Source organism: Protomyctophum parallelum, assembly GCF_964188405.1.
Source record: "Protomyctophum parallelum genome assembly, chromosome: 7".
Classification (NCBI taxonomy): domain Eukaryota; kingdom Metazoa; phylum Chordata; class Actinopteri; order Myctophiformes; family Myctophidae; genus Protomyctophum; species Protomyctophum parallelum.
In genome coordinates, this window is record NC_139705.1 from 23799104 (window position 1) to 23867951 (window position 68848).

The 68848-nt window shown below is 43.9% G+C and overlaps 5 protein-coding genes across 7 annotated transcripts; 4 read left to right on the forward strand and 1 right to left on the reverse strand.

Annotated features, from left to right (window-relative positions):
* Nucleotides 1-2929: 2929 nt before the first annotated feature.
* Nucleotides 2930-9107, forward strand: fkbpl (FKBP prolyl isomerase like). 2 transcript variants are annotated; one of them, XM_083768337.1, is made up of 4 exons: nt 2930-3023; nt 5048-5216; nt 6659-6957; nt 8028-9107. In XM_083768337.1, exons 2-4 carry the CDS (start codon nt 5054-5056, stop codon nt 8706-8708), a joined length of 1143 nt encoding a protein of 380 aa, XP_083624463.1. In that variant the 5' UTR covers nt 2930-3023; nt 5048-5053; the 3' UTR covers nt 8709-9107. The 2 variants fall into 2 exon arrangements, with proteins under 2 accessions (XP_083624463.1, XP_083624464.1); XM_083768338.1 differs by lacking the exon at nt 2930-3023 and having other exon boundaries at nt 5096-5220.
* A 21692-nt stretch (nt 9108-30799) lies between these two features.
* Nucleotides 30800-33649, reverse strand: ebp (EBP cholestenol delta-isomerase). The gene is made up of 5 exons (XM_083768483.1): nt 33517-33649; nt 32594-32915; nt 32436-32472; nt 32213-32343; nt 30800-31110 (listed from the first exon to the last, which is right to left on the reverse strand). Exons 2-5 carry the CDS (start codon nt 32910-32912, stop codon nt 30890-30892), a joined length of 708 nt encoding a protein of 235 aa, XP_083624609.1. The 5' UTR covers nt 32913-32915; nt 33517-33649; the 3' UTR covers nt 30800-30889.
* Nucleotides 33650-35056: 1407 nt separating this feature from the next.
* Nucleotides 35057-39532, forward strand: vma22 (vacuolar ATPase assembly factor VMA22). 2 transcript variants are annotated; one of them, XM_083769971.1, is made up of 6 exons: nt 35078-35140; nt 35188-35301; nt 36218-36321; nt 36421-36533; nt 37381-37563; nt 38832-39532. In XM_083769971.1, the coding sequence occupies exons 1-6, from the start codon at nt 35114-35116 to the stop codon at nt 38960-38962; spliced, it is 672 nt and encodes a 223-aa protein (XP_083626097.1). In that variant the 5' UTR covers nt 35078-35113; the 3' UTR covers nt 38963-39532. The 2 variants fall into 2 exon arrangements, with proteins under 2 accessions (XP_083626098.1, XP_083626097.1); XM_083769972.1 differs by having other exon boundaries at nt 35057-35301.
* A 1518-nt stretch (nt 39533-41050) lies between these two features.
* Nucleotides 41051-48660, forward strand: LOC310861182 (zinc finger BED domain-containing protein 4). Its single transcript, XM_083768531.1, has 5 exons — nt 41051-41679; nt 42270-42497; nt 42668-42927; nt 43286-43892; nt 45661-48660. The coding sequence occupies exons 1-5, from the start codon at nt 41530-41532 to the stop codon at nt 46504-46506; spliced, it is 2091 nt and encodes a 696-aa protein (XP_083624657.1). The 5' UTR covers nt 41051-41529; the 3' UTR covers nt 46507-48660.
* A 2035-nt stretch (nt 48661-50695) lies between these two features.
* On the forward strand, nt 50696-59124 carry apobec2b (apolipoprotein B mRNA editing enzyme, catalytic polypeptide-like 2b). Its single transcript, XM_083768506.1, has 3 exons — nt 50696-51314; nt 55618-55804; nt 57536-59124. The coding sequence occupies exons 1-3, from the start codon at nt 50989-50991 to the stop codon at nt 57875-57877; spliced, it is 855 nt and encodes a 284-aa protein (XP_083624632.1). The 5' UTR covers nt 50696-50988; the 3' UTR covers nt 57878-59124.
* Nucleotides 59125-68848: the final 9724 nt, after the last annotated feature.

The window sequence follows — 68848 nt, forward strand, 5'->3', positions numbered from 1 at the left end:
TATGTAGTAGTACATGTATGCGGTGGCTCAGAGGTAGAGTGGCTGGATAGTAAACCGCAAGGTTGCCAGTTTGAACCCGGGCTCCCCCAGAGTTAGTGTCGAAGTGTCCTTGAGCAAGACTCTGAACCTCCTAATTGCTCCTGATGTGCTGGTTGGTGCCTTGCATGGTTTCCTCCGCCAATGTGTGTGTGAATGTAATGCACAATCTATGTAAAGCACTTTGGATAAAAGTCCTATATAAATGCACCTTATAAATATTATACACTTATTATACACTTACAGTAAATGCCTCTGGCCGTGGCTGAGGCATACAGCAATTAACACTCACACCAATTCTCCCACTCTGCACTGGCATCTCATCTCCCCCCGACCCGGACAGAATACAAGGTCTCCCCCTCCCCTTACCATGCTCTAGCCACAGACCTCCACTCGCAGCCTCCGCTCTAGTGGAACCACTAACTGCCTCAAAGTCCGCCCCACCAAGCTCCGCACCATGGGCGACCAAGCTTTCTATGCAGCTTCCTCCCCACTGTGGAACTCACTCCACAGTCTGTTGATGCTTTTAAAAGAGGACTAAAGACTTTCCTTTTTAACAAAGCATTTGATTAGCGGTTTTTTACACCTAGGGTTTTATTGCCCCCTCACCCACCCCTTGCTTCTTTTTTAATCATTTTTTTAATTGTTTCATGCAAAAAACAAATCTACTTTCTGTACTGTAGCACTTTGACGTCTGTTTCTAAATGTAAAGTGCAATATAAATAAAATATATTATTATTATTATTACCCTTATTATTATTATTATTATGAACCCTCGCGAGTGCAGGACGGTCAACGTCAGTTCTGGTGGTATAAAGCAGTACGTGGTTCGTCCAGGGAATCTCAGGGTTTCATATAGGCGGTTCTAAATTGCCCCGTCTGCAACTCTGGTGGTAGTATCCAAATGGAACCAATTGAACCCTAACGGGTCCATTTGGATACTGTCAGAGTTAAGGGCAGGTCCTTGTCTTGACATGAAAAAGTTTGAGAAAACCCACTGGTATAAAGCATGGGGCTATGGAAGAGGGGAGACGGGGGCGACATTCAGGGTCCCGTGCGTCCTCCCAGATGACCTCAGCAGTCCCACGCAGCCTGCGTGTCTGTCTATTAGAGCGGGGGGGGGGGGGGGCTATTAGGCCATCAGAACGCTGGAGCGTCCCCTCTCTCTCGCCATGGTGATAAGATCAAGGCATTCCGACAGCCAGAGAGCGGTCATTACCCTGCTCTCCAGCCCATAATGTCTCCTCCATTAGAAGAAGCCCTCCCCGTTGCCATAGAGATGCAGCTGCGGCCGTTTAACTCGATTCTTGGCAAAGGCCTGCCCCCTCTGGGTCACTGGCACACACGTGCGTGCGCACACGCACACACACACACACACACACACACACACACACACACACACACACACACACACATCGTTCTCGCAAGAACTTTGTTTGTGCGTGTGCAAGCTCGCCGCTGCAGTCACACAGACGCAGAGTCAAGACGACCGAGGTGCCCTTTTTGACAAGAATGACGGCACGGCAGTTTGAAAGTGCGAAATGTGGAATATTTAATAGAGTATCTGGCTTGCATGTGCGTGCAGCCACTTTGGATGTTTTGGGTGCAATTTTTCTTTTGTTATTGTTATTTATTATCATTTAACTTGGAGAGGTTTTGGTGCATGAGAACTACAGTAACTTGCAATGCCCTGCTTCACACTGACACATTAAAACCTGGGAGTGCACCAGTACAACCACAGACTGTTGACCAGTGGAGCAGTTGGGGGTTCAGTGCCTTGCTCAAGGGCATTTCAGCTATGTTAAAGGAAGGGTGGTCATTTGGACTCATGAGCAGTGCCTCATGCATTCTCATATGTAGCCTACAGCACGCATGCACGCACACGCAATGCACGCACTGGGTCTTGTTCCGTCGCTGCATGGGTCATGGCCGTCAGGACGGTGAGCCAGTTACTGAGTCACTGACTGGTCACTGTCATGTTCCCCTGAGGCCATGGTGTGAAGTGATGCTCTACTAAGACGTTCTGGCTTTATTCAAGCTTACACACACCCAATAACACAAACATAGATAGACGGTCTGTGGTTAACAGCCCCCCCTGACACACACACACACACACACACACACACACACACACACACACACACACACACACACACACACACACACACACACACACACACACACACACACACTACACTTTGAACAGGATAAACAAACACCTCAGGCTGTTCTGAAGCTTTGCCATCAAACAAACCTGACCCCCCATTCCTCTTACCTCCAGTGGTCACGTCCAAGCCTTTGTCTGAGTCATCACCAGCCCTCCCCCCCCCCCCTCCAACCACAAACACACACAAACTTGTACATGCACACGCACGCACGCTCTCACACGAACATACGTGTACGCGTGCCTCACAGTGGAATGCAGTAGACTGGCTATACTATCTCACCAAAGTCTCTTGAGTCACATCGCCCTCTAGTGTTCAACTGACGCAATACAACGGAGATTCCTTGGGTTTGAGCCTTAGAGTATATATTTATTATTATTATTATTATTATTATTATTATTAATTATTATTAATATGTAGGCTACTCTAAGGTTTGAGCCAGGGTAACGCCCCGCCTGCCTCTGATTGGCCTATCGACACTGCCCGTCTTGACTGTCCACTGAGGTGGAGTCTGATCTCTGCTGCGAGGTGGTGGAAAAATAATAGTATCGGTATCGGTATGATTAAGAGCTAGAACTGCCTCTGCCTGTAACATTGGAGCCTGTAACAGTTACACCTTGTACGTTTTATTTTTGCGTAACGTAGAGAATGACGCATGCCCGCACATACAGTACGTCACTTCCCGGGGAAGGCGGAAGCTCTGTCTCACTCCTCACGGAGTCACATGGCTTGTTTTTGTTTTGTTTTGTTTATGATTTTAGGATTCTCTCTCAGACTGCAGCACTTCGCATCTTATTCGGTGATATCCCACATGTTGTCTAGGTAAGTTATATGACTTTATGTTACATGCAACATTCAGCATTTTTGTTCAATTGTAATTCCTTGATAGCTATGTGATTAAATTATTGTGAATGTCAATGCCTTCGGTTATGAATGCTACTATGCTATGTACAGGCAGCTATATCTGTTAATTAGAGTACTGATGGTCACTATCTAACTCAGACAGTCTGTCTCTCTCCATCAGTCCATCCAGATGTTTGTATTTCATATCAGTCTGGTCTGGTGGTGTCTGTCTAGCAACATAACGTTGCTCGACGACGACGTTATTTAGGTTTCGCGTGATTTTGAACAACAGTGGCTTCTTACATAAATAATAACTACTCCTAGAATGGCCGATGATATGCCATACATTGCATGGTGTATTCCACACAGCCACAACACCCTTTGACTTTTTGTAGAGTGATTTATCTGGGCATTCTTGCAAATTCTATTGTTTTTGTAGTTTTGCGTAATAATGAATTGCTGCCTGACAGATGTCATTGCATTTTATTTTATTATTTCGCACATGGAGTATCACAATGCAGTACAAATCATAATAGATAACAATTAATTTGTCTTACGTAATTCATTTGTTTTTCATACCTATCTGATACACCCATGACGAAAAGGAGCAGGAAGAAGAATACATTCTTATAAATACCTGCCCCCCTCTGTCATGGATCATCTATTTTTTACAAAGGAATACATAGTCATGATGGTATCCGGAGAACTCGCCAGTTTACCAACTCGCCGCGATTTAGAGCATTTTAGTTTTACTTCACCTTCATTTAAATTGCATTGAATTGAGAGAGAGAGAGAGGATAGTTGTTTAGAGTTAACACTAGAGAAAGTACGAATGCTAAATGTTTAAAACACCAAAGTACCAAAACAATGTAATTCATTAGTAAACAATATCCTGAATTGGTAGGCCTACTTGGTATTGGTATTCACATACTCACCTTTTTATCATCATCTAGCTGACAATTTAAATGCACAAAATAATTTGATCACTTTGGAAATGAACTATACCATCTGTGAGTTTGACATACTACACTGATGAAGACAGCATGTTAGCATAACGATGAGTACATTGATGAAGAATGTTCGCTGTGGCGACTTGGCGAGTTCTCCGGTATCCGTCATGATGACTATGTATTCCCTACAGTGGGGCTGGAAATGGTAACTAATTACATTTACTCAAGCACTATACTTCACTTTTGCTTTACCTGAGTATTTCCAATTGTTTATACTTTCTCTTCTACAACACTACAGTTCAGACCGAAGCAATACAATTATTTGAAAACTTTATTTACCAGTTACCTTGCCGATATAAATTATTATGTTATGATATAAAACATACATTAACATGCAGTTTAGCCCTATTTTAGGGCAGGCTATTTGAGAATAGCTGATCGATCTACTAGGTAGATCTGCTCATCGGGAGCAATTAGGGGTTCAGTGTCTTGCTCAAGGACACTAAAGGCTCATTCATAGTCTGGCTTTTTGGTGGTGAGGTGACCACCGAACTACAACATGACCTCACGAGCCGCGGTGAAGAGCAAACCACCGCCACCGCCCCAGCCCTTCTCTCTGTTTTTACTCACCACCGCTCAATGTAATTTCAGCTCCGGTCACCTCACCACCGGTCACCTCACCACCGAAAATTCAGACTATGAATGAGCCTTAAGACACTACCGCTTTTTTACTTAAGTAAAATATCAGAGCGCTTCTTCCACCACTGCATGTCACCCATTAGTTTCAGCCTGATCTAACCCCTCATTCACTTCCATTACGCAATTAAAGTAAATTATTTGAAAAGTAATATATAAAGTAGTATATATGAAATCCGATGCTGTTTGTTCAGCCCCCAGACAGGCAAGCATGCACACACACGCACATAGACACACACAGACATGTACACACACACACACACACACACACACACACACAGTATTACAGTACTGTTAATGTTGTAATTTGGGGGTCAAACTGTAGATTTTAAGCTCTCTTCTCTTTACTTCCTATAGCCAGTGATGGATCCTGGGTGCTGTCCTGAAACATACGGGGACTGTTCCCCTGATGACCGTGATGCCACATCCTGGGTATGTGTGTGTGCCAGCGGCCTCTGGAAGGTCCAACGAAGGCGAACACATACGAAGGGTGGACAGGCTGCTTTGAATCCTGGAGATGATGGGTGTATGTATGGTGCTTTTCTCACCTTTTATGTTCTGTCCTTTCCTTATCCTAGAATTGAGATGTGTTGAATAATGTACTGGGCGATATGGACAAAATCAATGTGAGTGTGGTACCAGCTCAGTGGCGTTGTGGTTGGAGTGTCCGCCCTGAGACTGGGAGGTCAGGTGTTCGATCCCCGGCCGGGTCATACCAAAGACTTTAAAAATGGGATCCCTGCTTGGCACTCGGCATCAAGGGTTGGATTGGGCGTAAGTTCCTGCAACATACTAGTGTCATGTCCAGGGGGTGTACTTGTACATCAAAGCTAGCCTGGTTAATAAACCAGACTAATATCGCACGGACCGCGGGATATTAGTCTGGGGAGGCTCAGCTTGGATTTCATTTCCAGGGGGGGCGGGTTGAAACATTTTCTCTTTGACGCAATTTGTCAGAGCTACTGTCAGTCAAAGGTCTCAAGCATTGAAAGTCACTGTACCAAAGCCCGCCCATATTGCATACCGTGTCCCGATTGGCCGCCCCATTTCTCTGGTGTAGGAAATGGGCGTACAATTGAGCCTCTCCAGACCGTAATCAGCCGGCAGGCAATTTTTTTTTGCCAACGGCTGATTCGGTCTGGTTTATTAACCAGGCTACATCAAAGCTGCCTCAAACAGGTTGTGTTTGAGGCCTCCTGCTCCTATTCAGTATTTTAGCCGTGAGTGAGCGGGTCCTACTGTTGTGTAGGTCTCATTTTACTGCTTTCCTCGCAACAACGCTACTGCTCTCCCAAATCTGGCTGTGACAGGCCGTCTGTCCCACACTGGATACTATCGCCATTTAATTTCATTGTGTCAACTAAATCCTCATTGCAAACTAGATTCAACATACTCAAGCCTGCACACATTCTAAATATGCCCCCGAAATATTGTACTGAGCAAATGGACTGTTACCACCTTCAATAATAATGATAATAAGTCTTTATTGTCTCCACATCATATATTTTCTTTGTCATGGACACTTGTACAAAACATTAATAATTCTACTCAAGTTGGAACCCATTTTAACCCTCTGGCTTCCTTTCTGAAAAATAACGTCATTGTAAAAAGATTCACACGTTTAGATATTCTATTTACAATGAGATGCGGATGGGAGCTGGTGCCACTTGGACCCGGGAGTAACGTAGGACTACAAAATGACGTCAGACTTAAATACTGAATGGGCCTCATAGCTCTGCAAGGCTTACTCAATAAATAGCCTATACTCTTTGTGTGTCTGTTTTCTCAACTGAATGAGATGAGTAGACAAATTAAAATTGATTTTTTTTAATTGATTTTTTTTGCTGGTGAAAACCGAAAATAATCTGTATTATTTTGAGACCGTTCCGATACCGATATGGCATTTTTATGGCCGATTCCAATTATGCTACCGATTAATCGTGCATCCCTAATCTTTTCCCCATGCAGCGTCATCCGGTGACAGCCCGAGGATAGGTTCACTGTGTCGGGTCCGAGTGTGTCTCAAAGAGGACATCCATAAGACTGACAGTCCAGGATCATGCAAGGGAGAGGAGATGCTGCCGATCCAAGCTGACCAACCAGTGGCAGAGCTCGGACTAGAAATGACGGCTACACCCATTCCACGCTCTCAAAGTTCTGCCCTGCATGTTCTGCTTGTCGATTGGACAACACTGAGGCTAGGGGAGGGACAGTGTGATGTGACTGAAGCCTGTCTGGAAGGGATGAGAGCTGGAGAGAGATGTGAGGTATGTGGAGACTAGTGTACTTGCTGTATGTACGACGTGAACATATGAAATAAACTACATCAACAGAGCAATGGAGAGTGTGGAAAAGAGGTGAAGAAACGAGTACAAGCAGGTTGGAACAGGTGGAAAAATGTGTGATAGTATCAGCAAGAATGAAGGAAAGGTGTACAAAACGGTGGTGAGACCAGCTGTGTTGTATGGTACTTTAGACTCGAGAGACAGTCGCACTGAGGAAAAGAGAGGAAGCAGAGCTGGAGGTAGCAGAGACTAAAATGTTGAGGTTCTCTCTTGGAGTAACAAGGATAGATAGGATCAGGAACTAGGGACAGCCCATGTTAGATGTTTTGGAGATAAAGCCAGAGGCCAGACTGAGATGGTTTGGACATGTACAGAGGAGGGATAGTGAGTAATCGGTTGAAGGATGCTGAGGTTGGAACTAAGGAACTGCCAGGCAGGAGGCCTAGTAGAGGCAGACAAAAGTGGAGATTTATGGATGTACTGAAAGAGGACATGAAGTTAGTTGGTGTGGTGTGGTGGTAGTGAATTATACCCTAATTTCAGCAACTCAATGCTGCCTACCGTACTTCATTATGTTATAAATTAACATGATGTACTGAAGAACACTAGAGATAAGAAATCGGGATCGATAAGAAATCTATTTCGATCGATCGATAAGAAATAGGGAAAATAGCTATTGTACATGCTCATGGATGTCTGCTGTCGGGAAGTAACCACTTAACTCCAAAATGTTAATTTTTCAGGAAATGAAAAATGTAAACTCTTGGTGTTGTGACTTTATATTGTCAATTACTTGCATGAGTTAGTTGCTTTAGCAGACAGTTTGAGGGTCCAATGGAGTTAAGAGGTTTTGTCCAAAGCATTTTTTACTACTTTCCATTGGTTTAATATTTTCGAAACGTAAAGGGTATTCAATAGCACTGATTTATGCAACAAAAAAAATCTAACTTAGAAGGTTTCCTCTTGACAGCAACGATGAGCTACTTTCATTATTCTTGAAAATAAATTATTCAAATTATTTTTGATTAACTGAATTTCGTCTTTTCTCCCAGATACTATTGACTCCCTTGGATAACGGACCAGAAAACCCAGCGGCACAAATCACAGAGGGAAGCCAGCCTTTATGTGCCACCGTTGAACTGCACTCATTCACACCTGGCGAGGAGTCCTGGGAGATGTCACCTGCTGACAAATGGGACTGGGTGAGGTCTCACAAGGAGAGGGGCGGAGCCAGGTTCAGGAGCGGCGACGTGTGGGGAGCAGCCGACAGTTACAGTCGAGCCCTCAAACTCCTCATCACCCTGTACAGCCACACCAGCGACACAGACACAATCCCAGAGGAGGACGAGGAGGCGCAGGAAGAGACCGGCGAAGAAACATCAAGGCTACCCACCAACCCCCAGGTTCCGTCCACGAACGTTTACCAAAACACGAAAGCAGAACTCCACTCCAACCTGTCGCTGTGCCAGCTGAAATTGAAGCAACCGCAGCGTGCCAGAGCTAATGCCGCGAAAGCCACACAGCTGGAGCCCGGCGGAGCAAAGGCCTGGTATCGCCTGGGCCAAGCGTGTCAGATGCTGGATGAGATGGAGGACTCCAAGCAGGCATTCAGGAGACTTTTGGAGCTACAGCCAGACTCGCCCGCAGCCCAGAAGGCACTCAAAGATGTATCAAGCATAGAGAAAGAAAGAAATGCACAGTTAGGACAGAGGCTCAGTAAGATGTTCAGTTGAAACCTTTTAAAATCACACATCATTGAGTGGGAGGGCAGTGTACAGATTGAGATCTACATTAAAATGGCACTACATTTTTCTACTGCCTTATGTTTCAAACCATTTCATTATTATGTATTTTCCCTCAAAAATGAATGTAAGATACTTGAATGTGAATTATGCCACCCACAAGTGTAATTCTATTATCTTTAGGGGTTGTTGGTGGAAATGCAGAGTTCTGTGTCCACAAAATTAAATTGCAAGTTAATGCAATTATGTAATGCGCCACTAGGTGTCACACGTTAACAACATTTATCCAATGGGAAAGGAAACTAGTCAGAAAAGTGGTTGGTTCTGGCTCCGTCTTTTGAGCTAATTTAGAACTTCCTGTCTGAGAGCTAGCTAATTTAAGACATCCGGTTGCCTTCAGAATAAAATAAGGTTATTTAATTAATAATTATTACATTACATTATTAGTATTATTATTACATTACAGTTATTGTAAAGACACATTATGTTTCTGTGTAAAAATAAGTAATTAAATAACATCAAAAAGTTATCTAAATGGATAAATGCTATTCACTGGAGTGAATATTCTATTATATTCTAAAAACGACTTATAAATCCTAAAGCCTTGTCTATACTTCACTGTGCAACGGTCCTATGCTGGACAATAGCAGATATGCAAACTCACAGCACATCTCATTCAAGACACTGAACTTGCAGATCTGCCATTTTTGAACACACTATAAAGTTAACCATTTATCATGCTGCTCTACGTGGCACTGCATTCTGTGACATTAAACCAAATGGCATTTTCCACTCTATGACACTACTGTTCTACATTTTTGTCTAATAAAATAGGCTATTAATTGAATCAATCAAACTGCATTAACTAACAGAGATACTACTAACCAAGCTATCCATGTCAACATGCTCTATAGGAGTCTCAATAACAGGTATAAGTAACGTTTAATGTTTAGTAATTTTAATGTAGCAGAAGAGGCCATTCATTGAACAGAGTTTTGCACAATTTTAACATCCCAGATCGATTGAAATATGAATCTACTGTGCTGTGCTACACCATGATATATTAAGAGTACAATAACATTCCATTGTGAATAAAAACGTATTAACCACAGTGTAATGCTAAAGGTTTCATCACAGGGCTGTCTGCTTCATGTAATATCATTAAAAGTGTTGTTGGTGACAGTTATATGAGTTGGAAGCATTAAGACCCATTTTAACCCTCAATGGCTTCCTTTCTGACAAATAACGTTATTGTAAAAATAAAAAAAAGATTCACGCGTTCATATGTAGCTATTTTGCATTAGAAGCGGATGGGACCAAGGGACCCGGATGTAACGTAGGGGCAATATGACTACAATATGTCTACAATAGATTCGCGGTTAAATCTCGCGGGCGTGGCCTCACACCGGAAGGAAGTGCCGCCGCCCTCAAATACGGAAGAGACGCGTGGAGGTAGGTTTGGTCAGTGTTTGTTTGGAAGTGCCACGTCACCATCGGTCTTCGGAGCAAGTAAGTGATAAATGTTATTTAATACTTAACGCTGTTGTTGTTTGTGTGTTCAAACGTCTATCACTTGAAGTTACTTGTTATGATGTTTATATATGATGTTTGTACGAAACTGTAAAACAGTGTTTCAGTAGCCGAATGGTTAGTGTCGAAGGTTTATAAACAACTATGCCCGGCCTCAATGTTTACTAACCGTCGACAGTACCCACTCGACTACCGAAACACGGCTTTAAAGAGTATTATTTACATATCTAAACACAACAAGTAACTTCAAAAGTGATAACATGTTTGAGCCACGGACCACCATTTCACATTAATAGACTCTCACAATGGTGGTCAGTGGCTCAAATGGGTCTGAGAGACTAGATGGCCTCAAATGTTGGTCCGTGGCTCAAACGCTGAATAAATAATCGACTAGAGGTGAGAAGAGTATTGTCTGGTAGGTAAAAGGACAAACATTCTGTGAAAATTGGCACGAAGCAACAAACATTCTTTGAAATTGGTGGGAAACGATCCCTGGCACTCATGTTAACAAAGCTCAGTCACTAACCACTATCGCTATGCTACAATCAGCATTATAAAATCCAAGGATCAAAAGTAGCAATCTTCTACATTCTCTAATTGTGTAGTTTTTTGGAAATTAAGCAGATGCTTAACAACAATTGAACTATTGAGAGTGTAAAGATCTACTATTGGGGTCAATTTGGTTACCTAAATTAAATTGCTCTATAGTGTGACAGTAATCATTGCTATAGTGTGTGTTCAGTAACAGTGTTAAATAGCTCTATAGTGTGACAGTAATCATTGCTATAGTGTGTGTTCAGTAACAGTGTTAAATAGCTCTATAGTGTGACAGTAATCATTGCTATAGTGTGTGTTCAGTAACAGTGTTAAATAGCTCTATAGTGTGACAGTAATCATTGCTATAGTGTGTGTTCAGTAACAGTGTTAAATAGCTCTATAGTGTGACAGTAATCATTGCTATAGTGTGTGTTCAGTAACAGTGTTAAATAGCTCTATATTGTGACAAAATCATTGCTATAGTGTTTGTTCAGTAACAGAGGTCTCCCGGTCTCTCCAGTTTTTTGTTAAACACAGTCCCATAGTAACGGTACCTCTCATTCAGTCCCATTCACTCCCATTCACTTTTATTCACTCCCATTCAGTCACATAGTAACAGTACACCCCATTCAGTCCCATTCACTCTCATCGTATCAGTCCCATAGTAACAGTACCTCCCATTCACTCCCATTCACTCAAATAGTATCAGTCCCATAGTAACAATACCTCCCATTCACTCCCATCCACTCCCATGCACTCCCATAGTATCAGTCCCATAGTAACAGTACCTCCCTTTCACTCCCATTCACTCCCATAGTATCAGTAACTCCCATTATCTTGCAACACAGCAGCCAAGTATATGCAGAACACATATACACGCATTTGACACAAACAACAAGACAATTTACATACATAAAGACATGAAGACAAGAGCAATATCCACCGCTTAGATTATCCTGTGGCTACTACAACTCCTGATTAAACCCTTTTCTATTCATTAAAGAGCTGGAGAGACAGGAATATTCCTGTTACTGAACACACACTATAGCAATTATTACTGTCACAATAACTTTGTACTTTTGCTACTGATGTTTGTGTGCAACATTTGAGCTGGTGTCAAGTCACCTTAATTCAAGTGATAGATTATATACAGGGGCATGCCATATGGTCTACCTGCACAGCCTTTGTGATTACTGGTAGATCACGATGTACCTTTTGGGCACCCCTGCAATACAGGATTCCTGTCCAGAATTGTTTTTTATTAAATATAGAGGGTTTAAGTGTAGGGTTTGTCATGTTGGTGTTCTCTATAACTTTTCGTCCTGGGCATGACGTTAAACTGTCCAGTGTAACTCCAAGTTACATGGGGTGGGTATGGTTTGAGAGTTTGTGATGCTCAGTTCTTTTTTTGCGTCTCGGTTCCTCAGGTGGAAGCTGCATAGTTGGGTTTTTGATGGGTTGGGTTTCAAGTGGCTGGTCGTTTGTTTAGATATTGAAAAGGAGGGGGGCGAGCGCGCTACCTTGTGGGAGGCCGTTCTTTTCGGCTTTCCATTTACTCCTCTGGTCATTTAACTGAACATAGAAGCGCCTGTTGTTGAGGAGGCTTTTCCTGACCATTGTGCGGTGTTGGACAGTGTCGTAGGCAGCAGAGAGATCTCTGAATGCTGCTCCAGTTATTTGTTTCCCCTCAAACCCATCCTCAATGTGTTGGGTGAGGTTGAGCTCTGTCCAGCACAGGAGCGGCTGGGACGGAAACCAGCTTGGTCTTTAGTCAGCTTGGTATCTATGAGTGGCAACAAGGCGTTGGAGTAGCAGCTTCTCATATAGCCTTGTAGGTGATGCAGAGGGAAATGGGTCGGTAGCTCTTTGTGGATAATGGGTCTATGCCAGGTTTAGGGATTGCAACCACGTTGGCCTTTTCCCAGACAGAAGGGATGGTTTTCTGTGCTATGCATGTGTTCAGCATCCCCACAAGCCAGGTCTTTGCGTTGGGTCCCAGGTGCTGTAACATTTCTGCCAGTAGGTCATCAATCCCTGCTGCTTTTCCGGGTTTCAACTTTCCCATTGCAGTTTCAAGTTCTTCTAGGTCGAAGGGTTTGGTTTGAGGGCTGGCTGATTGTGGTTGGTCTGATACCACTGTGCGATGGTATTCTCCTGTGGGTCGGTGGCGGTCTTGGTCACAACTGGTGGCCAACAGTTGTAACCAACACCGCCACCGACCCACATAGAATACCATCGCACAGTGGTATCAGACCAACCACAATCAGCCAGCCCTCAAACCAAACCCTTCGACTTAGAAGAACGTGAAACTGCAATGGGAAAGTTGAAACCCGGAAAAGCAGCAGGGATTGATGGCATACTGGCAGAAATGATACAGCACCTGGGACCTATCGCAAGGACCTGGCTTGTGGGGATGCTGAACACATGCATAGCACAGAAAACCATCCCTTCTGTTTGGAAAAAGGCTGGAGTAGTTGCAATCCCTAAACCTGGCAAAGACCCATTATCCCCGAAGAGCTACCGACCCATTTTCCTCCTCTGCATCACCTACAAGCTCTATGAGAGGCACTACAATTTCTGAACAGACTATATTTACATCAATATGTCTGGGTCCCCACCTACTCACTCAGGGTTGACGTGTCACACCTGCAGTGATGGGAGGGGCACCAAAATGTGGTATTTTGATTGTTTAATGGGGGCACTCCCTTAGTATAAAAGTAATAATAATAATAATAATAATGGATTTTATTTATAATGCACTTTACATTCTATTGAACCTCAAAGTGCTACAATGAAATGAAAACAAAACAAAAATCAATAAAAGAAAAACATAACATATAGGCTAAGGCAGAGGGCAGTTAAAAACAAATTTATGAAAAAGCTTTACTAAAAAGGTGAGTTTTAAGTCCTCTCTTAAAAGTGTCCGTAGACTGTGGTGCTCTGAGTTGTTCCGGAAGAGCATTCCACAGGTCAGGGGCCACCGAACAAAAGGCCCGGTCGCCCATGGTTCGCAACTTGGTCATGACGGGTTTGAGGAGGTTGGTGTTCGAAGAGCGGAGGTTGCGTGATGATGACTGAAGGGATATGAGTTCTTTGAGGTAGGGGGGGGCGGTACCATGGATGCACTGATGTGTCAGCAGGGAAATCTTGTACTCGGTCCGGGATGCGATGGGGAGCCAGTGAAGTGATTTGAGGATGGGTGTGATGTGCTCTCTCTTACGCACCCTCATCAGGATCCTGGCAGCGCTGTTTTGTATGTATTGGAGCTTTCTGAGGCTCTTGCCAGGGATCCTGATGAGGAGTGCGTTGCAATAGTCCAGCCTGGAGGAGACAAAGGCATGGACGAGTTTTTCGGAGTCGGCAATGGTGAGTGAGGGGCGGAGTTTGGAGATGTTTCTGAGGTGGTAGAAGGAGGTTTTGTATATGTAGTTGATGTGGGATTCAAAGTTCAACTGAGGGTCCATTTTTACTCCGAGGTTTGTGACAGTTTGTGAGAGTGTATGTTTTGTGTACACATGACCTGATGAAGATCAAATGGATCGAAACGCTGTCAGTATTTCAACAAAGAACGTCTTTCTTATACCTGTGGTGTGCGGGCTCCATCCAATACCTACACCAGTTGTGATGCAACAGAGTTTGCTGTGACCGTTGTGAATTATGGGTGGTGTGGTTTTTGCCAAGACGGTGGATTGTGGCCCATGCCTTCCTGCTGTTATTTGACATGTTGGTGTTCTCTATATCTTTTCGTCCTGGGCATGACGTTAAACTGTTCCGTTCGAGAGGACCAGCGACCCTCGAATGTAAACGGCCACGAAAGGAAATTATGTGTGTGTGAGGTGTTCTCTATAGGTTGGGTTTCAGGTGGTTGTATTGTAGTAGCTTGACATTTCTTGGAGGGCACTTTCAAGGACAGACTCAATCTTCTGGAAGTCTGCTTGTTGGGTCGTAATGCAGAGGTTGTCGGCGTAGATGAAACGCTGGCATTAGGCATTGGGTAGTGGCTGGTCGTTTGTGTAGATATTGAAAAGGAGGGGGGCGAGCACGCTACCTTGTTGGAGGCCGTTCTTTTGGGCTTTCCATTTACTCCTCTGGTCATTTAACTGGACATAGAAGCGCCTGTTGTTGAGGAGGCTTTTCCTGACCATTGTGCGGTGTTGGACAGTGTCGTAGGCAGCAGAGAGATCTCTGAATGCTGCTCCAGTTATTTGTTTCCCCTCAAACCCATCCTCAATGTGTTGGGTGAGGTTGAGCTCTGTCCAGCACAGGAGCGGCTGGGACGGAAACCAGCTTGGTCTTTAGTCAGCTTGGTATCTATGAGTGGCAACAAGGCGTTGGAGTAGCAGCTTCTCATATAGCCTTGTAGGTGATGCAGAGGGAAATGGGTCGGTAGCTCTTTGTGGATAATGGGTCTATGCCAGGTTTAGGGATTGCAACCACGTTGGCCTTTTCCCAGACAGAAGGGATGGTTTTCTGTGCTATGCATGTGTTCAGCATCCCCACAAGCCAGGTCTTTGCGTTGGGTCCCAGGTGCTGTAACATTTCTGCCAGTAGGTCATCAATCCCTGCTGCTTTTCCGGGTTTCAACTTTCCCATTGCAGTTTCAAGTTCTTCTAGGTCGAAGGGTTTGGTTTGAGGGCTGGCTGATTGTGGTTGGTCTGATACCACTGTGCGATGGTATTCTCCTGTGGGTCGGTGGCGGTCTTGGTCACAACTGGTGGCCAACAGTTGTAACCAACACCGCCACCGACCCACATAGAATACCATCGCACAGTGGTATCAGACCAACCACAATCAGCCAGCCCTCAAACCAAACCCTTCGACTTAGAAGAACGTGAAACTGCAATGGGAAAGTTGAAACCCGGAAAAGCAGCAGGGATTGATGGCATACTGGCAGAAATGATACAGCACCTGGGACCTATCGCAAGGACCTGGCTTGTGGGGATGCTGAACACATGCATAGCACAGAAAACCATCCCTTCTGTTTGGAAAAAGGCTGGAGTAGTTGCAATCCCTAAACCTGGCAAAGACCCATTATCCCCGAAGAGCTACCGACCCATTTTCCTCCTCTGCATCACCTACAAGCTCTATGAGAGGCACTACAATTTCTGAACAGACTATATTTACATCAATATGTCTGGGTCCCCACCTACTCACTCAGGGTTGACGTGTCACACCTGCAGTGATGGGAGGGGCACCAAAATGTGGTATTTTGATTGTTTAATGGGGGCACTCCCTTAGTATAAAAGTGTATGTTTTGTGTACACATGACCTGATGAAGATCAAATGGATCGAAACGCTGTCAGTATTTCAACAAAGAACGTCTTTCTTATACCTGTGGTGTGCGGGCTCCATCCAATACCTACACCAGTTGTGATGCAACAGAGTTTGCTGTGACCGTTGTGAATTATGGGTGGTGTGGTTTTTGCCAAGACGGTGGATTGTGGCCCATGCCTTCCTGCTGTTATTTGACATGTTGGTGTTCTCTATATCTTTTCGTCCTGGGCATGACGTTAAACTGTTCCGTTCGAGAGGACCAGCGACCCTCGAATGTAAACGGCCACGAAAGGAAATTATGTGTGTGTGAGGTGTTCTCTATAGGTTGGGTTTCAGGTGGTTGTATTGTAGTAGCTTGACATTTCTTGGAGGGCACTTTCAAGGACAGACTCAATCTTCTGGAAGTCTGCTTGTTGGGTCGCAATGCAGAGGTTGTCGGCGTAGATGAAACGCTGGCATTAGGCATTGGGTAGTGGCTGGTCGTTTGTGTAGATATTGAAAAGGAGGGGGGCGAGCACGCTACCTTGTTGGAGGCCGTTCTTTTGGGCTTTCCATTTACTCCTCTGGTCATTTAACTGGACATAGAAGCGCCTGTTGTTGAGGAGGCTTTTCCTGACCATTGTGCGGTGTTGGACAGTGTCGTAGGCAGCAGAGAGATCTCTGAATGCTGCTCCAGTTATTTGTTTCCCCTCAAACCCATCCTCAATGTGTTGGGTGAGGTTGAGCTCTGTCCAGCACAGGAGCGGCTGGGACGGAAACCAGCTTGGTCTTTAGTCAGCTTGGTATCTATGAGTGGCAACAAGGCGTTGGAGTAGCAGCTTCTCATATAGCCTTGTAGGTGATGCAGAGGGAAATGGGTCGGTAGCTCTTTGTGGATAATGGGTCTTTGCCAGGTTTAGGGATTGCAACCACTTTGGCCTTTTCCCAGACAGAAGGGATGGTTTTCTGTGCTATGCATGTGTTCAGCATCCCCACAAGCCAGGTCTTTGCGTTGGGTCCCAGGTGCTGTAACATTTCTGCCAGTAGGTCATCAATCCCTGCTGCTTTTCCGGGTTTCAACTTTCCCATTGCAGTTTCAAGTTCTTCTAGGTCGAAGGGTTTGGTTTGAGGGCTGGCTGATTGTGGTTGGTCTGATACCACTGTGCGATGGTATTCTCCTGTGGGTCGGTGGCGGTCTTGGTCACAACTGGTGGCCAACAGTTGTAACCAACACCGCCACCGACCCACATAGAATACCATCGCACAGTGGTATCAGACCAACCACAATCAGCCAGCCCTCAAACCAAACCCTTCGACTTAGAAGAACGTGAAACTGCAATGGGAAAGTTGAAACCCGGAAAAGCAGCAGGGATTGATGGCATACTGGCAGAAATGATACAGCACCTGGGACCTATCGCAAGGACCTGGCTTGTGGGGATGCTGAACACATGCATAGCACAGAAAACCATCCCTTCTGTTTGGAAAAAGGCTGGAGTAGTTGCAATCCCTAAACCTGGCAAAGACCCATTATCCCCGAAGAGCTACCGACCCATTTCCCTCCTCTGCATCACGTCTTTCTTATACCTGTGGTGTGCGGGCTCCATCCAATACCTACACCAGTTGTGATGCAACAGAGTTTGCTGTGACCGTTGTGAATTATGGGTGGTGTGGTCTTTGCCAAGACGGTGGATTGTGGCCCATGCCTTCCTGCTGTTATTTGTCATTATGGTGTTCTCTATATCTTTTCGTCCTGGGCATGACGTTAAACTGTTCCGTTCGAGAGGACCGGCGACCCTCGAATGTAAACGGCCACGAAAGGAAACTGTGTGTGTGAGGTGTTCTCTATCATTTCATTCCAGACTTCACTGTCTATCTCCTGTGTTTTCCATTCATCTTGAGCGTTACACAGTCGTCTGATGTGCGGGGGGAGGTGCCGGCTAGCGCATAAAGGCACGGACGGGACAGGTGTTGTCTTGACCCATCCCGTGATGATGCGACAGGTGTCATTTAGGGCTGTGTCGACCAATTTGGTGTGACGTGATCGGCTCCAGCTTGAGCAGGCATACTCTGCTGTAGAGAAAGACAGGGCCATGGCAGTTGCACGGATTGTTTGTGGGTCTGCGCCCCACTTGGGAGTTCACTAGTTTTCACAGGATGTTATTGTGGGTGTTGACCGTGGCTTTTGTGTTCTCCAGGTGTTTTTTTGAAGAAGAGTGTCCTGTCCAGTGTAACTCCAAGATACATGGGGTGGGTATGGTTGGAGAGTTTGTGACCATCCCAAGTGACGCTCAGTTCTTTTCTCGCGTCTCGGTTCCTCAGGTGGAAGCTGCATAGTTGGGTTTGTGTGTCTTTCTTTTTCTGTCTTTCTTTCTTAGGACGGAGATCAAGGTAGACGCCATAGGAAGGCTCAACACTAGCCGATGCCCCTAGAGATCCATCCCAAAGCTTCCCTCAGGGAGCACAGCTAGCCAGCAAGCCTGCCCAGTCAGCCAACGCAGCCAGTCAGCTCCGCCAGTCAGCCAGTGTAGAAAGTCAGGCTGCCAAGACAGAGCATATCAGCCCTTGCAGTCAGCCATTGCAGCCATACCAGCCTTGCTCAGTCAGCTCAGCCAGGCCTCTCTTGAGGCCTGGCTCTCTGTCTGCCTGGCCCGGTCTGCCCTGCCCTGCCTTGCAGCAACAGAACCAGCCTTTCTGGAAAGCCAGCCAGCTCAGAATGCGAGCTGAGCAAGCCAGTGCAGCAGCAAGCCCAGACTAGGTTACCGCAGCCTTACTGTGCAGCCACAGCCACTCAGTCTAGACCAGCAGGAGCTGGCCAGGCTCCAACCCTTGCAGCGCAGCCTTAGGCCGGACAGTCCCCCTGCCTGCACTTTGTTGCCTTCCTGGCCTGTCTGCCTGCCTAGGCGCCTCGGTCTTCCTGTCTGTCTGCCTTGGCCTGCCAGTCTGAAACTGGTTTAGACTAACTGCGTGCTTGCCAGCTGCGCTGGCTTGCTGAGCTCGTATTCTGAGCTGGCTGGCTTGCCAGCAAGGCTGGTTCTGTTGCTGCAAGGCAGGGCGGGGCAGACCGGGCCAGGCAGACAGAGAGCCAGGCCTCGAGAGAGGCCTGGCTGAGCTGACTGAGCAAGGCTGGTATGGCTACAATGGTTGACTGCAAGGGCTGATGTGCGCTGGCTTGGCAGCCTGACTTTCTACACTGGCTGACTGGCGGAGCTGGCTGGCTGCGTTGGCTGACTGGGCGGGCTTGCTGGCTAGCTGGCTTGCTGGACTCCCTGAGGGAAGCTTTGGGATGGATCTCTAGGGGCATCGGCTTGTGTTGAGCCTTCCAACGGCGTCTACCTTGATCTTCGTCCTAAGAAAGAAAGACAGAAAAAGAAACACACACACAAACTCAACTATGCAGCTTCCACATGAGGAAGGCAGGCAGGCACGCAGGCAGGCACAAGCTGCCTGCGTGCTTGCTTCGCCCTCCAGTTGCTGCTCCAGTTATTTGTTTTCCCTCAAACCCATCCTCAATGTGTTGGGTGAGGTTGAGCTCTGTCCAGCACAGGACGGGACGGAAACCAGCTTGGTCTTTAGTCAGCTTGGTGTCTATGAGTGGTATGAGGCGTTGGAGTAGCAGCCTCTCTTGTAGGTGATGCAGAGGAGGGAAATGGGTCGGTAGCTCTTTGAGGATGATGGGTCTTTGCCAGGTTTGGGGATTGCAACCACTTTGGCTTTTCTCCAGACAGAAGGGATGGTTTTCTGTGCCATGCATGTGTTCAGCATCCCCACGAGCCAGGTCTTTGCGTTAGGTTCCAGGTGCTGTATAATTTCTGCCAGTATGTCATCAATCCCTGCTGCTTTTCCGGGTTTCAACTTTCCCATTGCAGTTTTGAGTTCTTCTAGGTCGAAGGGTTTGGTTTGAGGGCTGGCTGATTGTGGTTGGTCTGATACCACTGTGCGATGGTATTCTCCTGTGGGTCGTGGCGGTGTTGGTTACGACTGTTGGCCACCAGTTGTGATGCAACAGAGTTCGCTGTGACTGTTGTGAATTATGGGTGGCTCCCTGAGGTCCTTGATCGCCATTGGGTCCAACAGTGGTCATTGAAGCGTGCACACACATGCACACATGCACCTACACACACAGGGGCACATGCGTATGCACACCTGGACCTTTAAATGAACAACAACACAAAAACTAAGGCACTGGTGTCGGACTTCTGGTTTACCGGAACGGGGTTCAACTCCCTGCAGTGCCCTGCTCAATGTGTTGTATTTCATTCATTGGTCCATGGTCTCAGGTCATTGAGCGGCGCGCTATAGTGTGCGATTCTTCATCATTGTTGAGGATTTTTTAAAGGTGAAAATCAAGGAAAAGCAAAAGGCTATAGTCCATGGTCACGGACCGCATACTGGTCAAGGTCATTTATACTGGTGAAGATCATTTACTAGTCTTCTAAAGGTCATTTATACTGGTGAAGATCATTTACTAGTCTTCTAAAGGTCATTTATACTGGTCAAGGTCAATTACTAGTCTCATGAAGGTAATTTATACTGGTCAGTCATATATTGGTCACGGTCATTTCTACTGGTGAAGGTCATTTATACTGGTCAAGGTCATTTGTACTTGTCAAGGTCATTTATACTGGTCAAGGTCATTTACTAGTCTTATTGAAGGTAATTTATACTGCTCAAGGTCATTGATATTGGTCAAGGTCATTAAGTGGCACGCTATAGTGCGCGATTCTTCATCATTGTTGAGGATTTGAAAAAAGGTTAAATTGCAGAAAAGCGAAAGTCCATGGTCACGGAGGGCATACTATAGTATGTTGTTTTTCTTTTTTTTGGTGGTGTGCGGGCTCCATCCAATAACTACACCAGTTGTGATGCAATAGAGTTTGCTGTGACCGTTGTGAATTATGGGTGGTGTGGTCTTTGCCAAGACGGTGGATTGTGGCCCATGCCTTCCTGCTGTTATTTGTCATGTTGGTGTTCTCTATATCTTTTCGTCCTGGGCATGACGTTAAACTGTTCCGTTCGAGAGGACCGGCGACCCTCGAATGTAAACAGGTGTTGGGACAGGGTCAGGTGTTGTCTTGATGCATCCTATGATGATGCCACAGGTGTCATTTAGGGCTGTGTCGACCAATTTGGTGTGACGGGATAGGCTTGTAGGTGATGCAGAGGAGGGAAATGGGTCGGTAGCTCTTTGGGGATAATGGGTCTTTGCCAGGTTTAGGGATTGCAACCACTTTGGCCTTTTTCCAGACAGAAGGGATGGTTTTCTGTGCTATGCATGTGTTCAGCATCCCCACAAGCCAGGTCTTTCCGTTAGGTCCCAGGTGCTGTATAATTTCTGCTAGTAGGTCATCAATCCCTGCTGCTTTTCCGGGTTTCAACTTTCCCATTGCAGTTTCACGTTCTTCTAGGTCGAAGGGTTTGGTTTGAAGGCTGGCTGATTGTGGTTGGTCTGATACCACTGTGCGATGGTATTCTCCTGTGGGTTGGTGGAGGTCTTGGTCACAACTGGTGGCCAACAGTTGTAACCAACACCGCCACCGACCCACATAGAATACCATCGCACAGTGGTATCAGACCAACCATAATCAGCCATCACTCAAACCAAACCCTTCGACCTAGAAGAACTTGAAACTGCAATGGGAAAGTTGAAACCCGGAAAAGCAGCAGGGATTGATGACCTACTGGCAGAAATGATACAGCACCTGGGACCTAACTCAAGGCCCTGGCTTGTGGGGATGCTGAACACATGCACAGCACAGAAAACCACCCCTTCTGTCTGGAAAAAGGCCAAAGTGGTTGCAATCCCTAAACCTGGCAAAGACCCATTATCCCCGAAGAGCTACCGACCCATTTCCCTCCTCTGCATCACGTCTTTCTTATACCTGTGGTGTGCGGGCTCCATCCAATACCTACACTAGTTGTGATGCAACAGAATTAGCTGTGACCGTTGTGAATTATGGGTGGTGTGGTCTTTGCCAAGACGGTGGATTGTGGCCCATGCCTTCCTGCTGTTATTTGTCATTTGTCATTATGGTGTTCTCTATATCTTTTCGTCCTGGGCATGACGTTAAACTGTTCCGTTTGAGAGGACCGGCGACCCTCGAATGTAAACAGCCACGAAAGGAAACTGTGTGTGAGGTGTTCTCTATCATTTCATTCCAGACTTCACTGTCTATCTCCTGTGTTTTCCATTCATCTTGAGCGTTACACAGTCGTCTGATGTGCGGGAGGAGGTGCCGGCTAGCGCATAAAGGCACGGACGGGACAGGTGTTTTCTTGACCCATCCCGTGATGATGCGACAGGTGTCATTTAGGGCTGTGTCGACCAATTTGGTGTGACGTGATCGGCTCCAGCTTGAGCAGGAATACTCTGCTGTAGAGAAAGACAGGGCCATGGCAGTTGCACGGATTGTTTGTGGGTCTGCGCCCCACTTGGGAGTTCACTAGTTTTCACAGGATGTTATTGTGGGTGTTGACCGTGGCTTTTGTGTTCTCCAGGTGTTTTTTTGAAGAAGAGTGTCCTGTCCAGTGTAACTCCAAGATACATGGGGTGGGTATGGTTGGAGAGTTTGTGACCATCCCAAGTGACGCTCAGTTCTTTTCTTGCGTCTCGGTTCCTAAGGTGGAAGCTGCATAGTTGGGTTTGTGTGTGTCTTTCTTTTTCTGTCTTTCTTTCTTAGGACGGAGATCAAGGTAGACGCCATAGGAAGGCTCAACACTAGCCGATGCCCCTAGAGATCCATCCCAAAGCTTCCCTCAGGGAGCACAGCAAGCCAGCTAGCCAGCAAGCCTGCCCAGTCAGCCAACGCAGCCAGTCAGCTCCGCCAGTCAGCCAGTGTAGAAAGTCAGGCTGCCAAGCCAGAGCATATCAGCCCTTGCAGTCAGCCATTGCAGCCATACCAGCCTTGCTCAGTAAGCTCAGCCAGTCCTCTCTTGAGGCCTGGCTCTCTGTCTGCCTGGCCCGGTCTGCCCTGCCCTGCCTTGCAGCAACAGAACCAGCCTTTCTGGAAAGCCAGCCAGCTCAGAATGCGAGCTGAGCAAGCCAGTGCAGCAGCAAGCCCAGACTAGGTTACCGCAGCCTTACTGTGCAGCCACAGCCACTCAGTCTAGACCAGCAGGAGCTGGCCAGGCTCCAACCCTTGCAGCGCAGCCGTAGGCCGGATAGTCCCCCTGCCTGCACTTTGTTGCCTTCCTGGCCTGTCTGCCTGCCTAGGCGCCTCGGTCTTCCTGTCTGTCTGCCTTGGCCTGCCAGTCTGAAACTGGTTTAGACTAACTGCGTGCTTGCCAGCTGCGCTGGCTTGCTGAGCTCGTATTCTGAGCTGGCTGGCTTGCCAGCAAGGCTGGTTCTGTTGCTGCAAGGCAGGGCGGGGCAGACCGGGCCAGGCAGACAGAGAGCCAGGCCTCGAGAGAGGCCTGGCTGAGCTGACTGAGCAAGGCTGGTATGGCTACAATGGTTGACTGCAAGGGCTGATGTGCGCTGGCTTGGCAGCCTGACTTTCTACACTGGCTGACTGGCGGAGCTGGCTGGCTGCGTTGGCTGACTGGGCGGGCTTGCTGGCTAGCTGGCTTGCTGGACTCCCTGAGGGAAGCTTTGGGATGGATCTCTAGGGGCATCGGCTTGTGTTGAGCCTTCCAACGGCGTCTACCTTGATCTTCGTCCTAAGAAAGAAAGACAGAAAAAGAAAGACACACACAAACTCAACTACGCAGCTTCCACATGAGGAAGGCAGGCAGGCACGCACGCAGGCAGGCAGGCACAAGCTGCCTGCGTGCTTGCTTCGCCCTCCAGTTGCTGCTCCAGTTATTTGTTTTCCCTCAAACCCATCCTCAATGTGTTGGGTGAGGTTGAGCTCTGTCCAGCACAGGAGCGGCCGGGACGGAAACCAGCTTGGTCTTTAGTCAGTTTGGTGTCTATGAGTGGCATGAGGCGTTGGAGTAGCAGCCTCTCTTGTAGGTGATGCAGAGGAGGGAAATGGGTCGGTAGCTCTTTGGGGATGATGGGTCTTTGCCAGGTTTAGGGATTGCAACCACTTTGGCCGTTCTCCAGACAGAAGGGATGGTTTTCTGTGCCATGCATGTATTCAGCATCCCTACGAGCCAGGTCTTTGCGTTAGGTTCCAGGTGCTGTATAATTTCTGCCAGTATGTCATCAATCCCTGCTGCTTTTCCGGGTTTCAACTTTCCCATTGCAGTTTCGAGTTCTTCTAGGTCGAAGGGTTTGGTTTGAGGGCTGGCTGATTGTGGTTGGTCTGATACCACTGTGCGATGGTATTCTCCTGTGGGTCGGTGGCGGTGTTGGTTACGACTGTTGGCCACCAGTTGTGATGCAACAGAGTTCGCTGTGACCGTTGTGAATTATGGGTGGCTCCCTGAGGTCCTTGATCCCCATGGGGTCCAACAGTGGTCATTGAAGCGTGCACAGACATGCACAAATGCACCTACACACGCACAGGCGCACATGCGTATGCACACCTGGACCTGTAAATGAACAACAACACAAAAACTAAGGCACTGGTGTCGGACTTCTGGTTTACCGGAACGGGGTTCAACTCCCTGCAGTGCCCTGCTCAATGTGTTATATTTACATGGTTCATTGGTCCATGGTCTCAGGTCATTGAGCGGCGCGCTATTGTGTGCGATTCTTCATTGTTGAGGATTTAAAAAAAAGGTGAAAATCAAGGAAAAGCGAAAGGCTATAGTCCATGGTCACGGACCGCATACTGGTCAAGGTAATTCATACTGGTGAAGATCATTTACTAGTCTTATGAAGGTCATTTATACTGGTCAAGGTCATTTACTAGTCTCATGAAGGTAATTTATACTGGTCAGTCATATACTGGTCACGGTCATTTATACTGGTCAAGGTCATTTGTACTTGTCAAGGTCATTTATACTGGTCAAGGTCATTTACTAGTCTTATTGAAGGTCATTTATACTGCTCAAGGTTATTGATCAATATCAATGACCTTGATGACCCCAAGGTCATTAAGTGGCATGCTATAGTGCGCGATTCTTCATCATTGTTCACGATTTGAAAAAAGGTTAAATCGCGGAAAAGCGAAAGGCTATAGTCCATAGTCTCGGAGGGCATACAAAAATGTGTGGTGCTATACAGGCCGTTCTGGAAAATTTGGGACAGAGGTTCATCGTTGGCATCCAGGGAGTGTGTGTGCAAAATTTGGCATCGACCGGGTTAATGGTGCTGGAGATTAGCTGTTAACAAACTGACGGACACACACACACACACACACTCACTCAGAGTGCAAAACATACTCTATCCCCATGGCTTTGGCCTGGTGCCATACCGTTATTAATTATTGCCTACAATGTCAATTGTGAAATTACTTTACCGTTGCAATGCAACATTTACATTTCAACGAATGGACCTCGTAAAACAAAACAAAAACCAAGGCACTGGTTGTGGTACTTCTGGTTTACCGGAATGGGGTTCAACTCCCTGCAGTGCTCTGCTCAATTTGTTGTATTTACATGGTTCATTTTTATTTTCTGCTCATTGTGTTGCCTTTTCATAGATGATAACCCCCAGGTTCTTTAATGTGTTTGCACTCCCTACAGTTAGGTTACCAAGTCTATTTATTTATTATTTCTGTTCACTAGAACTAGAACCAATTACCAAAGTAGGCTTTCTAATGACACAACTCGCCTTTGTTTTTATGTGTAGCAAAAACATTCTTTTTATTTACGCCAAAGAGTAGAGGCTGGTCTGCATTCATGCGAGCGGGGAAGTTTAGAGTAACATAGCTCTAAATGAAACGCATTAGAGCTATGGACCAGAGCTAGTAGTCATAGCACTTCATGGTATATGCATAGTTTATATAGTTTCATTATAGATATATTAAACAGAGAGGACTGGAGTCAATTGGGTTATATTATGTTTAACACTAATTTGAAGCTGTCAAAATCTGACAGACTTCTGGCGGCCATGGCCACGCCCACCTTTTGGTAACGCCCACTTTCGGCCAAGCCCACAAAAAGGACCCCCCATGTAATTTGCCAGGCAGGCTCCACTCTCAGACAGATATTTGGCTCCGTCTTATGAGCTAATTTAGAATTTCCTGTCTGAGAGCTAGCTAATTTAAGACATCCGGTTGCCTTCAGAATAAAATAAGGTTATTTAATTCGTTAATTAAATAATTGTCAATGCCCCAAGGCACAGCACTTTTTTGAGCGTTGACCTCAGTAGAAGGTCTGCTGCCGTGAATTTTACACCTCTCCCACTTAGCAGAGAGTGGGGTGTGGTACAGGACATCTCCCCGAACGCGTGGGTATACTGCATCTACAAGTAGTACAAGATAAATTGAAACCATTGACACCTACTTCGATGGTTCAGTTGTCATCTATGCCGGGGAATTTAGCAGCTCTCATTCAAGCGTTTTTTCAAAATCCAGGTCACACATTTGATTGCAAAACAATCTGTGGTGTCACTCAACAACTAGTGAATAGCATCTTACTTGGCCTTAGGAATGCACAATGACCCATTAGATTTTATACACAAACTAGTAGTTTGGTTGAGTATGTGTGGTGTCCACACAGTTGTTCAAGCAAAACATACAGACATCTGTACATTCTGTGCCTGGACAGTTGAAAGCAATTAACAGAACAATAACGGAGGACAATTTGGAAGAAGATGATGATGATGTGGTTTTATGCAATGAAAGTCTAAATGACAATATGTGTGAAGCTATACCATTACCAATTCTAACATTTCTACAACAGACATCTGCTATCAAAAAATGTCACACACGGCTTGAAGAAGCAGCAGCGCAGGACTCAACATTTAGACGGAAACTTGAGAAATTCAATCTAGCCAACACATCAGTGTCATTAGTGTCTCAGAAATGTTCTAGGACAGAAGAATGCACCATATTAAACAGCTTTGTAGAATACACACTTCGGTCTCCTTTCCTTGGAGATGACCTGCTTTGCCTGAAAAGTCTTAGTCTGTATAGTTGTACTCAATGTGGTGACAAGGCCTTACCATCTACAAAGAACATGTCACAATTCATAGTGCAGCCACTTGACGTGTCACAAAAAGGCATCTTAGACACTATTGCACAAATATTACCTGCTCAATCTGAACAATGTGAAACATGTCAGCAGGAAAAGAGCTTATCAACATATGAAGTAATTAACAGCCCACAGACCTTACTTCTCCTGTTAAGAGCTGGCACAAAAATTCCAAAAACGTTCAATTTATCCTGTCTGTACCACCAAAATGAGTATGCTTTGACCAGTATGTGTGTATTTTTCGACAGGCCACCATATGCGTCATTGTACATCCTTAAAGATCATAAATGGCATATCTGGACAAATGAATCGAATGACACAGCAGGCTATACCTTTGATGCAAAGAACATCCGCTCGACAGCACACAAAGACAGTAGTCACAAGTAGTTTCTATGTCGTGTCATACGAGAAAATAAACAGTCGAGAGAAAAAAAGTTTCGTCAGGACAAACAAATGCATAAATGCACAGACAGATGCAATCAACGCACACAAGTGACACCCATTCCAAAGCTAGAGGTAACTCCTTGACCTGACTTAGCTTGCGTAGAGAAAGTGATTTCATGTCAATGCCCCAAGGCACAGCACTTTTTTGAGCGTTGACCCCAGTAGAAGGTCTGCTGCTGTGAATTTTACACCTCTCCCGCTTAGCGGAGAGTGTGGTGTGGTAGAGGACATCTCCCCGAACGCGTGGGTATGTCCAGATAGTTGCCTCGCGGAGGCCTCTTTGTCCAGTGTCCATTCTGGGTCCGGAAACGGTACTTTTTTCAGCGTTGACCACAGTAGAAGGTCTGCTGCTGTGAATTTTACACCTCTCCCGCTTAGCGGAGAGTGGGGTGTGGTACAGGACATCTCCCCGAACGCGTGGGTATGTCCAGATAGTTGCCTCGCGGAGCCGTCTTTTGTCCAATGTCCATTCTGGGTCCGGAAACGGTACTTTTTGTCAGCCTTGACCCCAGTAGAAGGTCTGCTGCTGTGAATTTTACACCTCTCCCGCTTAGCGGAGAGTGGGGTGTGGTATAGGACATCTCCCCGAACGCGTGGGTATGTCCAGATAGTTGCCTTGCGGAGCCGTCTTTTGTCCAGTGTCCACTTTATAAAGTCCATGCACTCCAGTGAATAGCATTTATCCATTTAGATAACTTTATTATTATTATTATAAGGATTTCATTACTTATTCTTACACAGAAACATAATGTGTGTCTTATAGCATCATATAGCATCATTTAAATGCTTAATTTGTAGTTTTAATGTGCAAATTAAACTTTTTTTCAATACTCTAGAGGGTACTCTTATTTTGAAGAGATCGTCCACCGGAAGTCTTAAATTAGCTCACTAGATTAGCTCACTAGACGCTGCCGTTGGTTCTATCTTACAAACCTGTTGCAAATCAAAAAAGAGAACGTTCAATCGGAACGGTCATAGACTGATAGACTCTGTTGACTGTTGTGTTGCTGTAGTCATTATCAAAAGCTGGTGTACAATGTACAATGCTTTTCGTCTGGTCTGACTGGGAAAGAAATGAAATGTTATCACTATCAAGTCTGCAATGCATTGAACGACATGTGAACATGTACTGCCTGTACTGTGCAAGTGTGAGTAAAAATGTTAACTTGAACAGTTTGTTAAGCAGCATGACTACTCGTACTTTTTTCATTTTTTCCATCAAAGAGTCAAAAATGCCGAAACCCGGGATCGAACCAGGGACCTTTAGATCTTCAGTCTAACGCTCTCCCAACTGAGCTATTTCGGCGGGGTGACATTTGTTGCATCATTTAAATTATAAAAAAATTACAGTCACTGACGTCTCATTAGTCTGTATTTTGATTGTCCGTTGTCATCATGGTTGTCATTGTCATGTTTGTACATTGCTACCTTGCAGTTTTTGCAGGGCAAGGAGGCTTCATTAACTGACCATCCACGGGGCTCCCCGCTTCATTTATTGACCATTCACGGAGCTCCCGGCTTCATTAGCTTCATTAACGGACCAATGGAATATCCTCCGCATTTCAGAAATAGATATATCTTTCTTACTCACTTCCTCAAAACCAGGCCCTCGCAAATCAACGTTAACGCTACGCTGCTGTCCGCACCAGCCCACAATATAACACTAAAGAACGAGGCGTCACTTTTATCATATCAACCTACTGTTTAATTAAAACTGTCCAGTCACAAAACGCAGTACCGCAGACAGTAGGCTATCACAACAAACTTCTCTTCCCTTCTCTCTCCTCTCGCTCTCGCCTCCCCTGCCGTTAGTTAGGCATGGGATGATGGAAACCTCTCAGCTCAGTCTCATAACAATATTCCTTCAAGTTCATTCTGATTCTTTGAATCCTTCAAACCAGAGCCATGATAATTACAATTATTAATTACAATTAATAATAATAATAATAATAATAATTACAATTAATTCATATGATGAATTTAGCTACATAGAAATGTCTATTTGTATGTCTCTAAATGTTTGTATGTCTTTAAATGTTTTGATGAATTGAACAATGTGGACCCTGTTGTAAACAAGTGTAATGCTTAATTGGGTCGTCCACTCACAGTTGACAGTCTTTGTATTGAGTTTGTGCTTAAAATGTAAATTCTACAAACTGTTAATAAATATTTCAATCAATCAATCAAACAGCTCTTCCATGGAATAATTAAATCGTTTTCAAACTGAGGTCCTTGAGGGTGTTCCAGAAGATCCCCAGCAAAAGGAAGAGTTAACCTGCCCTTGTCACCAGACTTTATAGGCTACACAATTACCCCTCCACACGACCCTATTTTGACCAAAAAATCCATATATTTTGAGCAACCACATATTTTCAAATGGGGGTTCTGTCTTCTGTGGCCAAAAACATCATTTTGGGGGAATGAAAATGTTTGAGAACCTCCAAACCAAATAATCCACAACAGGGTCAATTTTGCCATTTATAACTGTGAACGTGCAAGATGGCTCCCAAATGTACCTTTCACATTATTTACTTCAAAACACCAACTGTTGTAAAATTGTAAAACGGGCAAACACATGCTGATGCAGTCATTCATTTGTTGATTCAGGTATTATAACTTCTTTAGAAGTATTATGTATTAGAGTAAAGACGATGTAGACAGCAACAAAGAGTCATTATCAAGATTGATGACGGAGTGTAAGTCAGCTATTCCTTATCTACTCTTGGTGTACGGTACATACAGTACTTTAGAATAGAGTAGCCTATACAATATGGTAGGTTGGTATCGGTATGGTAGGCAGTACTGGGCACTTATTGTATCATTTGACCTTTTGAAATAATAAAGCATATGATTTAAGCAATATGAATTAATTCATTTAGCTGTAAATGGTATGTTTTTCAACACATGGGCCTAAAATGTAATTAAACATTCAACAGCTGTGTTTCATAATAAGATCTTGCTTATCTTGGATAATATCTCAAGTCCTAGACTCCATAGCAAAAGTAAATAATTAGCCGAATTAGTTCAATAACTACACTTCATTCAAGCCCTGGGAATGCCAACAGATAAACAGTCAACAGTCAATTTATTTAAAGGATTTGGTACACATAAAGAGCATAGGCCTATTGTAAACAAACATAGGTGACTTTATTATTCCCATTATTTGTTATTCAACCAAAGAATGCCATAAGTCAGACATGTCTTGGGGTAGTATAGTAATAAAAAAAAAGGCTTAGAAAAATGAACTGGAAAATTCACACTTGCAATTTGACAAAACAATTGTGCATACAGTATGTTGATTAATTCACATTTTTCTACCCCCTGCACCCCTACCCCACATACAGTAGCCAGCTTTATTGTCCCAGTCAGTTCTGTCCTGCTGGTTAATTAGTCTTAGACTTCTGTGTCTTCATGCTGTCCGTGTGTGTCTGGGTGGCAGAGAGCGCTCTCCATGCATCTACAATCAGCAGTAGAGGTATGACGATCCACAACGAGTTCATGAATACAAAGTAGAACCAGAAGTAGATGGGATGTCCAAATTCACTGTGAGAGTAGCCATCTTTGTGCTCCGTGTAGAAATAAAGCACATCTCCGTACAGCTGACCTAGAATCACATGTTGAAAATGAATGCTTTGTCAAGTGGTTTTCAAATGTTTGTGCCCAAGCCACGTGGATAATAGTTGATGTACAAGCTCACAATATGCTGGAATGCGACACGTGGTGAGTTTGTACATCTGCTATTTTTGCTGCTTCTTTTCTTCAAAGCTATTTTTCACCCAGGCACACCTGTACAGTACTTGTCTCAAGGTACACTGTTTGGACTGGCTCGCACGCTGAAAATAGTTTCGGATTAGCGAACGACACAAATTATAAATGAGGCTTGATGTTGAATTGTACAGCTGAAAGTGTTGGAAGTAAAGATCAATTTAGTTCCTAAGTAAATTGACAATACAAAGTTGATCTCAAGTCTTAAGATGTACAAAGATGTACAGTGTACCACTCATTGTCTCCACCAGGCCGAAGGCATGTGGGGAGAGTATGTTTTGCACTCCGTCCGTCCGCGTGTCCGTCCGTCCGTCCGTCCGTGTGTCCGTGAACAGCTAATCTCGGCCACCGTTAACCCGGTCGATGCCATATTTTGCACACACACTCCCTGGATGCCAACCATGAACCTCTGCCCCAAACTTTCCAGAACGGCCTGTTATAGCGCCACCAGGAGGCCGCTTTGTGCAAAACAAGTTTTTGCACAGTACACCTACAGATTTTGTCCAAACATCACGCAAATTGGTACACAGTCTCTCTAGAGCCATTCAACGAAACGGGTCTTTCAGATTTATCAGACTCCATCCTGATTGGTTAAGATTGGCTTCCAAAGTTCACAGGAGTGCTCAGTTTCAAACAAAATGCTGCAAATCATGAACACATCGCGTGATTTCCGTGAAATTGTGCACCCACATTCCCACTAGGCCGAGGACGAAATGCCACATGAACAATTTCAACTCAGCCTCAAGGTGGCGCTATAACTGGCCGAAAAGTGTTTTTACCTCTAACTGCACGGATCTGTGGATAACCTGGTGGAGACCTGTGCCCGGAAGGGCACTTTTTCTAGTCTTGATCTGTACTGCTAAACTGTTGAGACTAAAGGTTCTGTAGGCCTACTTATTGTGCACATTGTACTATTGTACTAGGATGATGCATCCTCTTACCTAATGAAATGATGAGTTGCAGTACAAATCTGTAGGACTTGTTGGTCAAGAAGGCAAACACAACCCAAAAACTAAATGGTCCCCATAGCAATGCAGTCACTGTCTCCATACAGACAGTGAAGTTATCCGCTCTAAATAGAAGAGAGGGAGAGGGGTGTCAATAACAATATTATCAGTCATCATCTGTGAGTAATGCTCTATTTCTGTTCAAATATAAACTTACATAACATATCGGCTGTCTCCCTTGGAGTACTCTTTCCCTTAGGGTAAAAAAAGGAAAGTAAAACGACCTCAGTCAAAAGACAGTAAGACACCATCACACCGAGCAACAAAATTGATTGCTTAGACACTTTTCAAACATTTTATCTTGTCTGTACTCACATAGCTGTGAGAGGAAGCTCTGGTCTCCTGGAATTATGTGATAATATAGTGCAAACCAGCCCTCGATGACACTATGTATGAAACCGCACACGGCAAACCAGCAAAGGGCCAGCCGCCTGCCAAAGCCCAATCGTCCGGCAGGCCCTTCTCGACCAGTGATCAGCCAGGTCACCAACAGAAATGCCCCAGACACAGAGAACAGAAACACCAGGATCTCAGACATGGATCGGTCGTTGGCCACATAGTTAGGAATGGAAACGTCACGAGGCCAGTAGGGGTGGACAGTCTGGACACCCCCTGTTGCTGATGTTGTCTCCATGACCTGGCGGAGAGGAAGCAAATGTGCAGATGCAGTTCACTGAATTCAGTGGTGGAAGAAGTACTGGAAGTTTTACCTGAGGAAAAGTATCAATATGCTTCCAATGTGAAATACTGATACAAGTAAAAATCTGCTATACAAAATTTACTTGAGTAAAACGACAAAAGTATCGGCATAAAACATATACAGTACTTAAGTACTAAAAGTAAAAGTAGTCATTATGCACAATATCCCATTTCACGTTTCCAAAATGTATAACAATCCCTTGAAAATAGCTGATCTACAAGTGAGCTGGTAGATTTCTAGATTTTTTTCCAAATAGCCTGCAGTGTTTAATCTAGTTTTCAAATAATTGTAGTAAAAGAAATACAATACAGTACATACTATGTGTAAAACAATGCAAATCATCCAGTATCACTGAATTAACAGTTTGTTATTATTATTATTACACTACATGCGTTGTAGCCTACTTTGGATGGAATGCAGTTATACTTGGTCTGAATAATATCACTAGATTTAGATCATAAAGTGATGCACTCCATGAGATCAGTAGTGCAGGTGTAGTGTACACATTATAACACATTTCACACTTCTTAGTTCTTACCAGTGACAGTCACCTAGCCCAGATTCCACTTTCCAGCCGTCCAATGAAACGAAACGGGTAAACAGAGGAATATTACATTAATTTAAAAGAAATATTATGACAGACCTCAATGTTCAGTGCTTTGGTCACAGAGTTAATATGGGTAGCTTACTTCCTCTACGCATGGACCGCCCAACCTCCTTACAGACCAATCAAACAGCAATATACACAGAGAGGCGGTGACACGTGCGATATGTCGGCTTGTTGATTGGGTTTTTATGTCGGAACATGGATGTTGTCACACAGAAGGTCTCCAATGAAATCTCTTCGGCAGTCGGCAGTGGGGCACCATACATACCCAGGTGATTGGTGAAGCTTTTTAAGAAGTCAGTTTGATTGAATATAGTTTTAAATAAACTAATTAAAATGACAATCTTAGGAGCGCCTATAATGCCTCGACGTGTGTTACTTTAATATAAAACACAGCAGTCGCAGTGCTTTCTCTTATCTTCATTGCGATTATAACCTAATTCTAGCTCTGCTCCATAGCTCTAATAGTGTCGCATTTAGGGGCGGCAAGAGCAGTAAGGCTATGGACCAGAGCTAACCTAATTCCACCACTGGTTGTGAGTGAGACCTTTTAAACTCATTTGCAAAAATGTTTCAGATCGAATGTAAGGAATGTGAAAAAACGTTACTCCAAAGCCGTGTCAGGGATCTTATTCCCTGCCGTGACCCGGATTCGAACCGGGGTTGCTGCGGCCACAACGCAGAGTACTAACCACTATACGATCACGGCGCGCTACTAGGAGCTGGTTGTACGCCTCCGTCAGCATGCTTTATAACGGTAATGCTTTATAACGGTAAACCAGTTGCTGTCATCATAACTGATGTGATCATGACATCATGCTGATTTGCCGTGGTGATCGCTCGGATTATGTTATGCGCTTTGTCCATTTGCGGATATCTTCTGCACCATAATAACGTCCACCAGTACAACAAAAGCTAAGCGTGGTAAAGAAACCCAGAAAGAAAAGAGTAATTAATATACGGTCGTCAATTTAACTTTTGTGTCATTGAGATAAGAATTAAATCAATGAATTCATGTTTTGGTCTTTATAATAAAGATACATAGAATGTATTAATGTATCGGTGTTAATAAAACTTATTGGTGTTAATAAAGCTATTATGATCTGTTCTATACTTTCCATGAAACGCGAAATACATTTTACAGTGAGTTGTACATGCCTTCTTATACTGACTATCATGTACTGCTGCCATCAGTCCCATATGGTCTAGCGGTTAGGATTCCTGGTTTTCACCCAGGCGGCCCGGGTTCGACTCCCGGTATGGGAACTTCTCTTTTGCTCTTTCATTTGACTTTTCTGTCCTCCGCAGTTGACCAGTTGTTACATATCTGATTAGAAAATATGACGTTTTAGTATGATGTAGTTTTCGTTGTATTGTACTGTACAAGTGTTGGTTGGGTGTCAACTTTCAGTGTTGTCATGTGACGTCCATCGTGTCACATGATCCTAGGGACGTAGGCGGAAGTAAGCAAATCTCGCTTGCCTAATGCCTATCTGAAATACAAACAAAACACAGCGAATACATTCAAATGTCTTTGTACACTGTACAGTCACACGTATATGTAGCATAAAGTCCAATATTGTAGCAAAAAATAAAGTCGAGATGGGTCTATCGCCGGAAGAATCTCTCCTGATGGACGAAACGTTGCTTCGTTTCATGGATCAGCTGGAATTACTGGAAGAAAAACGAGCTGCGCTCAACTCTCTCATTGAACAGGTCGTGGGCACTGTTAACAATTTTTGTGTGTTCTGTATGTTGTCGATTAGGAACAGTTCCGAACAGACTAAGTGCTATATACGGTAATGATGTTTGATTGATTGATTGATTGATTGGTTGATATGATGAGTTAAGGTGACATGATAGGTGAGCAGTCTGCACCTCGGAAGAGTGGGCACTGGGCGCCTCGCTGTTAAGCTATTTATTTCCTCAGAATGTTAAAACAAACATATTTGGAAAATGTCTTAAGTAAAGTATATACATAACTCGAACATGCTTAAACATTCGCCAATTACGGTCAATTAAATAACTATAATTAAATAACTATAATAACTATGAAACTAAATCTTACAATAATGTACTACCATGCATGTTCACTAGCCCTCCAAGCAGAACCCAATGGTACTGAAGTTTCTGACATTTTGTTCGACCCAGTCCATGGGGTCCTGTTGCACCACTACCATGCCACCTGGTACACAGCCATTCTTAAACATAAACAACATGTTTAGCCCCTGGCCGCGCTCTGTGACGACATTATTTCGTGTGAGCGTTTCTGAATATGTTTAGTATAAGTACCCATACATGCCGCTTCGAATATCTCCTGATAATTCGCAGCGGTATGTATAGGTACTTAAAGTTGACACCTTCAGAATAACGCAAACGAAAAGAAGACGTCAAACGGCGCAGACTCGATGTTACCGAGGATATTTATGTCCGCGTTCCAACATTCCCATACGAAAATATAGATAGCACAGTGACATCCAAATTTCAGAAAAGCTGGGAGGGAGGAGGAGGAGGGTTCCGAGAGGGGCTAACCCCTACCCATACCTGTATCCATTCATACCTGTATATACGGTGGAAGACGAAGGGTGTCTGGTCAACTGAACTCAATGCCACTATTTAACACTGCCCACAGGGATGGTTTTCCATGTCCAAGGCCCGATATTCCATGGGCAACAAACAGGTGTCTGCGCTTCAGTATGCAAGTGAGATAGAGCCACTGGTCCATGTGCATACAAAGTAAGGACTGGAGATGCATAGCATACATTTTCATGCTTTTTTTTTTTAGCTGCTTGCCAGTTAGTTGAAGGCTTTCTGAAATCGTTTCCTGTGCTGCAGGACACTTGCTAAGGGTGGAGCAGACTTCTGCACAGAAAGAATTACACCAAAGCATGCCAGTGAGTGTGGAAAAGATGTGTCATCTGTGGAAAATATTGGCCCCGCCGAAGAAGGTGAGTTTTGCTGAAGGAAATTAAATTATTTTAGTTTTGAGTTGCATTTTAGCCTCGACAATGCAAAGGCTAAAATTATGCAATTTAGATATAGCATTCTATAGTGTATACTTATATTTTTATTTTACAGATATTCTCCTGTGAGACGGATGTTAGGTTCTTAGCTTACTTATGATCCTTGATGACTATGTATTTAAAGTATTGCCATGTGTTCTTCTAGCAATTTGCAACTCTAGATTTTTTAAATAATGGGATGAATCTAGAGTTGCAATACCCCCCATTGACTCCCCACTCATCCAAATTACTTTTGTGATATTTTTGTATTAAACGACATTAAACTATAACTCACCAACATTGCAGCTGTAGGGAAAGCTTGAATTGTCCTCTTTCAACCTGCAAAGCGTTTGTTTCATAAAAATCCACTGTAGACATGTTATGAGCTACTTTCTGTCAAGAAATTCTGTGCAGGTGATTCTCAGGTGTTGGAGTTTGGAAGCACTCGTTTTTATTAACGGGTCGCACTGCTGCCTCCTGTATTATGTGCAAATTCGAAACGGGTTGTACGCAGGGCCGTTCAGTGACTTTGATGAGCGCTTCCAAACTCCAACACGATTCAACACACAAGAATCACCTGCAGTCCTGCACAGAATTTCTTGACAGAAAGTAGCTCATAACATGTCTACGGTGGATCTTTAAGAAACAAGCACTTTGCAGATTGAAAGAGGATAATTCAAGGGTCAAATTGCGGCTAGTTGTGTTCTTGCTTACTGTAAGTAATGGCTAAATTGTAATTAAAATAATGCATTTTTTAGTTTTTTTTAATTAATCACATCATTTGATTTCCTAGGTGTGAGGAGAAGAATCGTATCTAAAAAAGAAGCTAAAGAAAAAGATGATCAGAAAGCATCTACTGAGGAGCCCTCAATAGCAGTTGTCAAAGGTGAACTCACTCCTCAGCAAGATCCACTAAAATGGTTCGGGATTCTAGTTCCACAATCTCTTAAACAAGCACAGTCATCATTTAAACAAGGTGAGGTGTAGTACTTCTTTATTTCTTTCATAATTGTCCATGCTGTGGTTCCTATGTGTCAAGTGGAGTTGAAGAGGGTGTGTGTGTGTTTATTTTACTCTATAGAACTTAAATAAGCCTTAAATGTTGCATGCATAACTAAAGATCTGTGTCCAAGATATGCGTCTGTTCCTAATTTTATGGGTGACTAATGCAATGTGGCATTGATGTATTGACTGTAAAGCATGATCATGATCATGATCAAGTAGTAGTAGTATAACGGTTCTAACACCAGTAAGATGCCCTGAGGGGAGAAGCGGTCGCGTGCACGCATCCGCCTGGGTGACGACGGACGGCTGACTGCTGGGCGAGCGCTGGCGCTTTGGCATGGGGGGACAGATCAACCATAGACTGTAAAAGAATATGGACAAAGCGTTCGCCGGGTCTGATATGGACGTAAAATGAAGCCAGTCAGTCCTTGTATTGTAAATCGCCATCTTTCTAGATCCGTTTTGGCCCAGCTGGCCATTGGCTGTTCCAGACAATGAGGCGGGACTTCCCCCCTTCTTCTTAGTTGGTTTTTATTTTGACAAATGGGACCATAATTTTCCAAAAATAATATTATGACATGAGAAATTAGACTTTAAACTAGTGACTGGAAGCAGAAAGTATTCATGACCATGTTAAGGTAATACAGTCTAGGTGAAGTTGGGCCCAAATACATGGACCTCTATGGGGATATGGGTTTTTTTGGGCCCAATGACAGTGCCACAACAGGCCATTATATGAACTTTCAGGATGTCCCGATTTCCTTAGTGGCTTCACAAAATATCTGTCTGACTGCCCCCCTGAGATCAACACATGGAATGAATTCTGTACTGGCCATATATGGAGTATGTCTTGAGTGCAGGGTTTGATGAGGTCAGATCAACAAGAGTTGCTGGCCGGCTCCATATACAGTATGCCGTCTTCTCCATGTATGCTTATCTCGGGTTAGATGGTCAGTGTCTTCATCAGTCAGTGTCTTCATATATGGACTTATGGAGATGGCCATATTATATGGTGGCGTGACGTGTTATATGGTCACAAGGCGTGACCATATATGGAGGCGTTAAGGGTCTCATGATGTCACGAGGGCAGATCCATATAGGGAGATCTAAGGGTCTCCATGATGTCACAAGGCTTGATGGATTGGCAACCATATATGGAGGTGTGACGGACGGACGCGAGATGCAGAGGCTAAATTATATTCTCCATGCTTAACATCTCTCTTTTTTGTTGTTTTACAGTGATAGAGCTGTCTGCTGAGATAGCTAATCTGCAAAGTGCAGTCTTAAACACCAGAAAGGAGATGAAAATCGGTGCCGACACTGCCGTGGACAAAACCGTCACAACACTGGCAGACAAGGTTGAAAACTAAATGATTATTTTTTAACACACGGCTGACTGAGCCAAGAGGAAACCTATTTTCACAGGAGAAGGAAGGAAGTCTTCTGTATTGGACTGTATTATGCTCAGGACTCATCCCAAAGCTGATAGAAGATCACTATGACCCCAAAAACCCACAATGGTTGTGTTTTTTTGCCACAAGCGACGCAAGATGTTGTATGCTATCCTCTTTTGTTTCATGAAAAATCCACCGTAGACATGTTATGAGCTACGTTCTGCCAATATATTCACAACATGTCTACGGTGGATTTTTATGGAGAGGGAAAAAAAGACACAATCCAAATTGTCCATACAGCCTCAATGTTGATGAGTTTATTTGTTGTTTACTACAATGACATCAGACTTTTCTTTTTGGATGAATGCCGGGCTGTCAAGGGTTGGTATTGAAAGTAGATAATACAAATAGCATCTAAGAGTTGCTTGTGGTGAGTGTGTTTTAGGCTATCCTGACCTGTGCTGTTTCATGTGTTTTGTGATATTAGTGATTGACTGGTGCAGCTTGATTCTTTATTAGTTAAGTCATTGTTAAGCATATTGATGATACCTTATAGATAAATAAAATTAGATTTCTTTGTTGCAATGTGGCTCCTTCATCTTGACTGTTCAAGAAATGCATGTGTGCTGTAAATGGCATTAATATTGTGGTATGGAATACCCAAAGCAGCAAGGTAACTTAAGTAATGTAAGGTGTACATGATTTGAACATGCAAGGTGCATCCTTATCAGACTTGAATTAACCCTTCAACTTCCTAATCTTAGGGGACATGGAGTACCTGGCTCAAGTTATTTTAAAATAACTATGGCCTACCCTACTCCCTTGCCTTGCCACAAGCTTCTCCCTCACTATGAAAGTGTTTGAGAAACAACTGTCTGAATCAACAGTTTGTTCTTCTCCAAGGTCCAATTTATTTACTAGTTACTTTGTAAATTTTGATTATTATTATAAAACATACAGTAACCACTTCAGCCGGATATCCATAGTGTACGTACTAGGGCCGGGACTAATTGCGATTAATTTAGATTAATTAACTACAGAAAAATTAATCGCGATTAACTACAGATAAATTAATCGCACCTTTTTTTTCACCACGGAACGTTTCTCACTGGGCGCTTTTCTATAGTACTGAAAACTGGAAATAATAAAAAGTCACCCCATTTTGTGTTGCCTAGAACTGGAGGTCTGACAAAAAACAGTAACAATATGAAGTAAGTACAGCTTTGTGATGTCACTGAGATGTACTTGTTACTGTTACTAATTTGTTTTCAGACCTCCAGTTCTAGGCAACACAGAATGGGGTGACTTTTTATTATTATTTCCACAACAGGTATATTAATGACAGTAAAATGTTGAAAATGAGTGGTATCCTGTAGTCACTATTCGTTGATTCACTGGGATACCAAAAAACATAAAAAAAAAGGTTTCTCGCTGTTCTCGGGTTGAATATTGATATACGATTAAAATGCGATTAATCTAGATTAATTAATCGCAAAGCCTCTGATTAATTAGATTTCTTTTTTTAATCGAGTCCCAGCTCTAGTACGTACATTTGAAAATAGCCGATCTACAAGTGAGCTTGTATGCCATTTTCAAAAGATGGTTTATACATTTGAAAATGTGAAATAGTACTTTCTGCATTAATAGCCTAATTTTGTACTTTTACCCAAGTAGGCCTTCATTTTGAACTTGCACAATTTGAACTTTACTTGTAACAGAGTATTTATATATTGCAGTATTGTGTATTGATACTTTTATTAAAGTAAACCATTTGAGTAGGTTACTTTTTCCACCACTGACTGACGTGACTGTATAAATCATAGTTAGCCTTAGCCTATATATAAATCAAATTATTATTATTCCTAATTCATTCATTGTGCCGGAGGAGCGGCACCACCCTTAACCTCGGCTCGAGGACCAACGACTAGGCAGGCTTTACTACGTCACGGGCTGAGGGGGGCATCTCTGATCCAGAGCCATCAATCCAGCCGAGCCGAACGTTCCCGGGAATTGTCGAAGGTGTAGGAAACGAAACTCCGGCTTTATTGTGTGTGTGTACTTCCTGGTCCAATTATAACGGGATATTCTATATGCCTGGCTGGTACAGTGTAATAATAACAGCAGCACACTCTGCAGCCGTGCGTCCAGTCCGGAGGCATGACGGATGATGAGAGCGCTGGAACAACGGATGCGGCAGCACGCTATTATATTTATGTTTCCAAACATCCGCAGCAGCAGCAGCTATAGTGGTGTCACGTTGTGGCCGATTCCAGACGTCGTCCTCCACCGCTCCACGCGATACAAACTCTCCCTTTTGTTGTGTGCGAGGCGGCGGCGAGCTAGACCCGACGACCAACGCTGGTCATCATAATAATATGCGATCGTTATGATTACGTTGAAGAAAACAACGTCAGCCCGTGCTCATGATTAAGACTAGAGAGGCGAGGTGAGATTCATATCTCAGGCTGCTGATCGCCCCGGCGGCTCCTCGGCTATAAGTTAATTTCACTTCGGAGCAGGAAAGATTGACAAAGCTCCCTCCAATGGCGTCTATTTCGAAGGTGTCTATTCTGGATTACTTTAATATTGTCTTTGAGGGAGAAAATGGCAAGATCGAGTCCAACTGTAAAGCGTGCGGCACCAGAATCCAGGCGAAGCGAAGTGTTACATCTAACTTCGTCACGCATCTCAAGGTAGGCTATATAGTACAAAGGACAAACCCTGTCAGATCCGTTCTAAATTAGCCTAGTCTCTTTCCCGGATAGATTGCATATCATCATCAAATGGACTTATCATGGCCTAGGCCCTTTTCAGTGTCTGCATGTCATCTCTGCATTAGTAGTAAATCGTTCAATAACATTAGCATTTTGGGCACACAGCCTATCAGTATCACAGTGACACTTCCACAACTCATATTCTAGTCTAGTTTTGTCATGATGACAGTGTAATGTTTATTGCTCCCATGTATTTTGTTTGTTGGTTAAGGCGAATAGAGATGTATGTGGATTGTAGATTGTAGAAACTAACAGAGGTTGTATGTAAACAATAGATGTTATAGACAAATGCCAGGTCACTATTGATATGGCATTCTATAGAGTTCTAATAGTGTTTATAGTTTCGGTGTAGGCCAGGTTCTTGCTTTACTTATGAACCTATGACTATTTCTATGCATCATGTATTGCCTTGCCTTCTTTTCTTACTTACTGTAAATTGCTCTGGATTAAGAGCATCTGCTAAATGCCTAAATTCTAACATTTTCCCACATGCCCCAATCCATCCTCAGCGCAAGCACCAGGCCATGTACGACGAGTTTGTGAAGAGGAAGGACATGAAGAGGGAGGCTTACTCCTCTGGGTCACTGCACAACTTCACCAGTGCCAATGGAGGAGGCATTCGCTACGCCCATGCCCATCCCATCAGTATCACCACGACTACGGGAGGAGGAATGGGCACTGGAGAGACAGGTGGAGGCGGAGGGGTGACCAAGTTCGACCGACATGATCCACGGCAGGTGTGTGTGTGTGTGTGTGTGTGTGTGTTCTTTTTTGGTACAGTCCACCATCAGTGATTTTAAGGCAATCTAATCTTTGTGGGATTGTCCGGTCCATAGTGACAACTATTTTAGCAGGCATAATATAGCCAATAGTCAATATTATTTTAACTGGCTGTTGTCGCCATTAGGTTCTGATCTCCGAGGCGATAGCTAAGATGATTGTCCGTGACCTACAGCCTGCGTCCGTGGTGGAGAACCAGGGTTTCAGAGAGCTGCTGCAACTCCTGGAGCCGCGCTACACCCCCGAGAGCCGACGCTACCTCCAGACGCAGCTTCTCCCGGCCTATGCCTACCAGGCCCAGCTGGCCACTCGCCAGGCCCTGGCCACGGCACACGCCCTCAGCCTCAGCCTGGATGTCTGGAGGCCTCCCCCTGGAAGTCACACAGGGTAAGTAAGAAGTGTTCCAATAACGATACCAGTAACGGAAAAGCTACAGTGATACTGCCTTGCCTAAAATGTTGGTATCGGCGAGTATGCTGGTCTATGCCGATCCGATGCCATGTCATTTATCACATATTTCATAATAGTTACCGTATATATTTCGGTTGATGTTGCACTACTGTTTCATACTGTACTATTTACATTATTATTTTACTAAGTTATGGGTATCAGTATCAGGAAGTAAAAAATGGTATCGGTACATCTCTAGTAAGTAGCAACAAGGGCCAACGTCATCAGCACACGGACATCCAGACGCGTTGTTCAAACGTCTCACTGATCTGTACCTCTGTTTCTCTCTCCTTAGGTATCTAGGAGTCACCTGCCATTTTCTTACATCCGATTGGCTGATGCGTTCAGCCCTACTGGCATGCCTTCCCCTGGCGGTCGGGGTTTCTGGGAATCGTGTGCTCACAGACTTTGACGAGGTGTGTCTTGCTCACGGCGTAACGGGGAGAGCGTTTCGTATCGTAGCCGACGCGTTCCTGCCGGGCACGACAGCCCGCCGCCCATGTTGTCTTCCTGGATTCCATATTGACAACAATGGACGGGAGGAGGAGGAGGAAGAGGAAGAGGAAGAAGAGGGGGACATCGCGGACAACTTGGAGGCCAGGAATCACACTGGTCGAAGTGAGAGAGGTGAAGACGGAGGGTGGGAGGACTCGTGGGAGCAGGGCCTGGGTGCATGTCGCGTGGACTGCTTCTCTCGCTCCCTGGACCACTGTGTCAGAGAGGGGCTATACTCCTGCCCGCAGCTCTCCTCCCCTCTGTCCAAAGCCGCTTGCTTCTACAACTACATCACGGCGGCCGTCCCATCTGAGAAACTGAGCCAGGTGTTCGATGGTCCAGACGGCGCGATCAGGGGACCAGGAAGCTGCCCTCCCATTATGAGAGACTGGGCCGCTCAACTTAAAGTAAGTACTGTAACATTACCAGTAATACGCCTTAAAGGCAACCGCTAGGGCTGAGACAGTCTACCGGAATAATGTCAAGAATGGGTGAAATTAATTCAGTAATTAATAACTTATATCAATTAAACTCTACAACATTTCTCTTAGCAAAATACAAGCACACCGATGAAGCCGGTCGATGTGACATGGCTCAAGTGCGTGCCGTCCAAACTGTGGCAGGAGTAGCGTTTCCAAAAAAAGGTTACTCTAGAATAATAAAGTGTTCCAAGTAGTCTAGTTGCCCTGTTAGGGCAACCACACTAATAAACTGTCTCAGCGATATTGTCAGTTTGCAAATAGAAGTCTAACTGTGTCACTTAATTACATACAGTACAGGTACATATATCTCTACAGTGTTGTCAGAGAAGCTACACTGAAAGCATAGTTTTACAAACTACCAATTCCTTGACAGTGTGAGAAGTTGAACTACAGTAACGTTATCCTGAAATGAAATATTGTTTGCTTAATGAAAACTGGAAACAGAAAATGCAGTTTAAACACAATCTTTATTTTCTTCGTTCATGATCTTTTATTAGGTTGGCACCTACTGTGGAAGAATTCAACTCATTCTTCCTGTTCGATCCTTAAAACTGTGTTTAGGCGTTCGTATCTGTTACAGTTCTCTGATATTGTGTGGAGTAAGCTGTATTTTTATGCTGTTTACAAAGTTGCCAAGCTATAACCATGAGACCTCTATTCTCACGCGTAGGGCGGGCGGTGAAGAAATGAAGATTTATAGTACTTTTTCCACGGTGGGCACTCACATTGGCTCACATGGGCATTGTTACGGCTCAATAAGCTTCACCGTTTGGCATTAGGCTAAACCGGTGAAACAATACAGATATTTTAACAAAGCCCAAAAACAAAAGTTTGCTACCAAATAACAATAATTTATTAGAACACAAATGAAACGCATGATGAATGGAATGCACATATAAAAACAAATAAAACACCAAACACTCGATTGACAGTGGGGTGGAGTAAACTAAATAAATAAAGTGTTTTCTTTTACTCTAAAACTTAGCTCCTTCTCTGTGCATACAACAAAAGTGCACAAACTGCCAGCCATAGAAGCCGGACAATAAATTAATAAGTTAAACAACAAACTAACCAATCCAACAAAAGTGTGTGCTGCAGTGTGGAATAGATATCTACACATCTTCTGGACAGAGGTGACTCAAAGAGCACCAACGTGGCCAGTAGCTGTTATATTCACAACATTCACATCTGTTTTGTTACTAACACACCCACATAGAGTAATAACATAAACAGCTAGAACATTTAGAAAAGCATAAATCATGTGTGATAAAGTGTCACTCTAAACTATTATAGATTCCATTCCTTTACATTTATAGCCATAGTAGGAAGTTCCTGTAGTATAATTAATCATTTCTTACATGATAATGTAAATCAGGAACTTTGGAATTTGTAGATTTGTAGAACTACCAGCAAACTGCAGCAAAGGTGGTTGAACTATAACTTTAACCTATTCCCAAACACTGCATAATTGCTTCTGTGTCATTTTAGATTTTTGTATTTGCTATTCAAAAATAGCAGATAGATTTATTATTGAACATTTTTGAAAAATCTTGAACGTGTGAGAACTACTGATTTAGACTCGGCCTCAGAGGTTAATGGGTTAAGAACTACTGATTTAGACTCAGCCTCAGATGTTAATGTGTTAAGCAAAGGATGTGTATTCATTGGCACTTGTGTTTTATTTGCCGTGCAGGTGCTGCGGCGGCTGTTGGATTCGGTGGACTTCCTGGAGGAGGTAAGTGGTCGAGGTGAGCTGGCGCTGAGCGCTCCCGAGAGGGCCCTGCTGAGGGAACTAACGGACATTCTAGAGCCCTTCACCGAGGCCTGGGACATGGTGCATGGGGACAAGCAGGCAGAGAGACAGGCTGACAGACTCGTGCCCATCAGCCTGGCGCTGCCCTGTGTCCTGGGCCTACGTAAGCACCTCTCCGAGACCCTGGCCCCTCCCCACTGCCCTGCTCTGCTCGTGAGCTTAGCCCAGGCTGTGGAGCGTCGACTGGCCCCCATCCTGGAGGACCCCCTCTATGTCACTGCCACGACGTTGGATCCCCAGTTCAAGCTTTCGTGGAGCAGCAACCCTGACTGGCATAGGCAGGTCCTGCTAGAAGAGTTAACAAAACACTCCCCGGGCTCGAGCCCTGTAGACCCCAATACGGAGCTCCGTTCCCAGGCGCAAACCCCTCCGTCGTCTGCTCCGTCTCCCGTTTCCCCCCTCTCCCGGCCTTGCAAGCTGTTCTCCTTCATCAAGCAGAGACCCACTGCACAGGCCAAGAGTCTCGATCAGGAGCTAGCTGTTTATCTGCGCGAGGAGCCCACCGACGAGGAACCCTTGCATTACTGGAGGCGTAAGGCCATTGACTTTCCACTCCTCGCCCAGGTGGCCAAGAGGGCATTTACCATACCCGCCAGTGGCACTCTGGTAGAGAGCATTTTCAATTCTGCCGGGCACTGTCTGAGGCCAGAGAGAGGCTGCGTCTTACCAAAGAACCTTGAGACCCTCATCTACCTGAAAGCCAACTACAGATTATTATGGACCTAAGGCTTTGCACTAATTTTTCTGTTCTGTAAAGGGAGTTGTCACAGAGCCAATAACGTCTTACCAACAGCCACTAACAGGATACTAACGTCTGTTATTCTTCAAGAAACCCTTATTACATCAGTTAACTGTAAGACGTACACAGAGTGAATGTAGGGTTTCTGTCTGTTAGTAGGGCTGTGCACACACGACTACTGTAGATGAGAAACGCTATGTTTGTTTTCTATGAAGCCCACTCTTGTGGACTTGAATTGGCTAGGATAGATGGGTATAGGTCTGTAGGGGGTGGAAAATAAAACAATAATTATCTAAAGATCATTTTTCTCAAAATGTTTTCTAAATATCTGTACTTTCTTTATACAGTTTAATATCAATTTCACAAGTGACACAAACAGCTAGTTACTCGTTACATTCGTGATGGTATGCAGTGAGCAGTAAACAGAAACACCCACCATAGCCACGGGCACAAACACATGATTATTTTGGTTGCTTCAGATTCCTAGTAGGTATGCAAATGTATCTTTAATCCTCTTCAAAAAGGTTCAAGTGTCATCGTGGAAGTCGCATCTCCAAGGCCACAGCACTTAACACAAGGAGGATGGTATTCTAATCAGAAATGTTTTCCAGCTTTGTTGTAGTATTTCTGCCATTTAAAGTCCAACAACAAACAGAACAGCAGGCGATGGCAAGCTAGCTCTCCACCGTCGTCACTTTAAAAGATTTGCATCGACAAAGTAAGACAAAACTAAATGCAGCTTGAAGCCTTGTAGATCAAATACAGACTGTACGTTTACGTTTATGGCTGTATTCTACAGTACAGAAGATTGTTAGTCTTAGGAAGCACTGAAATAAAGTCAACGCAATAATGATGGACCGCAAACATATTTTGCTTCATTGGCAATCTTTCCATCATAGCCTATGTCAACTTGAAGAAATATTTAAGCCTAGATGTCATTTCATGACCGTTAAAGCACATTTTAAGCTTCAGCTAACCCTCTAGTTTATTCAGATTACTAATATGTAGAATGAACAACAGCCTTTTAAACTAAAGATAACACGCATATCGACTGACATGAAATATTGTATCCTGATAACTTTGGCCATATCTCCCAGCCCATAACTCCAAGCTGCAGACCAAGGGGACAAGCAGCAGATCGATAATAATACATTTACTGTGTGAGATTACAGCCGCAGCAGGGCTTCCAGACAAACACCAAGCCCCCCCCCCCCCCCATCCAAAATCACCCATCCCAACAACACAGTTTGGGCCTGTACTGTAAACCAGGGGTTCTCAACGTTTTTGGCTGGGGACCCCCGGAAATGCTGTCTCATTATGGACATTATATTTGAACACATATGGACAAACCCGCACCTGGACATGAACACAGAGAATACACACATTTATCGATAGACCAAGTGTAGTGATATGGAATAGAAAAGTAATTAAGTCCCCCTTTCTTTTTTCTTAAAATTGATAAGTACAACGCACAAGTACTTACTTACTATTGATACAATTGATTATTTGTGATGCAAATAATTGCAAAACTATTCGGTACCGATTATTTGCATTGCAAAACAATACGATATGCAGTTACTATATTATTTGTTATTTGTTACACCCCTAATATTAACCATAGAGTTTGTGATTAACTTGATGTGCTCGTATGATGGAGGGATGAAAGCTTTTTTGCTTTTTTCTTTCTGTATGTATGTACGTACGTACGTATGTTTCATCATTAGGACATTATAATAAAAATAAAAAAATACAGAGAAATATGTCTGTATGCAATTCTCGGGAGTGGGTCTTTACGCACAGTAACACCATGTTATCTATTCGTAACTCTGAGAGCGTACGAATGCAACCAAATGGACTCTTACGGGTCCATTTGTTTACATTCGTACACTCGTAGTAGGGTTAAATTAACATGGAGGATTATACAGTGCACCGTTTGCTTACAACTGATGGGAAACCGAATGCGTCGATCTCATTTCTAACCACAATACATTCATTTCTTCCTGTGCCAATCCGCCGTAGCCTATACACACCCTCTGAGGTACTACAGGTCAAATCCATTTAAATGTCATTGTCGGTACTTTATTTTTTCACTCTTCCAATATCGCATTCAATTCTGTCCCCTGAATCTGGTTGAATTCTATGTGACTGCTTCTGCACCTGTGCATGCGTGCGTGTGTGAAAGAGACTTCTCTACACTATGTTGTTGTTAGTGTATACGTTTGAAGGAGAAACTGTGTGTGTGTGTGTGTGTGTGTGTGTGTGTGTGTGTGTGTGTGTGTGTGTGTGTGTGTGTGTGTGTGTGTGTGTGTGTGTGTGTGTGTGTGTGTGTGTGTGTGTGTGTGTGTGTGTGTGTGTGTGTGTGTGTGTGTGTGTGCGTGTGCGTGCGTGCGTGCGTGCGTGCGTGCGTGCGTGCGTGCGGACTGTGTTACCCTGGGCTCGGCTAGTGGGGAGGCATGGTAATTGGAAGTAATTCCATTAGAGCTGAATTTGAGTCAGCAGGCAGCCAGCAGTCACATCCTGCTCTTGTATACTTTCCGTCACAGCTCACTAGCCTCACAAAACCTCAATGCTTAAAAATATGTACGAAAGTAAATGAGAGAGAGAAAATAAATAAATGTAACCATATTGTCTAGTTCTACAACCTCTTCAGTGATGTGGTGCATGCTGTCTCAATGTATTATTTGGCCGTCTTTGAGATTAATGGGAAAATAATCTGTCCATCAATCAATGAACTTGATAGCGACAGGTTGCGAGTGGAGTGGAGCAGATCCGATGCCATAGGGTGCCATGATTCCATCTGTCCGTCACCAACGGCAACACGCGGCGCCGCTCACTATCCCCGTGTACCCCTTTGGATTGTCTCCAATTCGGCCTTCCCTGCCATACAAGGTGAAAAAAATAAGCTAAAAAAACTCTTCAGAGAGGATTCCATAATCTATTTAGTCTACAATGAAATTACAGAGCCCTCATAATCGTAGATCATCACCGGTGATTGCTGTGATCTTGGGTTATTATCACCGCAGGGATGTCTCTGGTACTGTACGCTTTATAGTGTGCTGCTTTAACAGTAGTAGGGCGTCCGTGTGACTTTAGTCTCGCCGTCTGCCTGGCGTCGTGTCCTCTAAAAAGTGTTATTTTGGCTGCTCTGCCCATGGGTGTGTTGGGTTTGTTTGTGGAGCAGCTTGAAGCGGCGCTCTCTATCCCTCCCTCCCCCTGGCTGTGACAGCTCATCCATTCGAGTTAGACGAGGCACACAGGCAGGCTGTGCTGCGGTCCTATTGGTAATTGCCTCTGAAATGAATTACTTGACAGAGAGTGAGACTGAGGGAGGAGAGGAAATTGTAATTGAACTCCCCCCTCCCTCCCTCCCTGCCATTCCACGCTCTCCCTTTTGCCTCAAGTTATTGCATCTGCAGTGCAGAAACCCATTTTGCACACGCACGCACGCGCACACATACACACCACCAATTCTTCCCCTCCCCCATTCCACACTGGCCTCAGCATAGGACCATATTGATGCAGGGTGATTTCAGAGATTGATTGTTCATGGACACATGCGCACTAGCCAACACCACACTCATATTCATAGCACAGAGAAAAACACTGCTTCAGTGTGTGTGTGTACTGTATGTGCTTGTGCCAGTGACCACCCCGCACACGCACACACACATGCACCTCCCCGTTTTGTGTTGCCCTTTAGCTGGCCTTGGTGTATTATCAAAGCCCAGAAGACTTTAGAGTTGGCGAGAACAACTGTGGTGTTCTATATCAGAGAGGAGCCCTGGTAAGCTACACACACACACGCACATGCACGCACGCACACACGCACACACACACACACGCACACACACGTTGCCAAAGTGGTTATTAATAACCCTCCTCCTGTTGGTCTGATGACAGTGCCAAAGCCTCAGAGATGGAATGCTTTTCCATATTTTGTTGTGCACAGAATATGTAGCACGTTTATTTTGTTGGCCATTGGCACGTCACAGTATGAATGTTATTTAGCATATAGTTAGTATATGATCATTCTTGTGTCCACTCGTCATCCCCTCCCCCATTCCCATCCTTACACATACCCTTTGGCCTTATTCAACCACGTACGGTGCTGTCCGCTGGCCTTTTAATAGCAGTGGCATGGAAAAAGGGGGAGTGGGTTCACTGACTCACCCACTGTCTGGACTCAGTGCACACACAGACACACACACACACACACTCACACACTTTCTGACTCTAACTCAACACACAATAGCATCTATTTCAGTTAACACACACATTATCACCTCACTTACACTCGTTGACACCTGCCCTTTCTCTCTGTCTCTATCTCTTTCTCTCTGTGTGTGTGTGTCTCTCTCTCTCTGTGTCTTTCTCTCTCTCTCTCTCTCTCTCTGTCTGTCACTCTCTGTCTCGCTCTCTATCTCTTCGTCCGTCACACGCACAGGCAGACAATCGCACGGTCAGAAACCATGGCGGACAAAAACAGCCGGTTAAGTGTGAAGAAGAAAGAGAAGAAAGTGGACAGCAAAACGGATGACGAGAAGGAGAAGGCGAAAGCGGTTAAGAAGCCTGACAAAGTTGTAAAGAAACCTGAGTGTGGACCCGAGAAGCCCAAAGGAGAAGAAGTAAAGAAGGATGTAAAGAAACCTGAGTGTGGACCCGAGAAGCCCAACGGAGAAGACGTAAAGAAGGATGTAAAGGATGGGGACAAGACTGGAGGAGCAGAAGGGATGGAAACCGAGGAGAATGGAGAGTATCAGCCCGTGGAGCTGCCACCTTTTGAGATTATTACAGGGTGGGTTAAAGATCAAACGTGTGTGTGTTTGTGTGTGTGTGTGTGTGTGTGTGTGTGCGTGTGTGCGTTGTGGTTGAGACTTGATCTTTTGGTAACATAAGTAAATATAAGTAATAATCCATTCAGTGGAAACCGTACATTTCTTCTTTTTTCTTTTCTTTTTTTCCACAACTACAGTATGTAGTACTGTATAATAATTTGCGCATGATACATTAATTGGTTGTGTGTTTGCAGCTGTTTTTCCTCTCCAGTTGTGTTGTTCCCAATATAATACCATAATGATGTGGAGTGACGAGTGATCGTATCATCGTACTAACAACTTGCACCTGTCGTCCTAAAGACTAAACTAACTAACACGGGTAAGAATAAGAATGACTCACAATGAAAACACACAAGCCACCCCCCGCTCTATCGCTGTATCCCAATGTCATCTGCTCTTTCAATGTCTTCTTCTGAGTGTTGCAGTAGATCTGTTTGTGGAGTGTGTGACCAGTGGCCTAGCAGATATTTTACATGAATATGTCCATTGAGATGATTTATACCAGTGGTTCCCAAAGTGGGGTCCGGGGACCCCCAGGAGTCCTTGGAGTTCCAGGGGTCCCCAGCTAAAAAGTTTGGAACCAATTCGTAAACATCGAGTTAAATTAACATTGATTTTACAATATAAATAGCCTAATGCAGGTCAAACTGGGGGCCCTTGAAATTAAATGGGTTGAGAATCTCTGCTACAGCCGTAACAACCTTCTTTTATGGGGGTCCCTGGCATTAGTAGAGGACCTGGCTAAGACATGTATGCACTGAATATCTCAACTGTTCTTGGCTAATATGACCCCCGCGAACAACTTGGGAACTGTGAAAAATTCTCTATCCGAGACGAAATACCCGAAAATGACCACGCCCTTTTAAAAAGGACCACTACTTCAAACATGACGTTCTAAATCGTTGGAGCTACAGATTTTCTGAGGTGCTAAAAATGTTCAGAATACTCATGTTTGTTGAATCCGTGCCCAAGCCAGCAACCCTCCAGGTTATCATAGTGGCAAATCAAATACGGCCGCCAGTCCGCCACCTGAAAAAGGTTTTATCTAGAACTTTTGAACCACATGAGCTATGAATGCAAACGTGGTGTCTAAATCATGTTTTTTGACAATTAGAAACATTTTGGAATGATCATCTTTATGACTGGGTGTGGTACTGTGGTTGAACCTCTATTTTGCATATTTCAAAGATGGCGACTATCTGGCAATTTGTTTTACTTACTTTAACTTTGTCAATTTTTGCAAACTTGGTGCCTATTTTGTGCTTTTTGAGCATTAGAAACGCATTGGAATTATGCAAAGCTGGAATCCTTTGCACCTCGATATATAGAAGTTGTATGATCAGGACAAAAAAAAGGTCTTCTCCGTGAGGAATCTAAAGGACGGAGTGTGTGTGTGTGTGTGTGTGTGTGTGTGTGCGCGCACGCGCGTTTCTATAATGTTGAGGTTCTCTCTGGGAGTAACAAGGATGGATAGGATCAGGAATGAGTACATCAGAGGGACAGCACATGTCAGATGTTTTGGAGATAAAGCCAGAGAGGACAGACTGAGATGGTTTGGACACATACTGTACAGAGGAGGGATAGTAAGTATATTGGTAGAAGGACGTTGAGGTTGGAACTGCCAGGCAGGAGGCCTAGAGGAAGACCAAAGGAAGATATATGGATGTAGTGAAAGAGCCCTTTCAAATAAAGCCCTTTGAATTGAATTTAAGTGAATTTAATTTAATTGAATTGAATTGAAATATTGGAGGCAGACTAGCATGGTGAAGTGCTTACATGTTCGTATTAAGGAATGGTATTTTTTCCCTTTCTTCCCCCTAAGCATCCGGCTTATAAGAGCACAAGCTTTTCTGATGTGCTTCATTATAATCAATAATGGAGAGTTAGACCTTCATTCAGCCCAGGACACTGAAGGACAGATGAAACCATAGTGGATGGAGATGGAGAAATTGGAAGACAAAACTTGCTAATGGATGTTGAAGGACAATTCTTTCTTTGGTGTAATGGACAGCAGCCACTCAAAACTCAGAAATAGCTACAAAAACAGCTGAAGTACCGGTACTTGAAAGCTGCATTATTCTGAAATGTGTGTGCGCGTGCAGGGCTGGACAGGGTCAAAAAGGAAATAGAATGGAGAAAAGAAAAGGAATGGATGGAGCGGCCCATTCATTGGGTGGCCCGCACCGGCATATGCCCTGTAGCCTACGTCAAGTGGCCAGTCCAGGCCTGAATTTACTTTTACTCTTGAATACTCAAGTACATTTAATAGCACATACCTTTTTATCAAGTAACATTTTGACTGAGCTACTTTTACTTGTAGTGGAGTAAATTTATTATTTGTTCTACTGGGGTCGAGTACTCTGTCCACCTCTGGTAAAAGAAAGTTTCAGCCACACCCAGTCATACAGATAAGCATTCCAAAATGTTTCTAAGTGTCCAAAAACATGATTTGCATTCATAGCTCATCTGGTTCAAATGTTGTAGACACAACCTTTTTCAGGTGGCGGACTGGCGGCCATATTGGATTTGGCCACTATGATGAGGGTTTCTGGCTCGGGCACGGATTCAACAAACATGCGTTTTCTGAACATTTTGAGCACCTCAGAAAATCTGTAGCTCCAACAGTTTCGAAAATAGAGCCATGTTTGAACTAGCGGTCATTTTAAAAAGGGTGTCCAAGTGTCCATGAAAGTGTCATGGCGCAGCCCAGTCACGTGACCACTCTTCCTTCTCAAAGCTTCCTTGATGTAGTCCAGGAAGTAAGTGAGCCCTTGTCCATGACATCAGAGACACTGGGCTCACTGCTAAAATAAAAAATATCTAAAACCACATATTACACACATAAAGACACACAGGAAAGTGTTCTAAATCTTCTAAACGTCATTAACATATTTTTTCCCTTTAATGAGAGGCAAATATTCTAAAAATCTATTGGAGCTACAGTCTCTCACATCATGTTTTCCATGACCTGGCACAGCCATAGTATATGGAGAGTTATGATGTGGCATCCGACAAAGTTTACGGAAGCCTTAATTTACTCCAAGCAAGTGACACACCCCAACTTTCTATGCCAGTGGTTTCCAAAGTGGGGTCCGGGGACCCCTAGGGGTCCTTGATGGAGTTCCAGGGGGTCCCCAGCTGGTTCCATTGACATGAAAAAGTTTGGAAACCACTGCAGTTCTGTGCTCAGCAAGGTTATTATAGTTAACAGAAAGTAACGAAAAAAAGAAAAAAAAAAACATTTTCGTTAACTGAACTAAATAAAAGCTATAATGTAAACACAAACTGTATTGTGTGTTTACAACACTAAAACAAACTGAAATTATAGACAAAATGCCCTTACTTTTAGTCTTTCTTGTTACCAACAGTAATATTTCTTAAATGGTATCTTTTGTTGAGTTTTTATTACACAATATGCCTACTTGCTCTGACATTTGTAAATCCTGCACCTGACAAATTCCCCCAATTATGAAAAAATAACACTAAAACTAATTGGGAGAGTGAGGTCTAGCCAACACCAACTCGGGATTCCTGGATCGCTGCCCTCCACAAATTCCTATCCAACATCAGGTTCTTGATCTCTGCAGTGTTGTTAGCTAAGCTGTTGCGCCGCAGCACGTCTTCATAGGTGGTACGCTTCTTTCCCCTCCTGGCTTTGCCCTGGGTTGGCTCCCATAGAGTCAATTTACTTGCCTCAAGTTCTGGGTGCCTGACGCAGTGCCCTGCCAGCCTCATCCTTCCCTCTCACTTTGTCAGTGACCCGTGGTAGGTCCCCATAGAGGTAATAAAAACTAAACTACAGTATAATGAGAAGTCATCTGAAGCTCTCAAAGATGTATCATTTAAAAAATATATCTGACATGTGTGTATATGTATATATTTTAATGTAGTGTTGGAGGGTTTACAGATTCATCAGTAATATGTGTGTATTGTTAATATTAATTATGCACAGGCACTGGCTGTTCTACATTCGGTGTCTCCATACGCGATTGGCTGGGATTGATATATTGCTTTGAAAACATTGCAGGGAGATCCTGCATTGCCTTTCATGAGATAAAAGTACATCAAAGCCTCCTGGGCAAACACGCACGGTACCAGCCACGGTGACAGATGGAAGCTGTCGAGATTCGAGACAGAAATAACAAAAGCTTATGAAACACTTGCGTTGGCCTTCCCTGAAAATGATGAAGGCTACTTTGTTATGATAGAGCTATGGAAGCTGTTTCACTTTCTCTCTCTGTTTCCCCCCGCTCTTCTATTTAGGGAAAAAATGAGCCTGTTCTACTTTAAGTTCCAGTTCAGGAACGTGGAGTATTCGTCGGGGCGCAACAAGACCCTGCTGTGCTTCCGGGTGGACATGCCGGGAGACGGTGGCCCCGGCGAGTCCCTGAGCGGCTACATGGAAGACGAACACACCACCGCACACGTCGAGGAGGCCTTCTTTCAACTGGTAATGACCAGCTCACTCACACACACTTACTCCCAGGGATCAAGTCACACGCAGACACAGGTGAACTTACAGGTGACACCGATTGGTCAGGATTTTAGGATTGATTTTAAAATTGTTTTACTTGTTTATAAAGGTCTCAATGGTCTCGTACCTTCCTACCTACATGACTGCCTGTCTAGATATGTCCCAAACCGCCCCCCTCAGGTCCTCCACTGCTGGCCTGCTTTGATGTGTCTAAAACAATGGCAACTAAAAAACACAGTGCAGATCGAAGCTTTCTGCTTGTATGGGCCGACGGTGTGGAACAAACGCAGATGCACACGCAGATCCGACACACCAAAGGTCCGACATGGGGAAACAACGGTCAGACATGAGATCGAACATGCGCTGCTCCCGTGCTTGAGGTTATGGTTAGAGGTAGGTTGTCAGTCTAATGTGTTAAGGCTGGCTCATGGGCCTTAACAAAGAGGGGAGACCAGACAGAGTTTAAAGCAGAAAAAAGTGTTTTATTCAACAATTAATTAATAAAGGTAATCAAATAATTCATTTTAATGTTCCAACTAAAGCTGGCAGGGAACACTGCCCAATTAACGAAATGCAACAAAAACTACAGTTGCCCTGGTGTGGCTGCTCTGCAGCCTGCCTGAGGAGGAATGGAGAGACCAGAACATTAACACAGCAGGTGCTTTAATAGTGTTTGGGGAGGACACTGGCCAGGTGTCTCCCCTTCTGCAGATTGCCAGCTCCGCCCTCCCAATCCAGCACTGCAAAGAGATTGGGTTAAGCACGCCTGACACAGAACAGCATGCACATTCCTTAAAGGTACAGGGCCAAACAAGTTCATGAAATCTATGAAAACGTTGAATCTGCAACATAATTTGATCCAAGTTTATGTAGTGGAGGGCCCTGCTTCATCTCTCTCTCTCTCTCTCTCTCTCTCTCTCTCCCTCTCTCTCTCTCTCTCTCTCTCTCAGCTAAGGGGCTCTCTCTCTCTCTCTCTCTCTCTCTCTCTCTCTCTCTCTCTCTCTCTCTCTCTCTCTCTCAGCTAAGGGGTCCTTAGGCTCGGTACTCAGGCTTTTATTTTCGTTCGCATTCGGCTCAAGAATGAAAGCCTGGGGGAACGAGACACAGTTCCTGTTCTAGGAGTGGTCTAGGCTCAGATCGGTGAACATATTATTATTATCTCTACCAGAAAGCACGCTGGCTGGGCAAGGCTGAGGGGTCCTTGGTCTGAAAAACGATGAAGACCCCTATAGAGGGTTTGTGCGTGGCATCATCATCATACCCGGAAGTTGTGCGGGAACGCAAAAAACTACTTCTGGCCTTGACAGCCCATACATCCAAACAGAAAGGTCCTGTCTGGTTGTATTAAACAACGTTAAAACTCACTTTGCCACTCACTTTAGGCATGGTAAATGGTAAATTTATATAGTGCCTTTATCCAAGGCGCTTTACAGAGATTGTGCATTACATTCACCCATTCACACACACATTCATACACCGATGGCAGCGGAAACCATGCAAGGCACCAACTAGCACATCGGGAGCAATTAGGGGTTCAGTGTCTTGCTCAAGGACACTTCAACAGTAACTCTGGGGGAGCCCGGGTTCGAACTGGCAACCTTACGGTTACCATCCAGGCACTCTACCCCTGAGCCACTGCCGTCCCCATGCGTGCTCTATTGTATACTTAGCAAATAACTACCGGTAGCCTCTTTTCCGCCCATCCAGATCCTCCCAAACTCCTCCCAGGAGTATGAGGTGACGTGGTACGTGTCGTCCAGCCCGTGTGCGTCCTGCGCCGCCAAGCTGGCCGCCGTCCTCCAGCAGCGCAAGAAGCTGCGCCTCTGCATCTTCTGCTCGCGCCTCCTGGACTTCGAGGAGCCGGAGATCATGGAAGGGCTGAGGGCCCTGGTCCGCGCCGGCTGCAAGCTGAGGATGATGACGCCGTTCGACTTCCTGCACGTGTGGAACAGATACGTGGAGAACGAGGATCAGGAACTCACGCCTTGGGAGGACTGCAAGGACAACTATGAGTATTATGTCGAGAAACTGAGCGACATCCTCCAGTAGCTGTGAGTCACTCACATATCATTAGGCTAGAGCTGCACGGGTGATACAGTGATGACATTTGATATATCTGGGTTTTAGATTGTTAAATTGTGATATAGCTCAAATGGTTTCTTATTATTTATGGACATGTTTTATTCAAACCCTATACTTCTTTGACTGCGGTCCCCCGGCGTCTACACTTGGGCCCCCTCCATTTTTACCTCCATCTCTTAGGAAAGTGCTGCTTTGGTCACACCACAGCAATCAATTGATTGTTTCTATCGGGGCCTTTACCGATACCGAGTGCATGGGAAGGGTATCGGGTACAACTCTAGATTCTACAAGCATGTGTCGCGACTCACAAGCTTGTGCTATTGTCACCGAATCCTCCCCTATTTTTTGCCTAATGTCTGCCTATTATGACATACCCCGAGTCCCGCGAGGGTTCATGTAGTTGAAAGAAGCTCAGACACTGATACATTGGCTAAATAAATATATTTGTTACCCGACTACGAGTAGCCCATCAGTGTTTATCATGGAATGATGGAAGTCTTATGTCTTTATAAACGTATTTTGCGCTACCGGTACAGAGTCTGCATCTATCCAGTTACACGCTTGTAAGAATAGCACAGAGCGGAAAGGAGAGGAGACGAGACAGAAGGAGATGGCTCCATCCAGGCTCATAAAAAGTTACAACACCCTTTGATCTCAGCGAGACGCCATCACATTACTCATGCATTCTTCTTGTTCTTGTTAACTCTAAGTACACATACACAAATTCCAAAGCAACCGTAAGTTGGTTATGGCAATATATGACTATTTAGTTCACAAAGGGATTCTAGCCTACATAACGTTTATGTATCCACATTACCAATAATTTTCCTCAAATTTCTCTCTTTTAATTAAAGTACCTCTCAACGCCAGCAGTCATCCCCAAAAATATCAATATCCATGCATTACGTCCAAAGTATTGTAATTTTGTTATTATGATTTGATTGAGTCAATATCGCCCAGCCATGTAATATTTTAAGGTCTGCAATCTGCATGCATTGTGAAAGTCAGCCTAAAAATCTATTTATCAAAATGTTTGTCTGGCATTCTGTTTCTGCTTCTGTCTTATCAACAGGTGCTGTCAAAGGAAAGGATGTGTCACACACACACACACACACACACACACACACACACACACACACACACACACACACACACACACACACACACACACACACACACACACACACACACACACACACACACACACACACACACACACATATTACAAGTCTGAAAGAAACAGTCAGAAATATTTATTCTTTTGTATTTTGATATTTTACTGAGAGACACAATGTGCCTGAGACTATATAGTCACTGCTTGATAGTACTGTACATACAATGGCTTCTACTGACATGGATCAATATATCACACAGCAGTGGTTCCCAAACCTTTTCATGTCAAGGACACTAATTAGCCGGCGGACCCCCATTTGAAAAGGTATGCCAGGGACCCCCATAAGAGAAGATTGACGGCTCTGGCAGTGATTCTCAACCTGTTTCATTTCAAGGACCCCCAGTTTGACATGCATATTAGTCTACGGACCCCCATTTAATGGCCTTTCTATCTCTGGGACCCCAATTTATATTGTAAAATCAATGTTAAATATACTCTGCTCTGCTCAGAGTTACAGACCCATAAGGGTCCATTTGGTTCCTAACTATCATTTAGCTGGGGACCCTCTGGAACCCCCTCAAGGACCCCTGGGGGTCCACAGACACCACTTTGGGAACCACTGCCACACAAATGGTAACATACAGCTCTAGACTTCTTGTGAAAGCAAATAAAACAACATAAGGATTAAATGGTGTTTGCTGACATCTGGCGTTTGGTCAAAGAATTGAAGCATTATCTAGAGAACTCCTGCATTGTACATTTATGTTAGTTTCCCTGCTTATAGTTATAAAACAGGTGATGCATATTTCTTTGAATCATCTGCCTCCTATTCGCACAGTAACTAAACAAAACACTAAAATCAACAATTTATGGTAAAATGTGTATGATGAATACATCGACACACCTAAAGTATAGAATAAGTATCCGGGCATAAGGAATATACATTTTTTTAAATAAAATGCAAAGACCAATGTAAAGGATAAAAGTAATAATATGCAAAATAAGAGATTAACTAACTTTCTTTCTTTCTTTCTTTCTTTCTTTCTTTCTTTCTTTCCGCTTCCAACATCATTAAAAGATCATTGTAATAGATAGATAGATCTTTATTGTCATTGCTTACAGTACGAAACAACAACATTCAGTTTAGAGCTTCTTCACCACTGGCATACCAATAAACATACTGGGAAAATAATAAATATACCCAAACTGCAATAGTGCTAGACGTGCATCTAATGCAATGTAATAATAGAGTTCAGCAATGCAAAGTCCAAGTCTGGTACAGTACACGTATAATACCTTAGAGGGGGGTCGGGGTGGGTGGGGGTCAGGTTGTTCATTCAGCAGCCTGACAGCCTGTGGGTAAAGGCTGTTGGCCAGTCTGCTGGTTCTGGCCCGGATAGATCGGTATCTCCTACCAGAGGGCAGAAGTAGGAAGAGATGGTGTGCTCACTGCTGGGTGGAATTGGTCCTGTTACGCTGTAGGATGTTATTTGCTCGGTGTAGGCAGCGGGAGGTGAAGACTGTGGAGATCTCTGGGAGACTGGTCCCAATGATCCTCCCTGCAGCCTTGACCACTCTGTGGAGGGCCTCCTTCTCTGCCCTGGTGCAGCTGCTAAACCACACAGTAGTCCATAGGTGAGCACACACAAAAAGAAAAAACATTTAATCAAAGACAAAAGGACATTCTCCTCTGTTTGTTGAATCGTATAATCTATCCAATAATAATCTAATTTATATTCTATTCTCTATCTGAATGTCTGACATTTCTGTACTTTTCACTTAACTCATGGTTTAGTATGAGGTCCAACTCCATTTTCAAAACAGTTTCTGTATCTCCAACCACAAAACAGGATAGGACCAGAACATGTGTCGCTGTATACGTATGGTCTGCAGTCCCTCCAGCATTTTGGTGAGTTACTGTTTGTTGGAATCTAGCTTGTAGAACAGGTGTTACAAAATATCTGATGTGAAACTTACATGTTCCTGCCAGAATTGAGATGCTTTCATCTTGTGACTTGTGTGAAGAAAACAATTCACATACTGACCATATCAGGCTTAGAACTAAATGTGGCAGTGTTTTTTCCTCTTCATGAAATGGATCGTTATAAGTTTTACCTTTACTGCAAAATCATGAGAAATTCATTGTTCATGTTTGTTTTGTCATACTTGCACAGATGGTCTACAGGTAGTGTCCCTATATATCCTAACATTTGGTTCTATTGTGTATATATTATAGCCTATAAGGCTTTATTAGAGGCAGAAATAGAAAAAAGCCTCTAACTGCAGCAGGGGTTTTCAACTGGTGGTCCGTGAAGGAATTGCATGTGGTCCCTGATCATGCATTTAGAAACATAAGGAAGTGAAGACTGTCTTTTATTTTTACATTCATGTTTTTCCCTGAAAAACGAAATGACCCATAGTGACCTATGATGAGGCCTCAATGGTGCAATTTGCTTGGAAGTTGGCAGTGAAGATATTCAAGAAGTGCACCCAGCCTGGTTCAGTCATCATTATTAGGACATAAATATTGCATGTGTGTGCTTGACGCTCATACAATCAATATATCAGTTAATATAAAATGAGTTTAAAGGACAACTTTAGTTTTTTTTCAACCAAGGTTCATGCTTTAGGTTGTTATTAGAGATAGTAAAAGATGAGTGTTATTTTTTTTTCATTTGCCGCTTTCTTTCGTTTTAGGGATTTTAGCTGTTTTTGACAGGGAGGCGGGAGCATTCGAGCATGGGGTTAAATTTGTATTTCTTTACAAAATGTTTTTTTTTACAAAACGATTTTCTTTGTTATCATTTAGCCTACTATAGTCCTACTATATACCCTAAGAAATTACATCTGGCCACAAAAGATCACAGGATCAGTAAATCCCGTGATCTTTTGTGGCCAGATGTAATTTATTGGGGTCTAGTATAGGACACTCATCTTTTACTTTCTCTGATAACAACCTAAAACATGAACCTTGGTTGAAAAAAACTAAAGTTGTCCTTTAAGCACACTGCCAACATCCGAAGATTTGTTCGGACAGCTAAGGGTAGGCAATAACTACAAATGGCATCATTCGCAACTTCCACAGTGCCTCATTGAACTTTGTTTGGCTATGCTTGCACCTCCCGAAGATGTTCTCACATTATCTGATAAATTCGGATTATTACACAGCCTGCGAGCTAAACCAGTTTGTCCAGGTCAGGTAACTTGCAAATTGTGTGCATTGTTTAATTAATAAGCAACAAAATAATGACCGCTGTGAATAGTGATGACAACTTTAGAGAAGCTTGTGAAAATGTAAGATTCATAACATTTATATTAGGCTACATTAGCTCCACTATACTACACTGTATAGGATGGAGGATACCCTGTCCAGGACAGGCTTCAGACACGCCTCACATATTATGCCAATTATACAAATTGCTCAACATATATGCAAGTTAGCATCTGTCAGTTTCTAGATGCTGGGTACCCATATACTCAACATTTCTAACATAAAACCTGAGGGTACTCAAAATCAAAATGCCAGGGTTCATATTCTGGCAAGAGCACTAATAGGCTGTCTTGGGTTTAAAATCCTCTTAGCAGACTTGTATCAAAACTCTGATGCTGGCATTCAAAGCAACCAAAGGTATGGCACCCCCATATCTTGCAAGTCTGATCGAACCCTACAAACCCTCCAGCGCACTCAGATCAGTCAATGCAGGGAAGCTGGAAGTACCTTCATGCCAGCCAGGACAGCGCTCCACACGTCCCAAACTCTTCTCCCTTCTGGCTCCAAAACTATGGAATGCACTTCCTATTATACATTCAGAACTGCAGACTCACTCCCAATCTTCCGCCATAGTCTGAAAACCCACCTCTTCAGACACCATCTGGCCCGTAGCACTTGCCCCTTACAGGCGTATGCAAAGGCTCAACTTTTGTAACTTAGATAGCATTTTATGTAGACATAGCACTATATTGTATATGCATATTTTACTATATCAATTTTCCACTGTTACGTTCTTAGCTTACGTATGATTCATGATAACTACCTTTTTATGTATATGATGTATTGCCATGTTTTTTGTTCTGCTTGCTCGGGATAAATTAAATCTCAGCCCTGATCAGGTCAGATTCTGTGTCCTTGGTGAGACATGACCTCTTTGACACAAGCTGAGTGTCTCAATAGAAGTGCAGGGATTAAAATTGTCTTAACCTACTCATAAAAGAAAAGTTACATAGTTCAGTTTAGCTGTGGAATAGCTTGTCTGAGACAATTAAGCAAAGCAACAACCTTAAACAATTTAAAAAGAGGCTCAAACAGGAATTATTGCATGGATATAACCTGGAATGAGTAGGGAGCTGAGCTATGTTTATGCCATGTAGAGTTGGACTTAGTATAACATTTGGCTTTGTCTGTTCTTGTCTTTTTTTTCCTGTCTTTTTTTCTTTTGTCTTTGTCGTTGTCTGTTTTTATTTTCTGTTTTTGCTTTTGGTTTGTTTAATTTTCTATTCTTCTATAAATGTCATTTGTTTTTTTTGTTTTTTTTGTGTTGATTGTTATGCATGTCTTCAACAGCATGTTGGAGCAAGTTGAGATAAGGATAGGCACTTATAAGCTTTAAGCTTCTGCCTATGCCTTTTTGATCACAATAGAAAAAGTAAACTGTTTTGTGTAATGTCTCCCTCTGTAAGATCGAAATAAACTATTCATTCATTCATTCATTCAGTTTTAATGTATTTAAATGTAATTAATACACACACACACACACACACACACACACACACACACACACACACACACACACACACACACACACACACACACACACACACACACACACACACACACACACACACACACTGTACTTAAGTAATGTACTTTCCACCACTGGTTTCTACTGACGTGCTGTGCCATCTGGAAGCATATTTGACATCCTCTGGTTCCTTCTGCCATAGTGGCTGGTAGCAGTGTTGATTTCATGACTAATAGGCCTACTAGGCCTTTTTTCACTGACGAAAACTAAATAGAACATAAATGAAAACTAAGCTATGACGACTAAAACTTAGACTAAATATTTTGACAATTTCATCAACAAATAAAAACTAGACTAAAATGTTAGGATTAAGTGACCATTGGACAAGAGATCCAGTAAAATAGCAGATCTACAAGCTCACAACGCGTCGCAGTTTAGCAAGTGTCATTACGATGGCATCAAGGCCCACCAAAAATACGACTATAAATCAACTGTAGATTTAGTCGATTAAAGTCATAAACTAAAACTAGACTAACACTAAAACATTCCAGGTGACTAACATGTGACTAAAACTACATGAAAACTATTCAAGAGACTATGACTAAAACTAATTTCAATTTGCTGTCACAAGTCACATCAACACTGGTTGGTAATATGCCTCAACTTCCATCCAAATTGTTTTTGGAAAAGAATCATTGCGCGCCACCGAGGTCTGCTATTTAAGTTAAAATGTGCCTCAAATCTTTCAGAAAATTGTCATGATTTAGATTTTTTTTTTCTCAGGCCTGAAAGGGTTAAAGCTCTAGAACGGTCCATTTTGTTACCAACTCTGCATCATTTAGCTGGGGACCACGTGGAACCCCCTCAAGGACCACTGGTGGTCCCGGGACCACTGGTTGAAAACCACTGAGCTAGCTGACAAAACAAACATAATACCATGAATAAATTGCTAGAGTTGTCCCGATACCATTTTATTTAGATAAGAGTACGCGAAGGCCTACAAGTACTTAATTTTTAGTACTCGCCGAGTACCGATACGAGTACTTTATTTTTGTGGGAGTAACCACTTCTTTTACCCCTTCTTCTCCTAGATGCAGATGGGTCTCTGATCTAGAGACCTGCAAGCCCGATCGGGACCCGACGGGGCCCGGGCCGTCTCTGTCCCTGACCAACGGGCCCGTTATATTAATTTTCCGATGTGAATTTCACCCAGACTGGACTTGCTTCAGCAGTGCGGCAGCTTCTGTCTGCTCCATAGTGACGTGACAATATCCCCCCCCCCACACACACACACACACACACACACGCACACTACACACACAAGCACACTAAAATCTGGTAAAAACTATAAAGAATTTGAAACAACGTGTTTTACATTCTCTCTCGCTCCGCACCTAAACTCTCGTCCTCTCTATCCTAATTATTATGCAGCGCAGCTGTGCACACACACACACACACACACACACACACACACACACACGTGTATACACACACACCGAGTACTAAGTAGGCTCTCCTCTGACAGAACCTACGTCTCAGGAGCTCCGCAGTCCGCAATAAAACCAATTTAAATACTGCGGGAGCATTATTACCACACTAAACTGCAGATACATAACGTAAGTGTTCTTATTATTGTCCATCTGGGTTTTATAATGCAGCGTGAGTCTGCGATAGCCGATCTACAAGCTAACAACACGTTGCGCTGATTGACAATGCACGTGCAGCAGTTACTGTATAAAACTATAATTAAGTAGGCTACTTTTTAGTGTGACGTCTGTGTGTCATTGACTTCTTGTTTATCAGAGCGCCAGATAGTGCAGCTGTGAGTGAGTAGCTGGAAGATGGCTTCTTGGTTAGAGTGGGTGACAATATTATCACACGAAAAGATCAAATTACCTACCTAGGTTCCATCCTGGAGGCCAATCTTTCCGGTGATAAGATGGCCACCAACGTAATCAAAAAAGTCAATCAAAGAACAAGATTCCTTTACAGGATCTCCTCACTGGTCAGCAAAAACACCTTGAAGACCTTAACAGGAGCCCTCGTACAAGGTTTCTTTGACTATGCATCCACCTCTTGGTACCACAGCACCTAAAAGGCCCTTAAAACAAGGCTCCAGACCTCCCAAAACAAACTGGTCAGGCTCCTACTTGGCCTCACCCCCCGAACCCACCTCACCCCTGCCCACTTTGACAGGCTGGGATGGCTTAGGGTCGACGACAGAGTACAGCATCTTGCAATGGGTCTGGTCCACAAGATTCGATACACCACCAAGATACCCATGTACCTGTCTAAATACTTCCTTAATGTAAACGAAGTCCACACCCACAACACCAGAGGGAGTGCAACAAACCATGTACAACCCAGATTCGGCACAAACAAGGGACTAAATTCTTTTCGCTCCTATGCCACCAAAATGTGGAACGCCCTACCAACAGTCATTAAGACATGTGAATCCCTTGACTCCTTCAAAACCGCTCTCAAAGGGCACCTACGGATGGCTGCAATTCGAAACTGGCCTCTGTAAAATCTGAATCCCCCCACCCCCCCCACCCCCCATTTTCCCTCACTGTATATTGTATCTTTTCCCTTTTTTGCTTCCCATATGATGAATTCCTGTTCTGTACTTTAGCTACATAGAAATGTCTATTTGTATGTCTCTAAATGTTTGTACGTCTTTAAATGTTTTGATGAATTGAACAATGTGGACCCTGCTTAATTGGGTCGTCCACTCACAGTTGACAGTCTTTGTATTGAGTTTGTGCTTAAAATGTACTGTAAATTCTACAAACTGTTAATAAATATTTCAATCAATCAAAAGCTGCTGCTGCTGCTGCGTCCGTGCACCAATAGAGCGAAATATTAAATACGGCTCGGGCCGTTTCTGGACTTTACCAACGGGCTTAGGGCCGGGCGGGCCCTTACCTCCACGGGCCCAGGCCGTGCCAGGGCCTATATTTTAGGCCCATGCAGGGCTCTACTCTGCTCTACACTTGTCAATTGTCATTTATGCTCGTAGATCGGCTTTTTTTGGCGATTTGCTGCAGTGTTGGGTCAGACTTGCGGTCGTTGGGTCAGACGTTGCATTCGTTCAACCTAGTGTCAATTGGATGTTTTGGTACTCGGGTATGGAGTTACATTTGTGTCTTTATTAACCAAACAAAATAAAAACATTTGAGAGAGAAAAAATCTAAACAGAGCAAAGAATAGTTTTGAATGAAAACAAATTAAAAACGCAATCAAAAAATATATTTGCAAGCAAAAAAAAAAGATTTGAAAGAAAAGAAAAATTATTGAGAACAAAACGATTTTTTTTCTCTCTCTCTCTTGGATTATTTGTGTGAGGGGTGGAAGTTCAGAAGGCGGGGCCTACGCTGAAAAGATGTAAGACACCTCTCCATTGGCCACTGTCTTAAACCCTTGCTTAGGGTGCAAATCTCAACTGTTTTGGACGGGGGTGGGCTCGTTGGAATTGTGTCAACCCCCTGGGGGCGTCTTTGGGGGGCTCAAGGTTCAGGGACCCCCAGGGACCCCACAGGGACCCCCAAATGGTAACTGTCATTTCTCAACCGTTTTTGACGGGGTGGGCTCGTTGTGATTGTGTCGCCCCCCTGGGGGCGTCTTTGTGGGTCTCAAGGTTCAGGGACCCCCCGGGACCACCCAGGGACCCCAAATGGTAACTCTGTCACTTCTCAACCGTTTTTGGACGGCGGTGGGCTCGTTGGAATTGTGTCGCCCACCTGGGGGCGTTCTCAGGGTTTTGGAGGTTCGGGGACCCCCCGGGACCCCCCAGGGACCCCCAAATGGTAATTCTGTCATTTCTCAACCGTTTTGGACGGGGGTGGGCTTGTTGGAATCGTGTTGCCTCTCTGGGCGCATTATCAGGGAGGTTTTTTGGAGGTTCGGGGACCCCTGGGGACTTCCACATGGTAACTCTTGACATTTTTATGATAGATCTTTATTGATGGGAGGGAGAGACAGAGAGAACCATTTATATTCATCTGCATATTCTTCTTACTATAGCTACTATAGCTAACGTTTTTACGTTTTACGTTTTACGTTTTTACGTTTTATGTTTTTACATAACATACATTACATGCTATCTCCGTTATGTTTTTCAGACCAAGTGGTTGGATGTGTTCCTCACTGAGAGAATGGAGATGAGCTGTGGAGTTCAGGGGAGTTCTGACTGGACCTATACATGGTACAGAAATACAGAGAGACTCAGTGGAGACTCAGCTGTGTCCCTGGGTTCAGAGGGAATGTCACTCACCATCCTCTCAGCCACACAAACACATCAAGGTCTCTACACCTGTAAAAGTCACCATAAAACCAGGAACATCGGCTTTGGACCCAGCAACTCTGCTGACATCACCGTTCACCGTGAGTTTTTACCAGTTATATAATATTACGCATTAGCCAAAAATATAGAAAAATATATATTTTATTATCTGATCAGATAAGAGAGGTTACACTTACTGTAATGCCAGTGCTAATATCACTATCTAATATCAGTGCAGCAGAAGTAGTTATTGCTTATATCTCAACATCTGTCATCGGTTCTAATGCTGACATATCAATAGGGAAGATAGCAGTCACATTATCTCGCTATTCCGCAAATACAAAGTATGTTTTTGAAGTTTGCTCGACTCAGAGACTCAAAATAATGATGCATTTTTATGAGGCATGCATCGGGTTTGTGATGATGGGTTGTTGTTGTACTTTCTGGATTAGAAAACAGACCCAAATCAACATTAAGGAAGGATCCTCATCCTGGCTTTGATCAGATGTATGTTGGAGAGTCAGTGACCTTCAGATGTGAAGTTGACGTGTCCTCTGGCTGGGACTATCTGTGGTTCAAAGACAGAACACAACTATCACTTCTGACTCCAGTAAATCCTACTACACCATCAGCTCTCCTGCTCCCTCTGATGGTGGGATGTATACATGCAAGGGGAAAAGAGGCAAACATGATTTTTCAGCAAATGGCAGTGGGACAGTTTCTCTTAATATTATTGGTAAGAAGAAATCACATTTGAAAAACATGTATCAGTTGTAAGAATGATGTTGGTGCTATTTGCAGTT

Coding starts and splice junctions, on each gene's coding strand:
- apobec2b (XM_083768506.1), top strand. CDS start 50,989: ATGGCGGACAAAAACAGCCGGTTAAGTGTGAAGAAGAAAGAGAAGAAA. Junction 51,315..55,617: donor CCTTTTGAGATTATTACAGG/GTGGGTTAAAGA, acceptor TCTTCTATTTAG/GGAAAAAATGAGCCTGTTCT. Junction 55,805..57,535: donor AGGAGGCCTTCTTTCAACTG/GTAATGACCAGC, acceptor CCGCCCATCCAG/ATCCTCCCAAACTCCTCCCA.
- LOC310861182 (XM_083768531.1), top strand. CDS start 41,530: ATGGCGTCTATTTCGAAGGTGTCTATTCTGGATTACTTTAATATTGTC. Junction 41,680..42,269: donor ACTTCGTCACGCATCTCAAG/GTAGGCTATATA, acceptor ATCCATCCTCAG/CGCAAGCACCAGGCCATGTA. Junction 42,928..43,285: donor CCCCCTGGAAGTCACACAGG/GTAAGTAAGAAG, acceptor CTCTCTCCTTAG/GTATCTAGGAGTCACCTGCC.
- ebp (XM_083768483.1), bottom strand. CDS start 32,912: ATGGAGACAACATCAGCAACAGGGGGTGTCCAGACTGTCCACCCCTAC. Junction 32,344..32,435: donor GGAGACAGCCGATATGTTAT/GTAAGTTTATAT, acceptor TCTTCTATTTAG/AGCGGATAACTTCACTGTCT. Junction 31,111..32,212: donor GCAACTCATCATTTCATTAG/GTAAGAGGATGC, acceptor ATGTGATTCTAG/GTCAGCTGTACGGAGATGTG.
- fkbpl (XM_083768337.1), top strand. CDS start 5,054: ATGGATCCTGGGTGCTGTCCTGAAACATACGGGGACTGTTCCCCTGAT. Junction 5,217..6,658: donor GAATCCTGGAGATGATGGGT/GTATGTATGGTG, acceptor TTCCCCATGCAG/CGTCATCCGGTGACAGCCCG. Junction 6,958..8,027: donor GAGCTGGAGAGAGATGTGAG/GTATGTGGAGAC, acceptor CTTTTCTCCCAG/ATACTATTGACTCCCTTGGA.
- vma22 (XM_083769971.1), top strand. CDS start 35,114: ATGTCTTTGTACACTGTACAGTCACAC. Junction 35,302..36,217: donor TCAACTCTCTCATTGAACAG/GTCGTGGGCACT, acceptor CACTGCCCACAG/GGATGGTTTTCCATGTCCAA. Junction 37,564..38,831: donor ACAGTCATCATTTAAACAAG/GTGAGGTGTAGT, acceptor GTTGTTTTACAG/TGATAGAGCTGTCTGCTGAG.